At 42.2% G+C, this 72,089-nt stretch overlaps 1 protein-coding gene across 1 annotated transcript; it reads left to right on the top strand.

Moving 5' to 3' along the window:
- The first annotated feature begins 25,704 nt into the window (after positions 1 to 25,704).
- SLC7A14 (solute carrier family 7 member 14) lies at positions 25,705 to 67,119 on the top strand. The gene is made up of 7 exons (XM_032225759.1): positions 25,705 to 26,005; positions 42,507 to 42,743; positions 44,413 to 44,630; positions 55,331 to 55,477; positions 59,670 to 59,878; positions 61,969 to 62,846; positions 66,800 to 67,119. Exons 1-7 carry the CDS (start codon positions 25,705 to 25,707, stop codon positions 67,117 to 67,119), a joined length of 2,310 nt encoding a protein of 769 aa, XP_032081650.1.
- The last annotated feature ends 4,970 nt before the right edge of the window (positions 67,120 to 72,089 follow it).

Below are 72,089 nucleotides of genomic sequence, written 5' to 3'. Positions count from 1 at the left end.
AGGGAAAGGATACTGTGAAATCCCCATTCCCACCCCACTCCAGGGAAAGGGTAATGCAAAATCTCCATTCCCACCCCACTCCAGGAAAAGGATACTGCAAAATCCCCGTTCCCTCTCCACTCCAAGGAAAGGATACTGCAAAATCTCCGTTCCCACCCCACTCCTGGGGCCAGCCAGAGGTGACATTTGCCTTCCGCTACTAGTTCTCCAGAACCTGCTGAATTTCACCCGTTGGAGACCCCTGCCCTAGTCTACACATTTATGGGAACGCGTCGGTGCCCTTGGTTTAACTAAAGCGTCCCGCCGCGAAGCCGTCCCAGGATAGATCGGCTTGGGATAGTGGCACGTGTTGGGAAGGCAACCGCTGCTGCTGCTATTGTCAAACCCGGGTTTGGCTGGTTGCGGGAACGCAGCCAAAAAAAAGAAAGAAAGAAAGCTCCGGCCTCAGCAGGCCACCTTAAGTCTTGGGCTGGCTGGGTGTCCCATGGGACGGCAGCCGCCTGCTCCGGATCACGTGGCGGCGGGAGCAGATGGGAAAGAGACGGCAGAAGAGCGCTGAATAATTGAGGGACTGCGGCGCGGCGCCGGCCTCGGCTGCCTTCCCAAGCTCCAGCACAGCAGGCAGGCAGGCAGGCGGTGGCGAGGCGAGCATCTCCCCAGCCCCTCCCCAGCAGCTCCCACCCCTTCTAGTTGCGGACCGGAGAGACGCCTTCCCCACCCCTCCCCTCCTCCTCCTCCTCTCACCGATTCATCCCATTGAGAGCTGGAGTGGCCGCCGAGCCGGGGTTCCCGAGCCTTCAGCCGGCTTCGCTTCCCGCCCCGCCCGCTTGTCTCCAGAGGGGAAAGCCGCCCAGAGCCCCGGAGCGGCAGGTGCGGCCAAGCCTCTCGCCTCCAGATCCGCAGCGTCCTCGGCCAGGACCTGACGCCACCCGCGGCTTCTTCGGCCCTTCGCCCGCTGCTCCCATCGCCCGCGCGGTAAGTCAAAGTCTCGGGGCTGGGCGGGTGGGAGCTCTTCTCCAGCGCTCCCGGTTCTAGCTGAAGTCGATGATTGGGGTGGGGGGAGGTTTAGAAGATGCAATGAAGATGCAATAAGAAGATGCTGGCATCCCTCGTTTCTTCCTCTTCCCCCCCCTCCCAAACACACAACACCCCCCCCCCCAAATGTCCCAGTTTGGAGACGCAAAACCCCCTTTTCTGTGTGCGGGACAGGCAGGGCGAGGCCGGTCCTCGGGGAGTTTGGAAGAGTTGCCGAGGAGGGGGTGGGTGGGGGATGCTTAGACCCTGCCTCGCCCGTCTTCCGGCACCTCCCCTCCCTCTGCGATCCCTAATGTGGGATAGAGGAAAGGATCGTTCAGAAGAAGGTTGAGAGGGTGGTGGGATTTCTCCCCCTCCCATCTTTAAAACCGGTAGGAGGAGAAGAAGAAGAAGCTGTTTTTATATGGACTCGTTTTGCAGTACAGTAACCAAGTCAAGGCAGTCCAAAACGTGTAAATTTTGGTTAGCTTCCTTAGTTGAATCTCTCTCTCTTTCCACCCTCCCTCCTTCTCCTTCCTCCCTCTCTCTTTTTTTCTCTCTCTCTCCTTCCCTCCTCCTCCTTCATCCCTCTCTCTTTCTCTCTCTCCCCCTCCCTCCCTATCTGTCATCCCTCTCTCTTTCTCTCTCCCGACTTCCCTCCTCCTCCTTCCTCCCTCTCTCTTTCTCTCTCTTTCCCTCCCTTCCTCCTTCTCTTTCTCTCTCTCTCCCCCTTCCGTCCTCCTTCATCCCTCTCTCTTTCTCTCTCCCCCTCCCTCCCTCCTCCTTCCCACCTCTCTCTTCCCACTTTCTCTCTGCGTTTATGTAAGATGTTATGAAGGCTCCAGTCGCTTCCCTGTGGTATATTTTTCAACTTCGGAAGCCTCACACTCCAGCTTCTGTGGTAATAAGCTGGTTGGGGTATTTTCTGCATGTTTACTTGCCGCTGATATTCAAAGAGATATTCTTACGTTTTGTTTTTAACCCTGTTCTTGAAGTCCTTGCTTGCTTCCCATGATATTTTAACTCATCAATCATTGTGCAAAGAACGGAGTACACCATGTGTTCATATCTGGATAATGACAAAGGCCCGGATAATAAAAGGATGCTGTCACAAGTGCTGTTGGTTTTGTTGGTTTTGTTACCAACTTACGCAGCTGGAAAGTATTATGCCATTCGGAAAAGGGCAGTTTTCCAAGGGAAGGATAGAGATTCTCCTAAGATATGCAGGACATTTTATTTCCAGCAGTGTCAAAGCAAAAAGTCCTAAATGAATGTACAGATGGCATAAAATTTGTCAGCTATTGCCAAGAGAGTCAAATCAGACAAAAGCAGATGTTGGAAATGCTACAACAGAGAAGGCACATTATACCATATGTGGCCAAAGCAAAAAAAAAAAAGGCTCAAAAGAATTGAAAGGAAATATTTTGAAATGTTCAAGAAAAACATTCAAAACGTTAAGTATGCACTGAAACCAGAATTATTTTTTAATAAAAATAATTCCGGAAAACAGAGATGGAAAAGTATCACTCATTTACTAAGATATCAGTTGACAACCGTAAGAACAAATTTGGCACCATGTTGGAAAAATGAAACTTTCCTAATTAAATTTATGCTGGAATCGGTCTATTATATATGTCATATGATACAGCAAAGCAAATTTAGGTGGAATATAGTTTTTATGGGGGGGGATAAGAGATCAGTCAAAAATAATAGTTGAAATGACTTAAACAGATACCAGCAATAACCTTCAATGTTTAATGTACGATGCACTTTTTTGGAGTAGCATTTACTGGTTAGTGGAATAAATGGAAGGGAGGGGGAAAAGATATTTTTTCCCCACAATAATTTTTATTTTCCAATTGCTTATGATTTCCTTCCATAAAAAAAGGAAATCCAAATTAATGGAGCCTAACTAATTTGCAGCCCAGTCCCTTTCATTCTGTGGCGTGTGTGTGTGAGTGTGTGTGAGAGAGAGAGAGGGGAGGGAGAGAGGGGAGGGGAGGGGAGGGGAGGGAGAGAGGGAAAGAGAGAGAGAGAGAGGGAGAGAGAGATGTCCGAGGGTGATTCATATGACCCAGAACACTTTGACATTGGTAGGAATATCTGTTAACATGCAGATAAATAGCTATTCAAGATTAATGATGTTGGTTGGTTGATTAATTGATTGATAGACTTCTAACTCATCCCTCTCTAGATGATGCTTCTGCACTTGGAATGGGGGATCTATATTGTGTCGTATTTACTCAAGAGATTTGTCTCAAGCCCTGAAGTACACTGTATGACTAATAAGAGTACTTTTCTCCCAGAATCATTGCCAGTCCTAATTGCCTAAGAAAGATGTTCTCTGATTTTAAGTAATCAAATAATAATAACAACAACAACAACAACAACAACAACAACAACAACAACAACCAAGCTATCCGTACAAATGCCATTAAGGCCAAAATCGAAAAATCCTGTGATGATGCCAAATGCAGACTTTGCAAAGAAACTGATGAAACTGTTGATCACATACTCAGCTGCTGTAAAAAAATCGTGCAGACTCATTATAAATTGCGGCACAATTCAGTAGCACAAACGATCCATTGGAATTTGTGCAAAAATTATAATATTAAAATAGCAACAAACTGGTGGGAACATCAGCCTGAAAAAGTCACCGAAAATCAGATGGTCAAGATCTTGTGGGATTTCCGTATACAAACGGACAAAATACTGGTGCATAATACACCAGACATCACACTGGTTGAGAAAAATAAGGTCACAATCATAGACATCGCAATACCAGGTGATAGCAGGGTCGCCGAGAAGGAACATGAAAAAAATCGCAAAATACCAGGACTTAAAAATCGAAATTCAATGACTATGGCACAAACCAGCAGTGGTAATTCCAGTGGTAATTGGCACATTGGGTACTATTCCAAAAGCGCTGGAATTACATTTAAAACAGTTAAAAATTGACAAAATCACCATCAGTCAAATGCAAAAAGCCGCACTGCTTGGATCTGCACGCATATTACGAAAATATATTACGACATCCTAGGCCCCTGGGTGGGGCCCGACTAGTAACCAATGCCAAATCCGGTGAAACAACTGGCCGCTGTGATACAATTGTATAATAATAACAACAATAACAATAACAATAATAATAATAATAATCTTGAGTTTGCCCTGACATCTTTGTCTAACCCAGGCGTCAGCAACCTGCGGCTCTGGAGCTGCATCTGGCTCTTTCATCCCTCTGCTGTGGCTCCCTGTCACTCAAAATGTGCATCACAACTGCACCAATGTGCAGTTTATTAAGCTTTTTGACCCCCGGTAAGCCAATCATGGATAAATCCAAGAAAAGAAAAGTTTCAAAAGAAAACAGAACATTTAATTCAACTGCATATGTTAGTTTTGTGGCCGCTCAGAAAATAGGCACGGGAAGAGTTTTGTGGCTCCCGGTGTTTTCTTTTCTGTGGGAAATGAGTCCAAATGGTTCTCTGAGTGTTTAAGGTTGCCGACCCCTGGTCTAACCAGTGTTTGATGAGATGTGTGGACCCCAGAATGACTGTCTAGGGAATTCTGGGAGGCTTAAAGTAGCCAAGTTTGAGGAAGACTGCTCTTAACCAATCCTTGAGAAGCTCAGGATGGGGAGCTGTTTCATAACGTGCCAAACCACTTGCATTGGCAAAGCGGGCAAGAAGGCACAAGGGGTTTAAAAAAGGATGCGCTAAAGATGAATAGAAGCCATGACTGAGGGTTGGTAAATAAACATAGGCATATCTTTTAAAAAATTAAGTATTTCTATTCCACGATTCCTCCCAAAGGTCTGTGTACAGGTAGTCCCCAACTTACAACCATTCATTTAATGACCATTTGAAGTTGCAACGGCATTGAAAAAAGTGACTCTCTTTCACAGTTATGGCCATTGCGGCATCCCTCTGGCCATGGGATCAAATTCCATACATTTACAATACAATACAATACAATAGGAAAGTTGGAAGGGACCTTGGAGGTTTTCTAGTCCAACCCCGTGCCTAGGCAGGAAACCCTATACTGTTTCAGACAAATTGCTATCCAACCTCTTCTTAAAGACTTCCAGTGTTGGGGCATTCACAACTTCTGGAGGCAAGTTGTTCCACTGATTAATTGTTCTAACTGTCAGGAAATTTCTCCTCAGTTCTAAGTTGCTTCTCTCCTTAATTAGTTTCCACCCATTGCTTCTTGTTCTACCCTCAGGTCCTTTGGAGAATAGTTTGACTCCCTCTTCTTTGTGACAAGCCCTGAGATATTGGAACACTGCTATCATGTTTCCTCTAGTCCTTCTTTTCATTAACCTAGACATACCTAATTTCTGCAACTGTTCTTTATATGTTTTAGCCTCCAGTCGCCTAATCATCTTTGTTGGTCTTCTCTGAACTCTTTCTAGAGTCTCCACATCTTCTCTACATCATGGCGACCAAAACTGAATGCAGTATTCCAAGTAGTGTGGCCTTACCAAGGCATTATAAAGCGCTATTAACACTTCATGTGAGTGAAGTGTTAATTTGACAAATGGCATATATTTATGATGGTTGTAGTGTCCCATGACATCCTGATGCTTAACAATTGGATTACTAGTTTAACAACTGCAGTGATTCCACTTAATAACTGTGGCCAGAAAGGTCATAAAATGGGGCAAAATTAATTTTACAACTGTCTTGCTTAGCAACAGAAATTTTGAGCTCAGTTTGATCCGTAAATCGAGGACTACCTGTATATTTGTGGAATCAGATTACTGTATCAGGTTATGAAACTGAATGAGAAATAGCAAAGCAAGAAATCCAGGAGGAAACAAAAATAATGGATGTATACCATGGCTTATATTTGGGAGGATGAATGAAAATAAAAATTGAAGGGGAGAGAGGAGAAAGAAAGAGAAATGGAAGATACCAGACAATCCACAAATACAGTTTTCGAAGATTGAGACGATCAAATAAGTATGATGTTAAAAACAGCTGGATCTACCATACTATAACCAGGCACTGATTCTCAGAAAACAGCCGTCTGTATCCCAGTAAAATGTTTACTCTAGAATAATTACTCTAGTTGTCGGGTTGAAGGGTGTTCCCATTGGATTTATCTCTGATAAATTGGAAATACGCCAGTGTTAAATATTCAGTTCTTCCTTGGCTCCATTTATTCCAGGCAGATTTCTTTCTAATCCCAAATTGGCTCCTCTGCTTTTCTTATTTCCTCTTATTTGTAAGATGCACCAAATAAATGGGAATAACACATCCCAGGATAAGTATGTAGTAAAATCTGAACCCATTGTGTTTTGCCACTCTAGAATGCAGCTTCTAATGTACAAAAGTATAGAATGAAGATCACGTGAAGTGTTAGTACCACTTTATCATGCTTTGGTAAGGCCACACTTGGAATGTTGCATTCCAGTGTTGGTTGCTACAATATAGAAAAGACGTTGAGACTCTAGAAAGAGCACAGAGAAGAGGAACAAGGATGATTGAGGGGCTGGAGGCTAAAATGCATCAAGAATGGTTGCAGGAATTGGGTATGGCTAATCTAGCCAAAAGAAGCACTAGGGGCGACATGATAGGGATTTTCTGTATCTAAGGGGCTGCCACAAAGATAAGGGGCTCAACCTATTTTCCAAAGCACCTGAAGGCAAGACAAGAAACAAGGGATGGAAACTAATCGAGAGAACCAGCCTAGAACTAAGGAGAAATTTCCTGACAGTTAGAACAATTAATTTGAGGAACAACCTGCCTCCAGAAGTTGTGGGCACACCATCATTGGAGGCTTTTAAGAAGAAACTCCACAGCATTCATCTGAAGTGGCATAGGGTTTGTTGTTTGAGCAGGGGGTTGAACTAAAAGGCCTCCAAGGTCCCTTCCAACTCTGTTATTCTGTTACGTTGTGATGAAAGTTATTTGGAACAGTCTTACGTGTCACATATTAAAATGCACCTGCTTTAAGAGTACAATATGTGCAAATGCCTAATGTACTGAAACAGAATGACAATTCTTCTTCTGTGCATTATGCAGGTAGATTCTCAAGGAGATTTATATTAGCTTCCCACCCATCAGTTGTTGCAGCTTTCACTTATGCTCTTTCTGCCACTCTAGGATTTGTCTGTTAAAAGCCCCAAAGTGAATGCATTGTTATTTTGTTCGAAAGCTTATGACTTCACTTAAAAGCAAGGAATGAAACCACTATTTGGGAATACAAGGACATTGATGTACAGTATATTTAAAAGAGGGCATAAAACTAACACAAACCAGTACAGAATAAAGAGAGCAAAAAAGATGGGGGAAAGAAGTAAGGCAAAAGTGCAGAACGAAAAGATTAAAACAAATAGAAAGAACCTTCCAATTTCCATTGTAGCAATTTTTTTTTCAAAATTACCAATTCAAAAAAAGCTCCTTTTTTATTATCCAGGGTTTTTTTTCTAATCATCATCATAAATGCATTTTTTTCCTGTTTCCTACAAAAAGTCCATAACGTTAGCCATAAATGTAGATATTATCTTTTCTCTAGTCAAGAAAGTCAATTTAGCCATGTCTGCAGGTTCCATCATCTTTACGAACCACTCATCTCTTGTGGATAGTGACAACACTAACCACCTGTGGGGTTACAGTGTTTTAATGGGTGATTTTTTTTCTAGACAAGTTTGCTTGCCTGCAGAATTAAGGTGGACATTCTTACATAGCAAAAGGCTCATGACATCCATTAGTTTCATTGATTGATTTAAAAAAAATTAAATAAAAAGAGTTAAGCTGATGAATGAAGGATAAGTAGATATAAGAATTCTTTAGAAGCATTAAGGTAAAGGTACAGGTTCCCCTCTTACATATGTGCTAGTTGTTACCGACTCTAGGGAGTGGTGCTCATCTCTGTTTCAAAGTCGAAGAGCCAGCACTTTCTGAAGACGTCTACGTGGTCATGTGGCCAGCGTGAGAAAACACCAAAGGCGCATGGAATGCTGTTACCTTCCCACCAAAGGTGGTTTCTATTTTTCGATTTGCATTTTAACATGATTTCGAACTGCTGGGTTGGCAGAAGCTGGGACAAGTAACAGGAGCTCCCTCCGTTACGCGGCACTAGGGATTTGAACTGCCAAACTGCCAACCTTTCTGATCGACAATCATCTTAGCCACTGAGCAAATTAAATCTCCATGCCCAAAGTCAAAATATTTCTGCTTCAACAAGGACAGAATGTTGAAATCTCTGCCAATAGGTCTCCTCTAGTTCACCAGGCTGATTTATCTGGTCCGGAGCAGGAAAGTGTTGATGCTCTACATCTTCAATGATATTCCGTTAATAACATTCCTAGAAACATTCTGTGATGGAATGCAGCATGTAGAATGGGCCTTTGTTTTATTCTTCCCTATCTAGAATCCAAGGGATGGTTCAGCTTTACCTGTTCCATTGGTAAAATTCAGTAATTAAGATATTTCTATCTCTTGGAATTACAATATTGATGTCTTAATTATATATTCCATCTATTCAGGAGCAAAACGCAGTTTACATAGGGGAACTTCTTTCCTTTTATTTCCGGAAAGATCCTGTGAGATGAATGGAATGGAATGGAATAAGGAAGGGAGGGAGGAAAGAAAGAAAGAAGGAAGGAAGGATTTTAAAGAGAGTCCATAACCAACACATTAGATTGTTCATTCTAATTTTCTTTTAGACCTAGTGCATTGTGCAATGATGATACACATGTAATAATCTGTGATTTCTAATTTAGCTAAACCACTTTTTTCTTACTTGGACTTTTGGAAAGCACAATTAAATGCAGAATCAATTTGTTTATGACATCTGGTGCCATTTTCAAGTTTTCTGCATGCTATTGGATTAACTCTATTTTTCAACAGCTGCATGAATTAGAATTTTCTTGATTTTTTTCTGTTCCCCTTCTCACTTTTCATCTAAGGATCCTTTTTATAAATGTGGATCAATAGAACTTTAATGTGTTGGGTTTTTTCCCCTTTTGGCATTAAAGAAAAGAGCCATAAATTCCTGATTAATCACATAGTTTTTAAGCTTGAAAAATTTCAGTTACCAGCATCTCCATAGAGGGCTGGGAAATACTTATGCCTGAAATTCAGCAACACTGCTGCAATCTATAGAACTAAAGGGAACAATGGTTAAATTGCTGCATGGTAACTGCTTATGTTCATATTATAAGAGCAAAAACTGACTTGAACAGGCACACTATAATATTGCTATTGTTACCAACTGAATGCTGAGAATGTATTTAGTATATTTATTTAGTTAAACATTTCTAGCCTGCCTAATGGATCTCAGTCTAGATTACAGCATAATAAAAATGCCAGGTGATTATTCTTCACATAACATAATACCAGTACATGATACTGTACAGAGTGGCAATAAAATAGTTTAAAATGTTTGGACAAGTCAAAGTGCCTAGTGTTTAAATGCCTGCTGTTTTGGCAGTCACATAAAGATTTGCAACCTGTGAGCTCAGTGCTCAGTTTGTACAATGTGCCAAACTAGGCCAAAGTGAAGATGTATAATTTATGATTCAACATGTGGGAAAACACCCATTTCTATGGTATGCAATGTGAACTAGGCCACCACATTAAGCCGTAAGGTCCCTTTGAAAAAATCAGGTTACAGCAATACAGCCACCATATTTTTTAACCCAGATTCTGGGCTTAGTAGCAATGTTGTATGACCCGTGACCCGTCAAAACTGTGGTCCACTAAAGCGCGCCCGATCAAAGCACGTACGTGACGTCATCAGCAGCGCGACAAATAAAATTAAAAATAAATTAAATTAAAATTAAAATAAAATTAAAGCAAGCCGATTCACATAAAGGTAAGGGTTAGGGTTAGGGTTAGGGTTAGGTTAAGGGTTAGGGTTAGGTTTAGGGTTACATTAAGTGTTAGGGTTAGGTTAAGGGTTAGCGTTAGGTTTAGCGTTAGGTTAAGGGTTAGGTTTAGGGTTAGGTTTAGAGTTAGGTTAAGGGTTAGCATTAGGGTTAGGTTTGGGGGGGTTAGGGTAAGGTTTTCGCTTTAATTTTAAATTTACTGCTCACAGCGTGCCGTTTTCGTCGCGCTGTGATGACGTCACGTACGCGCTTTCGTCGAGCGCGTTTTAGTCTACCGCGGATTTGTGGTGGAACCATATGACCAAACCCTAATATTTGAGTCTGCATTCAGAGAAATCACACTACGCACATTAAACAGATTAGCAGGTTATCAGAGTTGCAAGGGACCTTGCAGGTCATCTAGTCCAACCCCCTTGCCCAAGCAGGAGACCCTACTACACCATTTCTGACAGATGGTCATTGAGCCTGAATAAGCCCAAATGGCTCTATTCAAAAACAGATCCGGTAATCTATTTCGTGTAAACCTTGGCTGTTTTTATTACTTACCATGTCATATTAAACCAACTTATTCTGTTAGTTTAATATATTATATGTATCCAGAAAATGGGTTAATTTAGATGAAGTAGTAGTAGTGTGTTTTATTCCAGAAAGCAATTGTTGGACTGGTATAAACTTCAGGGACACTGTCCAAGGTGCTGAAGTTGCTATGCTGATGACTTGGATAGGACAGCAAGAGCATTCATGCTCCTCCCCTCCCCAATATAAAAACTGTATTAGCTCTGTTGCTAATGAAGAAAAAAAATCTATGAACGCAATACCCTTATCATATAACACACAAGTTTCCATTTGGTGGCCATGGGATTTTTTTTTTCTCATCTACTATATTAATCCTTGATTTTTCTACAAATAAACTAAAATCTCAGAAACTAATAAAGATTCCATACCACTTGCAGTGGTATGGAAGAAAGTATTGTTATGTTGACTACTTAATGGTACTGTATCAATAATTTATTGAGCAATGAAATCTGATGAATTGAATCAACCAAGTTGGATGACAATTTGAAGGAAACACGCTATGCATAACGTATTCAGTTATATTTCTTTATGCAAGATGCATTAATAAAATTATAAAGCAAGGCAGGTCTTCCTCCAGACAGTCACAGCCTAGCAGTAAGATTGTTTTCAGAAAAGTACTATGCTATTAATGCATTCTTAATGTATTCTGAAAAGAGCACAAAGATGGTAAAAGGCCCAGAGGCTGAATCCTACGAAGAGCAGTGAAAAGAACTTAGTATGTTTAGTCTAAAGGAGGGATAGCTAAATGGAGAGGTGATAGCAGTCTTCCAGTATCTGAAGGGCTATCAATAAAGAAGAGGATGTGGGTTATAAATTATGCAGACCAGTCTCAGTGTGCTTGCTTATTTCCCAGCATTTATTCATGCTTCTATTGAAGCTGTGAACATGGAAATATACTAAAATGTAAAATGAATTATGGACATGAGCAAAGTTGGAAATTGAATCTTTGTCTTCCAATTTAAAAGGGAAAAGAAACGAGGAAGTTTCATTGTATAATTCTAATTGTGGAGGCAGATTTCTGCCTCTAGACACATAAATATACATTTCTTTTTTAATTTACAGACTGCATTGTTTGGGTTACGGTATTTGCTTTGCTCTTTTTTTTATTTTTGGTCAATAAAACAACAAGTCATATCATCCATTGTGGTACAGGGAGTACCTCAGCTTAAGACCACAACTGAGCCCAAAATTTATGAGAAATTTGTCGAGGGAGCGTTGTCCCATTTTACGATTTTTCTTGCCACATTTGTTAAGTGAATCACTGCAGTTGTGAAATTAGTTGGTTATTAAATTAGTAACACAGTTGTTAAGTGAATCTGGCCTCCCCATTGACTTTGCTTGTCAAATGACCCCGGGACAGGGCAACAGTCACAAATATGAGTCCGTTGCCAAGCATCTGAATGCTATTCATGTGACCATGGGGATGCTATAACAGCTACAGTGTGAAAGATGGTCATAACTAACTTTTTTGAGTGTCTTTGTAATTTCGAGCAGTCACGAAACCAACTGTTGTAAATTGAGGTCTACCTATATAAATAATGGCAGACTTGGATCAGATAAATCAAAGCAGTTTCTGTCACAACGGGGCCTCTCCCGCTTCCAGAACAGCTACATGTGTTTGTTGAGAGATTTTCCTTTATTCCTTCCCTAAATAAAAGTTTGGGAAATGCTGTGAGGCCCTTGAAATGGAAAGAGATTTTCCCCAGCAGAGAAGAAAAACCTTTTATCTGTGTAGCCCATTGTTAGTTACTGAAAGAGAAAGCTGTTAGGACTCAACCCACTTTCACTAAAAATAAAGGATTCTTGGCCTTTTATCCAGACAAGACAAAATGATGCCTAAAAGAGAGGCAAGACCTCCATACAGAAAACCCCAAATTGAGCTCTTCTCAGTTAAAGCAGGGATGACCAAAATGAAAGCTTTGCACGCAGTCCCTGGGAGCTATTCCAAAATTACTCAATTTAATTCTTGAATACTGTAATGTTAACTCTTAAACAGCAGGGGAAGATAACCGAATACATGGGAAGTAATCCTCTTAACTCTATTGACATAATCATTTCCTAATTCCATGACAATGAAATTAGCTTTTTCAGAGTTTTCTCCTGGTCCTGTGTCCATTGCTTCTTCTTTTCTGCTGTAGCAGCTTCTGACACATAGTCCACAAGAGCTAAATATAACCCTGAGTTGGAGAAAATAAAATGTGTTCCGGCACCTCCAGGAGGACAGGTAGAAGGAAACCAAGCTTGAGAATGTATTTTCCTTCTTGTGAAGGGTATAAAAGAGAACCCTAGATTAGGGTTCTAATATAGATGGGCAATGATCACTCATGGTTATCTAAGTCTTAAATACCAAATTGAATCACATTTCAAATATACCTGAGAGATGTTGATAGCTGGATGAATTTCCTGCCATGACAATATTTCAAGTTTCCTCCAGGAGCTGCTATCTGAAAAAAGATAAAGATTTCCCCTGTCAGGTTATGCCCGACTCTAGGGGGCGTGCTCATCTCTGTTTCTTAGCCAAAGGAGCCAGTATGGCCTGAAGACATTTGCATGGTCATGTGACCAACATGATTATACCCCAAGGTGCATGGAATGCTCTTACCTTGCAACAAAACAGTACCTATTTATCTATGCGCATTCACATACTTTTGAACTGCTAGATTGGCCGGAGCTAGGGCAAAAAGGGGACTCGGTGCCTGAGAGGGGCACAGTGGCTCAGTGGCTAAGACACTGAGCTTCTCCATCAGAAGGTGGTTCAGTGGTTCGAATCCCTAGTGCCACGTAACGGAGTGAGATTCTGTTACTTGTCCCAGCTTCTGCCAACCTAGCAGTTCGAAAGCACATAAATGTGAGTAGATAAATAGGTACTTTGTTGCAAGGTAAGTAGAAAAATAGGGACCACATTTGTTGGGAAGGTAACAGCGTACCATGCATCTTCGGGGTTTAGTCATCCTGGCCACATGACCATGGAAACATTTTCAGAGAGCGCTGGCTCTTTGGCTTTGAAACGGAGATGAGCACTGCCCCCTAGAGTCGGGAATGACTAGCACATATGTGCGAGTGGAACCTTTATCTTTGCCTTTACCTAGGGCAAGAATGGGAGCTCAGTCTATCATGCAGACTTTGGGTCTCCAACTGCCAACCTTCTGGCCCACAAGCCCAGCATCTTAACTTCTAGGCCACCATACTACTCTTATCTGAATTTTGACTCATTTAATTTTACAAGTTACCCATTGAAAAGTATATATGATGTCATTCCTACATTAGAAAAGCTAAGTAAATCAAACTAGCAGATTTAATACATGCAGTAATTTTAACAAGCACAGACAAAGATCATGTAGCTGCTGTCAGTTGCTTTTGCTAAGTATGATGTACAATGTTTGATAACCTTGGGGTTTAGTCTGCCACACAAACCTAGAAATTGGGTTCATTGAGTAACCAGATTGGTCACTGGTTTTTCAGATGAGATTGTATACATCAAGAGAGCAAAGTCCCCCCCCCCCAAGGGGTAATCCACAGCCATACCCTGTCGATTACCCCTTGGGTATAATGAAAATATATTGAATATTTTGCCAAACCATTGGTAAGCTTTCACAGTATTCTCAAGGGAGTTCAGATAGAGTGTTTTCCTAGATGAAAACATCTTTTAAGTATCTATTTCCAGCTCTGATGACAAATTATGTTTTGGATATATCTGCTATTCCTTAAGGAGATTACATTCATTTCAATCAGGGTCTTCCAATCTTGGCAACTTTAAACACATGGACTTTAACTCCTAGAATTCTCCAGCCAGAATGTCTAGCCAGGGAATTCTGGGAGTTGATGTCCACATGTCTAAAAGGTTCCAAGGTTGAGAAACAGGTGTTATTCAGCCAATTCTGACTAGTTCTAGCAAACCGGTAGTGGCAATTTGGAGAAGTTTGGAGAACTGGCAAATGCCACCTCTGACTGGCCCCGCCCCTGATCTATTCTCTGCCTCTCGAGTTCCAGCTGATCGGCTAGGTCTTCTTTGGTTGCCCTGCACAGGAGACCAAAGCTGGAAAGCAGGTTAGTGGGGGTGGGGGACGGAATGGGGATTTTGCAGTATCCTTCCCCTGGAGTGGGGAGGGAATGGGGATTTTGCAGTATTCCTCCCCCAGGATTGGGGAAGGAATGGAGATTTTGCAGTATCCTTCTCCTGGATGGCGAGGGAATGGGGGTTTTGCAGGATCCTTCCCCAGGAGTGGGGAAAGAATAGAGATTTTGCATTATCCTTCCCCTGAAGTGGGGAGGAATGAGGATTTTGCTGTATCCTTCCCCTGCCACACACCCCAGCCACGCCAACAGAACCGATAGTAAACATTTTTGAATCCCACCACTGTTGAGAAACTGTGGCCTAGATAAATGGATTAATCAACTGACTTAATGTGAATCAACATCAGGTGCTCAACTCAAATTCACGAAAAACAGAATTTTATTTCTTAAAAGAATTATTTAAGTATATGTTGGTATGGAGAGCAAAACATGTAAGAATGCTGTAAGTAGGGCTTCTTAGAGTCCCCGTTCCACATGAGACCAAGAGAACATTAATTCTGTTTTGTCCCCTTGTACTGGAAATCCTTGCCCTCCCCTCATTTTATGCATCCTCCTCCTTTAAATACTAAATTTTACAAAGCCACCAAAAATAATCCTATTCCACTGTGGTTTTGAGCAGAACTGAATGTTTATGGTAGTTAGTTTAGCCTCAGGATAAAAAGGAAGATCAAAGTATGGATCTGTCACTCAGCACTGATTCTTGCTTCGTGCTCCTAAAAATAATGTTTAAAGTTGAAATCAGAAAGACCATCAGTTTTCCACTGACAAAAAGCAATGTAATGCAAGCTAGATCTATGTAACCAGAATGAAATATACCTTGTGATCCTTTTTCCCTCCATTTTGTTCTTAGTTACAAAGTCATGTCTGACCCATCACAACCCCATGGACAATGTTCCTCCAGGCCTTCCTGTCCTCTACCATCCTCTGGAGTCCATTTAAGCTCACACCGACTGCTTCAGTGACTCCATCCAGCCACCTCATTATCTGTCATCCCTTTCTTCTTTTGCCCTCAATCTTTCCCAGCATTAGGCTCTTCTCCAGTGAGTCCTTCCTGCTCATTAGGTGGCCAAAGTATTTGAGTTTCATCTTCCGGATCTGGCCTTCTAAAGAGCAGTCAGGGTTGATCTCCTTTAGGACTGACTGGTTTGATCGCCTTGCAGTCCAAGGAACTCACAGGAGTCTTCTCCAGCACCATAGTTCTAAGTCTCAATTCTTTGGCACTCAGCCTTTCTTATGGTCCAACCTTCACAGCCCTACATTGCAACTGGGAATCTATAGCCTTGACTATACATGTTTTTGTTTCTCTCCATATAATTCCTATTTGTGAGGCCATGATATATCTTATTTCAGGGATCCAGCTTTAAAGGCAATCATCTCTTGCTTACCTTAGCTTCCAAACCCTGCTTTGTCTAGTCAAGGATCAGCTATCAATATTATTAATGACTAACGCAGCACATTCTTTTGATATAGATTTTTCCTTCTGATTCCCTTCTTTTCCATCTTCTGCCTTTACAAGCACAATTCCAGGCTCTCCTACACCAGCTGCCACCTCCCTGAATTCTGGAGACAGACCTGAGGCTTTTCCTTGTCTTTGCAGGATCAGAAAATTCCATTTGTTTGCATAGCACATTGTTCTCACCAATGGTGCTGAAAATCTTTCTTCATAACTATGATGGAACTATTTTCTGCAGGATTATTTATACTGAGTTCGGACACACCACCACCCATTGTGAAGTCAAAACATCTTAAGTGTACCTGGACTACAACTTTCACTCACGTTACCTTCGTTCTTGGAACATCCACAATATATTTAGGACTTTTCGAAACCTTTGGCATAAACACATCCAGAGACATGAGAATGGGGAAAGCCCATGCATAGAAATACAGCACAGAAGTAGGGATTTTGTTGGGTATGAGATGCAGAATCAAAAATAAGATGGTTATCCGAGATATGTAGGTATGTAGGGGTGTGAATGTGTGTCAGTGATGGGATTCAAACAATTTTACTATGGTTCTGTGGGCGTGACTTGGTGGGCATGGCTTGGTGGACATGGCAGGGGAAGGATACTGTAAAATCTCCATTCACTCCCCACTTCAGAGGAAGGTTATTGCAAAATCCCCATTTCCTCCTTATCAACTGGGACTCGGGAGGCATAGAATAGATGTGGGCGGGGCCAGTCAGAGGTGGCATTTACTGATTCTCCAAACTACTCAAAATTTCCGCTACCAGTTTTCCAGAACTGGCCCAAACCTGCTGAATAGCACCTCTGGTGTGTGTGAGAGAGAGAGGGAGGAGGGAGAGAGGGAGGGAGAGAGAGAGAGGGAATGAATATGTAATTTAATACTTAGGATTGCAACAGGTACAATGCAAGCCTCAGTATGTGGTAGACCTCACAAATCTGATATTCTCTGGAAGTGATAGATATTTTTATATAATTTAGGCTTGGAGCAATGAGATAAGTTAGAAATATTTGTTTTAAATTATGTGCATTCTGTCTGATGAGCTTCCCAACTTTATTTAAACTGTTGTGCATCCATTCTACTCAGTAACAGCAATTCTGGTAGAAATTAAGGTAGGAATAGTACTTTTAAATCTCACCTATGAAGAGCCTTTAATTTAGCTTAATAAATACCATTCTGTCTAAAGCTGTAGCCCAGAAAATTACCGCAGGAGGCAGTGGAAAGAGTTAGGATGGGAATGAGCAGGAAAACCAATTGTTTTCAGGGTCAGGGAATTTTTGGGAATATAAACAGATGCAACACTCTATCTAATTAAATATATCCAGTGCCTCCTATCAATCAAGCTGGAAGCCAGAGTAGCTTTAAGACAGCCATGGCAACAGAGCACATCTTCATGAATAATGCAGGATGTTTTCATAGTTGAAGATGATTTGTGCTTGTAAATATCCAGCTTTATACATCTTGTGTTATGATTACTGTTGTAGTTCAATTTTCCCCTAATGAAAAGTGCTGTTGTGATACAAGCAGCCTTGCTAATGAACCCACCGTTAGCATTTATTGGTAAATTGTTGGTGTGTAGGAGACACAGGGGAAAATCCTGTTAGACGTTTTTCAAGAGGTGGCTGGTTTCTTAGTGGTGAAAAACCCATATTCGGATCCATGTGAAAGTGAATTCATTATTGAGCGAAGCTGTAGCTCTGCTGCTGGGAGTAAGCGGGCAGTGGCCCCTGGTTAAGAAGCCATTCCTGAACACAAGGATATTCGAGGATTTTCATTCTAACTACCATATTTTGGAGTATAAGACGCACTGGAGTATAAGACGCACCAAGATTTTGAAGAGGCAAATTAAAAAAAAAATTACACTCTGCAGACCTCCCCAAAATGGCCCATTTTTGCGAAAACAGGCCTATTTTTTTGTCAAAAAAAGGGGCATACATAGCCTTTAGAAGGCTTATAGAGTGCTCTTGGGGGGCTAGGGGAGGTAAAAAATGAGCAAAAAATGACCCATTTTTGCTCATTTTTGCCCTCCTCAGCCCCCAGGAGTACTCTGGAAGCCTCCTAAAGGCTATGCAGGGCCATTTTTGCAAAGGGAGCGGGGTTTCGGGAGGCCAAAAATACTGTATTCAGTGTATAAGACATACCCAGATTTTTACCCTCTTTTTTGAGGAAAAAAGGTACGTCTTATACTCTGAAAAATACAGTAATGAAGAAGGTATATAACTTTTTGTTACATTTAAAAGTGGAGGATGAACAAATAAAAGACACAATGGTACAATGGGGAAAAAAGCTTTGCTTATAATGTAGAACTAAAGAAATGGCGAGTCCCTTGGACTGCAAGGCGATCAAATCAGTCAGTCCTAGAGGAGATCAATCTTGACTGATCTTTAGAAGGCCAGATCCTGAAGATGAAAGTCAAATACTTTGGTCACCTAATGAGAAGGAAGGACTCACTGGAGAAGAGCCCAATGCTGGGAAAGATTGAGGGCAAAAGAAGAAGGGGACGACAGAGAATGAGGTGGCTGGATGGAGTCACCGAAGCAGTAGGCCTGAGCTTAAATGGACTCCAGAGGATGGTAGACAGGAAGGCCTGGAGGAACTTTGTCCATGGGGTTGCAATGGGTCAGACACAACTTCGCAACTAACAACAACAACAGAGGAATCACAAAATGTATGGGAAAGGAACTATAGATTAACAATGCCAACATCTTATAAAGAAAATTATGTTTTATAGATTTACCACCTGCTAGGTTAGCTAAAATGTTTTAAAATATGTCTAGCAAATGTTGGAAATGTAATCAAAAGACGGGCACATTTTATCATATGTGGTGGACATGTGCTAAAAAAAACCAAAATTGGGCAAAAATACACAGGTGGTTAGAAAAGATGATAGAGAAACTATTTTAAACCTCAACTATTTTTATTAGGTATAATCAGTGGTGGGTTTACTACTGGTTCACTTGTTGCACGTGCACTACACTTCTGCGCATGCGCAGAAGCATACAGGCGGTTGGACGGAGCCCCCCGCCACCGTCACTATCAGTTCAGCCAAACCAGGCCAAACTGGGAGCAACCCACCTCTGGGTATAGTATCAGAAAAATTAGATAAGAAAAGAATGTATTTAATATTACATGTTGTAACAGCAGCGAGGATTACATTCACACAATGTTGGAAAAATGAAGAAACATCACAAGATGAAGAGATAATTAAGAAGATACTAGACTGTGCAGAAATGGATAGATTGACATTGAAAATGAAGCATTGTTGTAATATAATTCCTTGTGTAGGCGTGGGTCACCCATGGCCCAGTGCATAACGGGGCATGCGCGGCCACGCTGAACCACATAGGAAAAAACAAACTCCTACATAACATAACATAACATCCTGATAGTACTCCATAACATCCTGATAGTTCATAACATAACATCCTGAGATGTGCCTTACCAATGACGCCCAGGATTTGACCATATATAGACAGAACTTCCCTGAGCAGTAGATTAGAAATTGTAGTTTTACAGGCTGTCTTTAATCACATGCTGATTGCTGATTGCTCCTCCTGCCTTTGTCCTATCTCAATAAAAGGGGCTCTCAGACCCCCAATCTGGGTCGCTCCATCCCGAGAAAGCTCATGTCCGTGTCTTTTCTCCACATTGGCCTCATGGACGACCCACGGGAACATCACATTTGGTAGCAGAGGATGGTTATTTCGCAAAGCATATATTTGTATTTCTGTTTAGCTAAACTTTATCAGTTCTGTGCTGTTTTTAGAAGTCTGTGGTAAAACCTTTCTGGAATATTATCTCCCAAGACCAGCATTTATGTTTAAATATCATCTGAAGCAAAGAAAATATTAGTAGGTTTTCTAAAACCTAATAAGGCAAATGCAGTATTCAAAAATCACAAAGATACCATGTTACCATTCACATCATTACTTTTAAATGCAATTTCTTTCAAACTAAGCAACATCAATGTAAGAAAAAAAAACCATATTAACTTTCTGACAGCTAAAATGACTTTTGTATAGATACCCTTTTGTATTTTTTCATGTCCAACATTACCTTAATAATTAACTGCTAAAGTCCGACAGATGGTCATGGTTAGATGATCTAAGATAACCTTCCCTTTCCCAACTGAAAAATATTATTGCGTCAAACAGTTTTATTGACGTATATATTCTTCAGAAAGATTAATGTAGAAAAAAGTCATACTCCTAATTCTTCAAAACCGTAGGCATCCTTTTCTGGCACTTTCTGTTGGCCATTTAAGAATGAACAATGAATTTTAATGGACATCCTACATTTTATGGCCCTGCCTTGTGCTGGCATCCCTGATGTAGTACTGCCATTCATAAGTCAAAGGAACATAGGATCCTTTCTGTTATGGATATTGATATATAGATAGTCCTTGATTTACGACCACAGTCGAGCCCAAAACTTCCATTGGTAAGCAAGATAGTTGATAAGTGACTTTCCCTCATTTTACAACTTTTCTTGCCATCGTATTAAGTGAATTACTACAGTTTTTAAGTTAGTAACACAGTTGTTAAGTGCATCGGGCTTTCCCATTGATTTTCTTGTCAGAACGTCACATAAGGCGATCACATAACCCCAGGATCAGGGGTGAAATGCTACTGTTTGGACAGGTTCACCTGAACCAGTAGTAAAAAAAAAATGCTGCAGGTTTGGGTGAACCGGTATTTCCGACGATCAGCTGGGTGACAATCAACTGTGATGTGTGATTTATATTAGCTAGAATCATCAGATTTCCTGCTTTCTAGCTAATCTAAATTGCATGGCATAGCGGATCCCCCCCCACACACACACTGTTCTACTCACCTTTGCAGACTCAGAAGTCTTCAAAATGTTCCTTTTTTAGCACTGCGTGGGTGAGCCTCAGGTGCGCAAAGCACGTCCTTCGTAGCAGACTCACCGAACCGGTAGCAGACTTTGGAGCAGGGGTGAAATCCAGCAGATTCTGACGGAAATTTTGAGTACCGTATTTTTCAGAGTATAAGACGCATCTTTTTCCCCTCAAAAAAGAGGCTGAAAATCTGGGTGTGTCTTATACATTGAATACAGCATTTTTTTGCCTCCTGAAACCCTGCCCCTTCACCAAAATGACCGTGCATAGCTTGTAGGAAGCTTTCAGAGAGCTCCTGGGGGCTGGGGAGGGCAGAAATGAGCAAAAATGGGCCATTTTGTGCTCAATTTTGCCCCCCAGCCCCCAGGAGCACTTAATAAGCTTCCTAATGCCCTTTTTTTGACAAAAAATGGGCCCGTTTTTTGCAAAAAATGGGTTTTTGCCCCCCCCCCCGGAACATTCCAGAAGCCTCCTAAGGGATAGTCATGTCCTTTTTTGAAAAGAAATGGACCTGTTTTTGTGAAAGTCGGCCATTTTGGGGAGGTTTATAGAGTGCAAAAACTATTTTTTTTTCTAATTTGCCTCTTCAAAACCATGGTGCGTCTTATACTCCACTGTGTCTTATACTCCGAAAAATATGATACTTCGGAGAACTGGTAGCAGAAATTTTGAGTAGTTCAGAGAACTGGCAAATACTATCTCTGGCTGGCCCCAGAGTGGGGTGGGAATGAAGATTTTGTGGTATCCTTCCTCTGCCACACCCACCAAGCCACACCACACCCACCCACCAAGCCACGCCCACAGAACCGGTAGTAAAAAATTGAATTTCAACCACTGCTTCAGAGGATTATACCGCTGCCCAGGACATTGAAACTGTCTTTAAGTCCATGCCAGTTGCCTAATCTGCAATGGTTGTAAGCATGAAAAATGGTCATAAGTCACTTTTTTCAGTGCTCCTACAACTTTGGTCACCAAATGAATCATTCTAAGTCAAGGAATACCTGTACACAGGTCCACCTGACAATCAACCGTGTTGACCGTGGTTGTTTGCTCTTGTCACCCTCTTGCTAAAAAGTTTTCCTACACTTTAAAAGTGACCACATGCCAGAGGTGAGTTGCTCCCGGTTGGGCCCGGTTCAGCCGAACCGGTAGCAGAATTCAAGCCTGGGTTGCAGAACCAGCAGCAACCCTGGCCTACCATGCCCCCGAACCAGTTCCCTCGCCGCCACTGGGCTGCCGCTATTTTGGTTTTTAGTGACTGCGCATGTGCAGTTCACTGTGAATTGTTCTGCACATGCACAAAGAACAATTTATATTGAACAGTGTACATACATGCGTGAGCAATGCACGCAGGTTACGAACCGGTAGTAAAACTAACAGCAACCCATCCCTGCCACATGCACTTTGTATGGAGAATGGTTGCCTTTCATTCAGTAAACTACTTCCTCTTTCCTGGAATGCTCAGGAATTTTCCCCAGTTTTCTGATTAGCAGCCCTTAAATATTGGCTATTCTTTGCTGATGAATTCCAAAAGGAAGCCACGCTTGCCTGGTTTCTGAAGTACAATGAAGGGTGGGCTCCAGAGCGCTCAAAAGGTCATCGTTGGAGATGGCCTGCAGTATGCAGACTAATTGACAGAAGCTATGGGATTTCAGGCAGAAGCTTAATCATGTTGAAATTTGACCTTCGGGTATCTTCTGTATGCAAAGCTGGTTCCAGCTCTCCGGTTATTATAGCAACTAACATTAGCAACTAACATTTCCAAGGATTCTTTCAAGAGAGTCCTAATAATATAGGAGCAAAATGTACCAATAAAAGATAAAACATGCACCAGTTTAAATAGTATATAAATAAAAAGATTGGTACTAAGTGTTTCCCTTTAATTATTATAGTATTGTAGTTCTGGAACAAGAAACAGTCCTTTTTTTAGTACTCTAAAGATCTGGCATATTTATTTGGTATACGTGCATTGGACTCTAGTTTCAGAAACAGCCAAACTTTGTCTTTTGTGAATAGGGTCCTTTCTTTGAAACTCCATTTGAAAAACTGAACCAAGCAAAATTTTGCCCATGTCTTCTATCTCTTGTCTGTCTGTCTGCATCTCTATCCATCCATCCATCCATCCATCCATCCATCCATCCATCTATCTATCTCTCATCTGTCTGTCTGTATCTCCATCCATCCATCCATCCATCCATCCATCCATCCATCCATCCATCCATCTATCTATCTATCTATCTATCTATCTATCTATCTATCTATCTATTTGTCTATCTCTTGTCTGTCTATCTGTCTGTCAGTATATCCATCCATCCATCCATCCATCCATCCATCTATCTCTAGATCTCTTGTCTCTCTGTATCTCCACTATCTATCTATCTATCTCTCATCTGTCTGTATCTCCGTCCATCCATCCATCCATCCATCCATCCATCCATCCATCCATCCATCCATCCATCTAGCTATCTATTTATCATCTCTGTCATCTATCTAATCCAAAGCACATGAAGGCAGGACAAGAAGCAATGGATGGAAACTAATCAAGGAAAGAAGCAACCTAGAACTAAGGAGGAATTTCCTGATAGTTAGAAGAATTAATCAGTGGAATAACTTGCCTCCAGAAGTTGTGAATGCTCCAACATTGGAGGTTTTTAAGAAGAGATTGGACAACCATTTGTCTGAAATGGGTTATAGGGTTTCCTGCCCAAGCAAGGGGTTGGACTAGAAGACCTCCAAGGTCCCTTCCAACTCTTTTATTCTGTTAATCCGTCAGGTATTCTGCCCTTAATATCTTTAATAAAGTTGGTTCTCAAAGTCTTTATGGCATTTTGTTCTGTTTACCATGCAAGAAGCAATCAGCAGAGTGAATGATACTTGTGGCATTTAAGCCTTAAGGAACACTATGCTTCCTTGAGGTTTTTTTAATAGTTCCACAGTAGGATACTTCTAAGTAGAGTTAGACATTGACAGTTTAATTAGGAAGCACTCAGTGACAAATGTTCCAGATGTTTAAATGTTGCTGTGGTATTTATGAAAGATATATGCTTAAGGAGTCTTAGAGACTGCCTCACTTTATGGGGAAAAATAACATCCAAACTTCAAATTGTTTGCTGCCATACACCGATGTTCATTACCTAATCTTGGCCACAATCATCCAATTGATTGAAATGCTGGTGGAAAAAAATCAGAGAGTGAGAACCCACAACTCAGTGCCCATTCTTTTCCAGCTATATGTAGTCCTAGGGTTGGTCCACCATTATCTACTCTGTTATTATAAATTATTTGTGCCTTCAAATCAATCTTGACCTCTGGTGACTACCTGGTCAATTCCATGCAGCTTTTTTGGTGAGATTTTGAAAGTGGTTTGCCCTGCCATCTTCTTCTCAGGGCTGAAAGAGACTGATTAGCCCAAGGCCATCCAGCTAGCTTTCATGACTAAGGCGGGACTAGAACTCATAACCTTCCACATTCTAGTCCGGTGCTTTAACCACTAGACCAGGGGAGGGCTGCTACGGGTTCAACCTGGGTTCGGGAGAACCCTTAGCTAACTTTATGGTTGGCTCGGAGAACCCCAAAATCCCACCCCTGGCTGGCCCTGCCCACCATGTCCCCCACCCCTCCCCTTGCAGGAGTCTCCACTCCACTGTTTCGGATGTAAGGCATGGAAGCTCGTGGACCGGGGAAAGCAGGCTTCCTGGAAGGCTTTCGGAGCCCGGGGAGACACTTTTTGCCCTCCCGGAGGATCAAGAAAAGCCTCAGGAACCTGGGGAAGGCGAAAACGCCTCCCTCTCCACTGTGGTACAGGACGCTGACTAGGCCATGCCCACCATGGCCATACCCACCCAGCAACCAGGCAGAGAACCTGTTGCTGAAATTTTTGAAGCCCACCCCTGTACTAGACCAATTTGGAATATTCCTAGATCAGCTCGTTCTATTGCTTGCCTTTGACATTGCCCTTTGGTTTTCTTTTAAAATGGGCCTCTTTTTTATTTTTGGCACTTACAAAAAAAATGGCGCAGAAGGGGAAATCAACCGCCAGAAAAAGTGAATTTTTTGGTTAGAATCCAATTTAGTCGTGGTCAGAAGTGTTTGTGACCAGAGGTTCTACTGTACCTGGAATTTTATGGTTGTCTCTCACCGATATACAGTACTAGCCAATAAGAATTCTGCTTACTATAGACGCGGTGGCTCAGTGGCTATGACACTGAGCTTGTTGATCAGAAAGGTCAGCAGTTTGTTGGTTCGAATACTGAGCACCGCGTAATGGAGTGAGCTCCGGTTACTTGTCCCAGCTTCTGCCAACCTAGCAGTTTGAAAGCATGTAAAAATGCAAGTAGAAAAATAGGGACCATCTTTGGTGGGAAGGCAACAGTGTTTGGCCTTTGGCGTTTAGTCATGCCGGCCACATGATCACGGAGATGTCTTCGGACAGCACTGGCTCTTTGGCTTTGAAGCAGAGATGAGCACTGCCCCCTAAAGTTGGGCATGTCAAGCACATATGTGTGAGGGGAACCTTTACCTTTCCTTTATACTGAAATATTGGCTAACCTTACTTACTTTGATTATTCCATGCGATTGGCAGTTTTATTGGTATTTGTGCATTTCTTAAGTTCTTCCCTTTTTGAACTTGTTCTCTCTCTGTCTTTCCATTGACCGTTTTCTTCTTCTTTTTCCTTCTTGCAGGAGCTCTTAAGGAAGAAGTGACCACAGAAGTGTAAGAAAAAGCTCTCCTTCAGATTCACAAAGATGTGGCTTTGAATTGCTCTGGACCTTTGGCGAAGTGGATTGTTTATCTTTCAAAATTCATGCTGTGCGGTTTTGTTCCTGGAACTAATTGACCTTTGCAATTCTACCTGGTGTTCTTCCTCTTGCCGTTGTTCTCACAATGAGTGGTATTTTCTCCTACCTGGACCCCCGGCGGATCCAGTGGGGTGCCACATGGTATGCCATGCACTCAAGAATCCTTCGCACCAAGCCAGTAGAATCCATGCTGGAAGGCACAGGCACCACCACCCATGGAACAAAACTGGCCCAGGTACTCACAACCCTGGATTTGGTTTCTTTAGGTGTTGGAAGTTGTGTGGGGACTGGCATGTACGTGGTTTCTGGCCTCGTTGCTAAGGAGATGGCAGGGCCTGGAGTCATTGTTTCCTTCATCATCGCTGCTGTAGCTTCTATCTTGTCTGGTGAGTCTTTCCTAAATATACTATACTACACTACATTTACCCTAGGTGTGTCAAACTCAGGGCCCGCAGGCCGGATGCTTCACGTGCTGGCTACCCCCACCCCCATTTTAGTGAAGGGAAAAAAACTTGTGATATATTATGTGGGGACAATGTGTCATCACAAGTTTGACACCCCTGATTTATACCCTGTTTCCCTGAAAATAAGACCTCACCGGATAATAAATCCAATCGGGTTTTTGAGCGCATACGCTAAAATAAGCCCTCCCATGAAAATAAGCCCTCCCTGAAAATACTGCAACACAGTAGCAGCCATGAGGTGACCACACTCGCCGCCTCCTCCACCTCAAAAATAATAAGACCTCCCTGAAAATAAGGCCAAGTGCTTATTTTGGGTGTTGAAAGAAAAGACCCTGTCTTATTTTCAGAGAAACACGGTATTATACTTTTTCCAACACAATTATTCTATCCTTCTGTGACAGAGACATTTCTTGAAGCTTCTTCTATTATTTTTGAAAATTTAGTTCATGTGTTGTATTTTTTTGAAGATACGTATTTTTCAGAGTATAAGACGCACCAAGGTTTTGAAGAGGCAAATTTAAAAAAAAGTTTTTTGCACTCTGCAAACCTGCCAAAAACTGCCCATTTTTTTGTGAAAACAGGCCCATTTTATGTTCAAAAAAAGGCCTGAATAGCCTTTAGGGGGCTTGCAGAGTGCTCCTAGGGGGTGAGCCCCCCCCCCAAATGAGCAAAAATGGCCCATTTTTCACAAAAAATGGTCCATTTTTCACAAAAACGGCCCCTTTTTTTGTCAAAAAATGTGCATGCATATCCTTTAGGAGGCTTAGAGGGTGTTTCTGGGAGCTGGGGGAGCAAAATTGAGCAAAAAATAGCCCGTTTTTCACTTATTTCTGCCCTCCCCAACCCCCAGAAGCTCTTTGAAAGTCTTCTACAGGCTCTGCTCGGCCATTTTGGTGAAGGGGGCGGGTTTCAAGAGGCAAAAAATGCTGAATTCAGTGTATAAGATGCACCTAGATTTTCAGCCTCTTTTTTGAGGGAAAAAGGTGTGTCTTATACTCCGAAAAATACGGTAATTTGAAGGATGAATACCATTTCTCTTCTTTACTAATTTATTTAATTAGAAATATTATACGGCCACTTATCTTAAGTGCGTAACTCTATATTTAGGACTCCCTGCCTCTGGTCTTTCTAACTAAATTGCTTACCACCATCATCTTTACCATTATCATTATCAACATCATCATTTTAATCTTCTCCCTTTCTCCAGTCTACGCCTACGGGATCTCTTGATTATGAGTTTTTTCTAAAAACTTTCATAGGACACGACTTCTAAAGTCCATGGGTCACATGCACCCAATCCCTTTTTTGCTCTGCTCCATCCCACTGCCAAATTCAGTAGCAACTTGCTCTTCTCAGGGTAGTTAGGCAACTGTTGTACAAATATGTTTCAGGTAATGCACTTGATTTACTAAATATCTGGCTTGGTGCTGAGATATGCTTACACCTCTTCCTTCAGGTAGAATCAACAAGTCCGATAAGACCACTCTAATAGTGAGTGCTTGGAATTTCTCCAATCTAAAAATCAGGGGGCCGAGATCCGAAGGCGGGGTTTACTCATCCTGGTCTTCTTTCTGTAGAAAGCCTACTCCTTGCCAATAAGGCTTGTGCCATTCCTTGTTAGCTTTTTTGGAAGTAAATTAAGATAGAATTGTAATATGATGTTTTATTCATAAGTATGCCATCAAGACTCACATACTGTAATTGCAATAGCTGTCAAACCTGGGAGACATCTTTTACATTTGGGCCTTCAGACCTGCCACATTTTCCACTGTGGGGAAAATGGGAGGGGGGATTATATAGATTGTGGGTGATATACAGTCAAAATAACATTCTTTTCTCAGAAAGTAAAGGCTACTTTGCCCTGCAGCTGCAATGGTGTGACTGGGAAGCATCTCCAGTTTTGGATGGTGCCTGATTGGACCATGTGATGGACATGTGGGTGCTGGGGAGGGACTTGAACTTTCTTTTGGGTGGGGAAAACCTGCAAACTTTCAGATTTGGGTTTTTCCAGATGTGCCAATATGGCATCTCTAATAAAATGGAACTTTGAGGAAACTCAACCCTCGGAGTCTTCTTTTGTTGGGGGTGTTGCTTGGAACCCTGGCATTAGCATTAATATTGAAAGAATAAATAAATGAATAATATATTCTGATTCGAATCCCCTAAATCAGGGGTGTCAAACTCAAGGCCTGTGGGCCGGATCTGGCCCACAGGGTGCCTAGATTTCACCTGCGGGGCCCTCACAGCTCCATTGCTGGAAGAGTATGAGCAAAACACACTACTAGCAAAAGTGGCATTTGATCACACAAGTGATGGCAAACTGGCCATGCCCCACCGCTGGCCACACCCATCCTGGCCCCTTGAGGTCAGACACAACCCTGATGCAGCCCTCAATGAAATTGAGTTTGACACTCCTTGCCCTAAATAAAAGTCTTCACATTCTTCCCCTGTCATTGAAGTTCTGAAAGCTCTTTGAATTTTTCTCCCCCAAGATCTTGAAAAAGAAGAACAAGAGCAGTGGTTTTCAACTTTTCTTCACCATGGCCCCCTTTTGCAGCCATGCACCCCCAAGACTTAAGGTTTCGATCATAACATTTTCAAGCTTTTGTGGACCCCCCTCTTATAACATCATGCCCTCGCCAGTGGTCCAAGGAGGGACCACAGGTTGAGAAGCTCCTGTAGACTCTCTATCACCATGATGGGGAACCTATGGCATGCGTTCCCAAAGTGGCATGTGGAGCCATGTCGCCTGATACACACAGCATTGCCCATTCCTCTTCCAGGTTTCTGTCGCGCATGTGCAATCGGTTGGCCTTTGTGCATGCGGCAGTGCCAGAAACCGGAAGAGCTAGTCTTCCGTTTTCCAGCTTGAGCATGGATGTTGGCCAGATGATAGTTGCATGTGCATGCATGCCAGTAATTGAAAGTCTAGCTGGCCGGTGCACATGCACCTTCTGGAAACCGGGAGTGCATTTTCTGGTGCGTGCATGCCCCCTGGGCAGCTCCTATTCCGGGTCGCATCCAAAACAAGCGTGTGTACTCCCTTTTCAGCACTCAGTGCCAAAAAGGTTCATCATCATTGGTCTATCAGAACAAGCATGCAGGAAAATTTAAAAATCATGTGCTCTCCTTTACATGGGTCGATTCAGGTTTCATAATCCAGTCCCAGATTAAAGTCAATATTTTTTTTTAAAAAAAAACTTTCCATAGCCAAAGGGAAGTTTCCCACCAATCAGTGTCATGCTCAGCAATTGACTGGGTGTTTGTACTGTTGTTGGATCTATCCACAATTATATTAGCCTAAATCCCTAGAATATTTTGTGTAAAACGAAGGAATAACAATCATAGTGGAACGATGACTATACGATGATAATGTATTTATGCTTATTCAATGGATAATTTGTGATTTGATATACAATTGTAAGTGGCGAGAATGGAGATGCACAAAAACCTGTGAACCAAACGACACGCTATATGAAACAGTTGAAGGTTGTATGTTTTATATGTTTTGTTTGTCTTATAAAAAAATAAATAAGAATTAACAAGAAAAAACAACAATTATTAGCCTGGAAAATGTAGGTTAATCAAAGATATATCAAGGAGAGAGGACTGTGGTAGAATCCATTCCTTGAACTTCTAGCAATCCAGGTAGACTTCTAAACCAATCCAACAAATTTACACTGCTTAGGTGTCCCCGATTGGGTGGTATACCCAATCTGCAAACCATGATTAAATGTTAAAGGGTTTGGCAATGCATTTCTGCTACTCATGCAGATCAAAAAAAAAAAACAAGCCATACTGAAAAGAACTTTTGCATAGTATGATACCAACTACTATTGCATTGCACCTATCAATAAAATGCTAATGATAACTGCCTCTATAATAAAATGTTTCATTTAATGTTGGTTTTTTTAAAAAATAAAGACTTCTGTCTAAAGAATGGTGTGTTACATGAAAAATCCATTAGTTTTTCTTTTTTTCTTTTACTGCCTTTGTGCATGGAAATGGATTTTACACTCTTTTTTGAGGCTAGAATTCTCATTAGAAATTAGCTGGGGTAGATGTGACAAGACTATCAAGCAAAATAAGGTAGAACCTTCATCCAGCAAATTTGCTTTTTTGCACTTGTTCCAAATAGCAAGTTCCTTTGCACATCTGCTTCTTGTAGGAAAGTAAATTGATTTCTCGGTTTCTCATTAATAGGTGACTTTGTGGTGTATAAGAGTCCAGATGTTATATCAGGAAAACAGGTGTACTATCTAGCTAGGCTGGTGACGAGGACAAGAGAATTTTAAACCCTGGAAAAGATAATGCCCCTTCTTGAGATGTTTCTGGATTTTCCGGTCAAATTAATATTTGTTTTAATTTTGGTTTGTGGCAATAAATAATAGGTGAAGTCTCCTGTAACAATAACTCATTTTGATTATTGAATAAAGCAAGGATGAGTGAGTATTTTTCTTCTTCTTCTTCTTCTTCGTCTTCTTCTTCTTCTTCTTCTTCTTCTCCCTCTTCCTCCTCTTCCCTCTCCTCCTCCTTTTCCTCTTCCTCTTCCCCCTCCTCCTTCTAATTAATTCTTCTTCCTCTTCTCTTTACAGTAGTATTTGGGATAGATCTCATGATATACTGTCATACTGAGTAGAAAAATTGTGGATTTGGAGATTAAGGATTTTAAAGATAGAAGTGGGTGTGTTAAGCCTCACAAAGGCTTAGAGGCTTAACACATCCATTTTGTCTATTCATTCTAGGAAAAAATAAACTAACAATCCCAGCACTGATTTTGCCACTGAATTTTAGAGTCGCAACAATCAGGCTGTTGCTCAAGGCCCCAATATGAAAACTGGGAGCCCTATGCAGTTCGCCTTATACCTAGCATGAGTTGTAAAATACAAAGCACAATGAAAATCAGTTTCACACAACACCTTAAATCAAAACTAAAAAGAAAAAAGGAAGAGAAGAATTATGTCAGTCCAGCTACAATAAAAAAAAATACATGAAAGAATAGGACAGTAGCAGAGGTGGGTTGCAAATCCCGGGGCTACCGGTTTGCTCGCGTGCGCACGTGATGCTTCTGCACATGCGCAGAAGCGTCCAGGCAGATGGGTAGAGCCTCCCATTGCCGCTACTACCGGTTCACCCAATCCGGGCCGAACCGGGAGCAATCCACCTCTGGATAATAGAAATAGCACTTAGACTTATATACCACTTTACAGTGCTTTACAGCCCTCTCTAAGCAGTTTACAGAGTCAGCCTATTGCCCCCAATAATCTGGGTCCACATTTTACCTACTTCAGAAGGATGGAAGGCTGAGTCAACCTGGAGCCTGGTGGGATTTGAACTGCCAAATTGCAGGCAGTCAGCAGAAGTAGCCTGCAGTACTGCACTCTAACCATTGTGCTACCGAGGCTCTTCTGAGCCAAGGTGGCGCAGTGGTTAAATGCAGCACTGCAGGCTACTGCTAGATCAGCAGGTCAGCGGTTCAAATCTCACCGGCTCAGGGTTGACTCAGCCTTCCATCCTTCCGAGGTGGGTAAAATGAGGACCCAGATTGTTGGGGGCAATATGCTGACTCTCTGTAAACCGCTTAGAGAGGCCTGAAAGGCCTATGAAGCGGTATATAAGTCTACTGCTATTGCTATTGCTATTGCTATTCTGCCTTTTAGTTATTAAAGCACATGACAGCTGGGCTGTTTTAACTAAAGTATAGTCAGCATCACTATGAAGACACACTTTCTTGCATATCATTTGAGCAAAATATTTTTTATATCTGAACTTAACAGAGTTCAGCTCTCAAAGGGCAAACTCTTTTCTGATTGATACCGAGTACATCTCTGGTGGAAGTTCCTGGCTGATTCCTGCAACTACATCTGTCTGCCTCTGTATCTGTTCAATTTGTGTATCAACCATTCTACAAAGACATCCAATTTAAAACATCACCTGCACAATTAAACATATCCAATACACTTACATTCTAACAATACAAACTAACATTTGCAGTTACTTCAAAATATCCCTGATATAGTCAGTATCATACCGTCACAACATAGATGATAACAGCAATAATTGAAGACGCCCCATAACAATAGAACTGTCAACCAATTGATAACAAGAAATGCCATACGATACTGTCTTGCTTCTGATTCTTGGAAAAATTAATGGAATCTCCCATCCATTTCAAACCATCACATTGCCTTTTTCATCCACTGGCTCAAAAGCATAGCTGTGAATGGTAGTGTTAGACTTTAAGAGGCACCCCAAAATCCAAATGAAATGTTATAATCAAGCTTTTAATTCCAGATTTCAAGCTGCTTTTACCTAGAGGGGATTGTAGTGTGTGATGTATAATTGAAGGTGTACTGTTTTTCTGATTAACCATGGGGTTGTTCTATAGCAGGGGTGTCAAACTCAATACCTGCGGCCCGGATACAGCCCGCAGGGTGCTTACATCTGGCTCATGGGGCCTGGAAACAGGGAAGGATCGGCCCGCAATGACTTTGCCAGGAAATACGTTGCTTAGGAGAGTCGTGTGAGGCCCTCCTGAGCTCCATTTTGGCTGGCAGAGTGCTTGGGCCACCACAGGAGCCCCGACACGAGTGACATTGAGCTCGCCATGCTCACCCTGGCCATGCCCGCTGACCCCCTAGGTCTGTGATGACAAATCTATGGTACGCATGCCAGAGGTGGCACACAGAGCTCTCTCTCTGTGGGCATGCGCACTGTTGCCAACCTGCTCTTCTGGTTTCTGTCATGTGTGCCAGCCAGCTGATCTTTGCATGTGCCAGAGGCATGGAAACCCATTAGCTGGGTGGTGCGCATGCGCTAACCAGAAACCAGAAGACCAGGTAGCCGGTGCACGCATGCACATTGGCCAGCTGGACTTGAAGTTTCTGGGGCTCTGGCACATACAGATGCACATTCCAATTTGGGCACTCCATGCCGAAAAGGTTCACCATCACTGCCCTGGGTGAAACACAACCCTCAATGAAATCGAGTTTAATACCCTTGATCCATAGGAAGGAACAGTGCTGCAAGGAAGCTTCATTGATCTTAGAACAAGTGCAGATTTTATATGCATTCAGTTACAATGTACATTTGTACTATTACCAAACCTATCTGCGAAAAAGGAAGGGAGACAAATTCTTAGTGGAAGAAAGTGAAATTTTCCATAGGAAATGTTTAAAAGTATTGCATGTTCAACTCTAGGAATAATGAGTAAGTGAAAAGAGGCCTAGATCAGTGTTTCTCAACTTTGGCGACTTTAAGTCCTGTGGACTTCAACTCCCAGAATCCCCCAAGTCCACAGGACTTAAAGTCACCAAGGTTGAGAAACACTGGCCTAGATGTTCACTCATTATTATACAGCAGCTACTTCAAGTGTCAGAGATGAAATACAAATAAAAATTAGAAGAGACTATTTGTAGCTCCAAGTTGAATTGTGGAATCCTTGGTGATCTTTGAGCTTAGCTTTTTCCTTGCAGATGTTTCATTACCCAAGTAGACACTGATGCTCTTGCTTAGTTGGGTAATGAAATGTCTGCAAAACAACCAAGCTCAGAGAGCACCACCCTCCCTCCCCCCAAAAAATAAAGATTACTTTTGACTGAGCCTCAAATGCAATTCTTGCAAAGGAGATGCACTTAGGAAGAGTGTTATATAAAAATGAACATTGATACCAAATCAGGTGTTTAATTAATTGCAAAGTTACTTTTTGAAGGTTTTGGACCTTGGAGACACACACAATATATTAGCAGAAAATGCGGCAATTATTCCTGAGTAGGTTTTGTAAGTCCCTCTGAAGAAAAACTAGATTCTAAGAGTCATATTTTTGAATGTTAACTATCAAAACAACTCTTGGATGGTTTCCCCAGGGAACCTAAAACATATTATTTTTCTTTCACCTGATTTTGAACAAAGAAATTATTGGATGTCATATTCAACTCAATTAAAATTTCTCACGATGAAGCTACTTAATTTGTAGGATGAGGTGAGGAGGTGACTTCTCTCCCTCTGAATAAAGGAAAGGCTAAAAGATTGGGGTGCATTGGCTGTGGAAAAGAAATATGGATGAGGAAATATGGAAATGGATCCATGAGGATCCATTTTGATGTTTTTGGTGTTTTCTGTGCTGGTTTGTGTATTATCCCCATCATAACTGCAGGCCCTTCATCCTGCATTTAAGAAGAAAAAAACACTATTGTGCGTATATCATGTATTCCATTATCTTCTGTGAAAAGCCATGTCAGGTTTCTTCCCCATCCCTTTGTCTAGAGAAAATGCTAATGGGAAATATGAAATGTGAATAGTCAAGAGAGAATGACTGCAAGTAAGGATAATACAATTGCAGAGTTGGAAGGGCCCTTGGAGGTCTTCTAGTCCAACCCCCTGCCTAGGCAGGAAACCCTATACCATTTTAGACAAATGGCTATCCAACATCTTCTTAAAGACTTCCATTGTTGGGGCATTCACAACTTCTGGAGGCAAATTGTTCTAACTGTCAGGAAATTTCTCCTCAGTTCTAAGTTGCTTCTCTCCTTGATTAGCTTCCACCCATTGCTTCTTGTTCTACCCTCAAGTGCCTTGGAGAATAGTTTGACTCCCTCTTCTTTGTGACAAGCCCTGAGATATTGGAACACTGCTATCATGTCTCTCCTAGTCCTTCCTTTCATTAAACTAGACATACCCAGTTCCTGCAACCGTTCTTCATATGTTTTAGCCTCCAGTCCCCTAATCATCTTTGTTGCTCTTCTCTGCACTCTTTCTAGAGTCTCCACATCTTTTTTACATCGTGGCAACCAAAACTGAATGCAGTATTCCAAGTGCGGCCTTACCAAGGCATTATGAAAGCAAAGTATTTTTTCTCCATCTAGGTGGCTTTCATACAGGAAGGAGGTGGTCTTTATTCATCATGAATGGGACAATCTGCTTTATTTAGGATAGACTAAACAATTGGTGATCCACTGGGCCATTGTTTCAGAGATATTTCTTTACCTATACAAAGAAAAACAATGACCAAGGGCAAAAAAAAAGAGAGAGTGGAAATCAGTGGTGGGACTCAAATATTTTTACTACCGGTTCTGTGGGCATGGCTTGGTGGGCATGGCTTGGTGTGCTTGGCAGGGGAAGGATACTGCAAAATCCCCATTTCTGATCAGCTGGGATAGATAGATAGATAGATAGATAGATAGATAGATAGATAGATAGATGGATGGATGGATGGATGGATGGATGGATGGATGGATGGATGGATGGATGGATGGATGATAGGTAGGTAGGTAGGTAGGTAGGTAGGTACATAGATAGATAGATAGATAGATAGATAGATAGATAGATAGATAGATAGATAGATAGATAGATAGACAGACAGATAGACAGATAGATAAGACATTCACACACATTCCTTGCCCCTCTTGAAACTCCAAAGGTATAAGAACACATCAGTACACCCAGGATAATTTTACCAAGTCTCCTCTTCCTCCTCCTTTTTGAAAAATACTTCTCTGTTACTTGTTTGTTTGCTTTCCATGATCTCCTATCTCACCAGATTGCCTCTGGGTGGTGTGCAAAAATTAAAATCCAACCCAGGTGCCCCAGATAAATGACAGCTTCCAATCATAAAACATATCAAACGTCAGAGAAGATACGATTCTTGGGTCCAACAAGATGACATGATTTAATTGAGAGGGGATGCAGAGCATGCTGTCTCTGCTCAATCTGGGTGGCTGAATAAAAAGAAACAACTTTAAAAAGTCAGCTCTGTATGTAGCCTGGCCCTATTGAATTAATTTGTCTTTTTGTAATAATATTTAGTTTATTCAAGAGAGTGGTGCGGTGGCCTATAGGTGGAGCTTTCACCTCACAATCAAGAGGCTGTGAGTTCGATCCTAGCTAGAGGCAGATATTTCTCTCTACGGGCACAATTAGAATTTACAATTTAGAATTTCCTTTATTTGTATGCCGCCCTTTTCCCTGGGGGGACTCAGGGCGGCTCACAATTCAAAAAGGGAGGGGGGGGAAGACAAACAGTATTCCAATATGGAAACAATACAACATATTAAAAGAGAGCACAATAGTCACACAATTCGGGTGGGGTTGGAATCTTAACCCCAGGCCAGCCGGGACAGCCAGATCTTCAAAGCGGCGCGGAAGGATTGGAGGGTGGTGAGGGTCCGAATCTCCACGGGGAGTTCGTTCCAGAGGGTCGGAGCAGCCACCGAGAAGGCTCTCCTCCGGGTAGTTGCCAGTTTGCACTGGCTAGTAGATGGAATTTGGAGGAGGCCTAATCGATGCGATCGTATCGGTCTAGTGGAGGTAATTGGCAGTAGGCAGTCTCTCAAATACCCAGGCCCACTACCATGAAGGGCTTTATAGGTGATAAGTAGCACCTTGAAGCGCACCCGGAGATCGACAGGCAGCCAGTGCAGCTCGCGGAGGATAGGTGTAACGTGGGTGAAGCGAGGTGCACCCACAATAAGAATATATCTGCTGAAACAATATCCACATTGGCGACAGGAAGGGCATCCGGCCAGTAAACACTCAGCTCCATTCAGTTGCCCAAGACTCCACCCTGTAAGGGATTTAAAATAAGATGATTTAATTTATTCAAGGAAAGTTTAAACCCCCAAAATATTAACACCAAAAAGAGGGAGTGAGACCGCAAACAAGACATTGAAAAAAATGTCTTGGGGGGGAGAGATACACATAACATCTATTAATATTATTGTATTGTATTAATCAGCATTCAACCAGGGAAAATGTTACATAAATTAATTTCAATTAAATCCTGTTTCATCAGATTGAAGGGAACTGCTGGAAAATACTATAAACTGCAGGGGTTTATGTATGATTACATGCAATGCACAAGAGAAACTATAAAATAGCAGGTGCCCTATCTAATGAAATATTGGCTAAGCCTTGTGTTCCTTTAATAGCTGACAAAAGTGGATAGAAATGGGAGTCCCTATCTTCCCTCCTTGTAGTTTGTCTAACATGGATCTTGTGTTGTGGCCCACTAGAAGAGCTGGTGGCAAACTCAGACAGTGAAGAGGTTGGGGAGAAACATGGGCCAGTCCTGGATTCTGGGGAAGGCTCTGATGAGGGCTCTGCGTCGGAGGCAGAGAGGGGGCCAGAGCCATCCAACAATTATCAGCTGCCTTCGGAGTCGGAGATCAGTGGGGTAGAAGAACAGCTGGAGCCTGTTCCCGATGTGCGCATGCGCAGAGCTGCCAGGAGAAGGGAACAGCGAAGGAACAAAGGCCAACTCAGGAGTAAAGGCACAGGTGGATGGCCTCTCAAATTAGGAATAAAGAGGAGCAAAATGGGAATGGAGTTTGCAGGAGACAATTAGTTTGATTAATTGGTGAGAAGATTTGTTCGTGACTCTCAGAGACTCCTTGCCAAGTATTTTCTTGTACAGTAGTTGCATTTGGGAGATATAGGCCTGACAGCTCTCCAAGCCTGATAAGGTCTGTGGTTGTAAATTCACCCTTGAAAGACTGTTTGCTGGGATTTTGCTGGATATGAATGAGAGGAATTCACAGTAGCTTAATAAAAAAGGGTTTTGTTGGGACTTTGTGAAGCCTAGGTCAGAACATCTTGCTAAGGAAAGAAACTGAAAAAGTGAGGACAAGTGGCTCTAAGAGTGGAAGAAATCTAAATAAACACTAACATCTGGAACACAACTGCATGATAAGATGTTATGACCAATATTCAGTAAAGCACTCTTTGCCAACTAAGGTGTAAATTTAGATGCATAGAACAAGGAAAGAAATGGGGAAAATGCTTTAAGGAGCTAAAGAGCTAGGGCTTTTTAAAATTATAGTCAGCTTGCTTTAAAAAACACACACACACACAAAATATGCAGCTGTGTTTATTGTTCCCAAATATTATCACATTGATTATTATACCAGCCGTTTTTTGTTACTGCTTATGATTTGGAGACAGGAAAAGAATTTAAATGGTCCAGTTTCCATTTCCAACCAATTGATCTAAAGGTTTGTTTTGATGTTGTTAAAAAAAGAAAAAAGAATTATGCCAAATTGAGCAAACCTGCTTCTAATTCGAAAGAACATTACAGAGTCACATTAGGGCCTTTTGTTGAAAGCTCTGCTGTTTTTTAATAAAATGGAAGAAACCTTTGCAGCCCACATGAATGCTGAATAAATCAATAATCAACAGCTGTATTCTTTTCACATAACACCGAATGACTTGGTTGAAGAATAATTGGATTTCTTGCAGGTAATGCCAGGCCTCAAGGGATCACGATGCATAGATCTACTGTTTTACACAGCGGGGGTGCTGGGGATGAAACTAGACTTCTTCCAAAAGAGGTCAACACATATTTTTGCTCCGTTAGAAGAGAATTGTTTTAAATACATAGCACCTTATCTAAACATATCTATTAATTTGGCTAATTTAGTAATAGACAATAGAATTTTTCACAAAGGAAGGCAACGTGTTCCAGAATAAGGTTGCAGAATCCGATTTGGATCGGTTACCGGGAACAGAGGTTTAATCTTCCGAGCTTTCAAACTGTAGTTGGAGTTCATCCTCAAGAACCTTCTCTCTAGCAGTGTGTATGCTTTGGGCTATTCTTTGTGTGGTAGATGATGCATTGCAAAGATCATTTGGAGGTGGGAGATACTTCCAATGTAATCTACCGGATCCCCTGCATGGATTGCCCCTGTAACTATGTAGCACAGATGTAGAAGAAGCTAGCCATCAGAACACAAGCAAGTAGTCAGATGAGGAGACTTAAACTCATTAGTAGCCTCACATAGCAATGAACAAGGACATGATTTCAATTTGGCAACTACTAAGATTGTTGGATGAGTAGGTACAAAAACAGCTGGGGAAGCGATGGAAGCCTGGGAAAGGGGCTAGTCATCAGTCCACAGGAGTGCTGACCGCTTATCAAGTACTTAGGAGGAGAGGGCTTGGCAGCACAAAGAAACAACAGCCAATAGCCAGCCATAAACATCCCAATCAACTACTAAAAAGCCACACACAGAGAGGCCCCATATAAATACCACACAGAGAATAGCCCAAAGCACATTGCTAGAGAGAAATTCCTTGAGAATGAAGTCCAGTTTGGAAGACTAAACGTTTGGTCCCAGTGACCGACCCAGATTGGATAGTACAATACAAATTTTCTCTTTCCCCCTGTTATTTCAGTATATAGTTTTTCAGACCTCTTTTTAGAAGTTGAGCACTATGAGTTAATGGCATTTATGGCTGGTGGCTACTGGCCAATATAGTTGAATGGCAGATATGGAAAAAGGACATTAAGAAACAAGGACTGCCTTGTTTTCTCTTCTTTTTACCCTGAAGACAATGCCTCCAGATCTACCTTGTTCCTGCCTACTTCTAATGGAGTCATGATTCAATTTTTAAATTAACATCCGAAGGCATCCAGTGGATATCTGCTTTAATTTTATTTTCATTTGTCATTAGACTCGCATGATGTCATGTCTCTTACTAATTTTAGATCTCTGCTCAAAAGCTACTTTTCTGGGGCAGCCTCCTGGCATCTTTTTGTGATGGAGAGGAAAATGTTTCTGTTCTGTTATTTCTACTGGCTTGAATTGTTAACCAGAAGCCGCTCTTAGTAACCGGTTCTCTGCCCAGTTGCTGGGTGGATACTTGGCAACTTGGCATGTACTGTATTTATGACCGTTTCAATGTCCTTGGGTCTTGGGATCAACCTATGAGACCTTCTGATGAGCAAGGTCAATAGGGAAGCCAGATTCACTTAACAGACATGTTACTAACTTAACAATGGCAGGAATTCATTTAACAATTCTGATAAGAAAGGTCATAAAATGGGGTAAAATGTGTCTGGGCTTTTGAATTTGTGCTTGTGTTCTGATTGGTTATCAGACTCCTTTGGGGCCATGCAGGGATAACTTTGTAGGTTGGGTTTTGAGTCCCAGGTTTGGTTGAGCCTTGCTGGGTGATGATGTAATGAAAGGGCTTTGGGCAATTCCTACTATGGCTATGCCTGACGGGGGTAGATTTTTGTTATGTAGAATAGACTGGCCCAGGCCTTAATGGCCCATTGACAAAGGTTGGGATGGGGTGAGTTTCTGCCTCCCATTTAGAGGAAATATTCTGTTCTTTTAATATTTCCTAAAATATTTCATTTCTCTAGGAGAGGGGTGGGTGCTAACTTCCTACAAAATCTTATTTCCCCACAGGCAAAAGTTAGTAGCCAACTTCATTTTGAGTCAGAACAAGCCTGGAACTCAACATCCATGGCATCTGTTTCATAAATCTTTCAGGCACTGTTCCTCTCTTGCATTTGTAGACTGCATGCATTTTTAATCAATTTTGAATATTACTTTATATGCAAGCCAGGGTTTGAAGGGTCAGCTGTGGGTGAGGGGTGGTGCGAATTGGTGGTGGTGTGGGGGGTTGTTTCGTTTTTGTCTTCTTGTTCAAACTGCCTTGTCCCTGGACATCACTGATAGAAATAAAAGTCTCAAATATCCCTTTGAAAGCTGTGCATTTAAAAAGAGATTGAAATGTCCCAGATTTTTGACAATACAAACTTGTACCGTAAGGAACCATTAACATCTGTGCCGTTTAACACATTCAGTGGCTTTATTGCAAAAATGGGTAAAATAAAATGGCTGTAATTCCATCTTATTATTGGCTAAAACTCCCCAAAAACTAATTTGGGGAGCAATGGGGCAGTAGAGAGTATTATCAGAAGAGTAGATATATAATTTAGCATAATCATAACTCTTTAAACATTTATGGCATTATTTTGTATGAGAAATGACTATTTGTTACCCCATGTTCTTTCAAATGTAAAATCATATTCAGAGGCACATCTTGCCAATGATGTGCAGAAGATATGTTTGGGAGATAATATTTCCCAACGCCTTAAAATGTAATTCATCCTGCTGCTTCACCTCATGTGCATTACTGGAGCACTCCAGTTATATGAAAGAGTAGCAAAATAGAAGAATTTACATTCAAAGTAACCTAGATTCAGATGATAAGTATGTTAAGTAAGCTCCCCATTGGGAGAGTGAGTGCGTTGTGAGGGTTGTGTTGGAGAACACACAAACCAGCATACAGAGACACTGCAGTTTAAATAGGCTTTTACTGTTGTGGAAATAGAGGTATCAGAGTCCATCAAACAATCCAAGTCATACACGGATAAGACAGTCAGTCATCAATGCCTTTCAGTTAAGGGATAATCCAAATAACATAGTCCAGTAATCATACAAACAGTCTGGTACACAAAGTTTGCTAGCAGTTGCAAAACTTACAATAGCTCATGGCACTTTCAAACAGCCAGCTTCCAAAAACACTCAGATCAGATCAGCCCAGCATCTAACAAACAGAGAGCTAACAGTCATTCTGGCTCTCACTTATGGCCGATTGAGGAAAAACAGCAACCAATCACATTTGACAGTATGATTTAAAGAAACAGGTATAGCATTGTTACATGATTTATATATTGCCAACCCAGCCGTTAGATTACCGTATATACTCGAGTATAGGCCGACCCGAATATAAGCCGAGGCACCTAATTTTACCACAAAAAACTGGAAAAGTTATTGACTCGAGTATAAGCCTAGGGTGGGAAATGCAGCAGCTACCGATAAATTTCAAAAATAAAATAGATACCAATAATGCCATTGCCCATTGAATAACATATACAGCCTGCCTATGCCCATTAAATATACAGTAGCCATTGTAAAAATTTGCTCTGCATAACAAATTATTATCACACAATACCGGTGTATTCAATGAAATACTTCACTCACCTCATGATGCTGATGTCCCGCTGTGATGATGATGTCCCGCCTCCTATGACACATGGCACAGTGATTCCTATCATTGGATCACTGTACCAGAGGAGGTGGGACATCGCTATGTGGCTGCTTGCCATAACAAGGAGGAGGTGGGACATCGTTGCAGAGCGGCAGGAGGGGGAGGAAGGGGAATCGTAAGATAGCCCTGCATTACATTAGAACGTGAGGAGGGGGGATGGTGCGGTGCACGCTGCGCGGCAAACTGACACAGAGGGAGGGGAAACTCACATTCACGAGCGTCACCCAGCGGCATGGCCCCGCCCCTTTTTCTCCTCCATTTCGGACAAATTTTTCACTGACTCGAGTATAAGCCGAGGTGGCTTTTTTCAGCCCAAAAAGTGGGCTGAAAAACTAGGCTTATACTTGAGTATATACAGTATATTCCTAACAATGAGTGACCTCCCTATCTGTGATTATCACCTCCTTTTCATTACAATAATTTAAAACTTGATTTAAGAATGCCACGTACTTCCCAAAATCTAATTGCTTTGCAATTATACATTTCCAATGTGAGGATATTTGATAAGATTTGGGTTTTGTTTGCTTTATTCTGTCTGCATTCTAATTATTGATGGTTGCATCTGTTTCTTGTCTCCATTCAGGGGTTTGTTATGCTGAATTTGGAGTACGGGTACCAAAAACAACAGGCTCCGCCTACACCTACAGCTACGTGACAGTGGGGGAGTTTGTGGCTTTTTTTATTGGATGGAACCTAATCCTCGAATATCTGATTGGTACAGCAGCTGGTGCCAGTGCTCTCAGCAGCATGTTTGACTCCCTGGCCAATCACACCATCAGTCACTGGATGATTGACAAAGTTGGGACTTTGAATGGATTGGGTGAGAATGTCCTGAATGTAAACTATTTTTTGTTATGCCCGATCATGTTAGTTGGATTCTGAAAAGCAAGTGAATTCTTGCTGGAAAGTAAATATGCCAGAATGTTGCTAATAATTTTAGGGTTTCCATTTCAGATTCCAAGTTAATATGCAATCTATAATGTCAGTTCTACTACAGGGCAGCATGAGGCAGATGCTCCAGAGGGAAAAGGGTGGGATTCAGAAAGTATACACTACACCTGATGTATCTGTGCCTCTCAACGCAGCCTTTTGACTTTTTCAACAACAGAAAGAACATTGTCCTATCACCAGTGTTGGGGAAATATTCAACTGCTACTTTGTGCCACTTTGTGCCACTTTGGCACATGACACGGGAAGGGTATCACTTTGTCCTTTCCTCTAGAAAAATAAAATTATTAAAGAACAGTTGTAGTTTGGGCATTTTTAAAAAAAAGATAAGTTTAATGAAAAGAAGGACTAGAGAGACATGATAGCAGTGTTGCGATATCTCAGGGGTTGCCACAAGAAGAGGGAGTCAAGCTATTCTCCAAAGCACCTGGAGGTAGAACAAGAAGCAATGGATGGAAACTAATCCAGGAGAGAAGCAACTTAGAACTGAGGAGAAATTTCCTGGCAGTTAGAACAATTAATCAATGGAACAGCTTGTCTCCAGAAGTTGTGAATGCCCCAACACTGGAAGTCTTTAAGAAGATGTTGGATAGCCATTAGTCTGAAAGGGTATAGGGCAGTGTTGACGAACCTTTTCAGGAGAATGTGTGCAGGGAAGCACCGCAAACTGGAAGAGCAGCTCCCGCACACGTGAAAAGCAGATGGCCGGCGCGCATGTGTGCGCCAGAACCCAGAAGAGCAACAGGCGGCGGCTGGCATTGCCCAGAGAAATGGCTCTGCATCCCACTTCCGGCACGCGTGCCATAGGTTCACCATCACGGGCATAGTGTTTCCTGCCTAAGCAGGGGGCTGGACTTTAAGACCTCCAAGGTCCCTTCCAGCTCTGTTTTTCTATATTCTAAGTCAGGGATGGTGAACCTTTTTCTTATGGCGTGCCAACATTGTGTGCGTGCATGCTATTGCGTCACATGCGTGCCCACACCAATTCAATCCCCACCCACCCATCTGTGCTCGCACGCGTGAGCCTCCTCACACATGCATGCGTGACTCCCCCTCACACATGCACACGCGACCCCTCCCAAGGGTTCCAGAGGCTTTCCTGAAGCCTGATGAGTGTGAAAATGGCCTTCTCTGGTCCCCCGGAGGCCCTCCGGAAGCGGATGGTTTTCTAACTTCCGGTTGGCTCGTTGGGGCCATTTTACGCCCTCCCTGGGCTTCAGGAGGCTGGGGAGAGCAAAAAACAGGGCCCCACTGGGCCAACCGGAAGTTCAGGAGCTGACTGCTGGTGTGCAAAGGTTCGCCATCATGGTTCTAGGTTTTCTAAAAGTCCCACAAAAAGATGGGGAAAAACACAGAAAAGCTATGAGGATAACTATGTGAGGTCATTGTCCTGTAGCTGTTAAATATGAATGAGCATATAACCTAGCATAGGAGTAAATGCCTAGACTAAGAGAAATCTTCTGAGAAGTTATCTTCTCTGCCATTATATTGAGTCTGTCTAGATTTTTTGGAATCACTCATCATTTTTCCTCTCTTCACAGGTAAAGGGGAAGAGTCTTACCCTGACCTACTAGCTTTGGTTATTGCAGCGATTGTAACGATCATAGTTGCTTTGGGAGTGAAAAACTCAGTAGGACTGAACAATGTGTTGAATGTGATCAATTTGGTTGTGTGGATCTTCATCATGATTGCAGGATTTACCTATGTGAACGGAGAATACTGGGCTGAGGGGCAGTTCCTGCCATTTGGATGGTCAGGGGTAAGTGAACATTTTATGACAAATCAATAGAAGGAAAATTGGGAAATGGTGATAGAGCCCTACAACGTATTTCTCAACCTTGGTAACTTTAAGTTATGTGGACCTCAGTTCCCAGAATTCCACAGCCAATTGCTCTAGGCAGTTGATAGTATATCATCAGTGGTGTTGATTAGTTGAAAATGACATAAGCCACTTAAGCAGACTTTGCTACAAAACTCATCACTATCCACCATTCTTCATTAGAAAGATCCATAAAAACTGGTGTCCTTTTCAGATGTTAATGAAGTTATGTGGATTGTCTGAATTTGGAACCTAAGCAGAATTCTTAAAAAGGTAAAGGTTCCCCTCGCACATATGTGCTAGTCGTTCACAACTCTAGGGGGCACTGCTCATCTCTGTTTCAAAGCCAAAGAGCCAACGCTGTCCAAAGATGTCTCCGTGGTCCTGTGGCCGGCATGACTCAACCCCGAAGGCACATGGAACACTGTTACCTTCCCACCAAAGGTGGTTCCTATTTTTCTACTTGCATTTTTACATGCTTTCAAACTGCTCAGTATTCGAATCACCAAACTGCTGACCTTTCTGATCGACAAGCTCAGTGTCATAGCCACTGTCACCGCGTCCCTAGTAAGCAGAATTCTTATTGGCTAGAATATCAATGAGAGACAACCAGAAAATTCCAGATACAGTAGAACCTCTGGTCAGAAACACTTCTGATCAAGACTAAATTGGGTTCTGACCAAAGAATTCACTTTTTTTTTGCGGCTGATTTCCCCTTCTGCACCATTTTTTTTGTAGGTGCCAAATTTACAAAATTAGGTTCGGGACATGACAAAATTGGGTTGCAACCAAAGTTATGGAACGAATTATGGTCATGACCAGAGGTTCTATTTTATAGAGAAAGCTTAGGAAATTAAAAAAAAACATCCCTCATGATAGCATAGCAAATTCTTCTGTTATTTTTGTCCAGAAAACTGTGGGCATATAAAATAGAATTATTTATTGGCCAAGTGTGATTAGGCACACAAGGAATTTTTCTCCAGTGGATAAGCTCTCAGTGTAAAATACAACAATAGTGATAGATCATTATCATAATCATTGAAAAATACATTTAGCATAAAATATTAGATACAACAGTGAAAATCATGGATACTAAATAAACAATCAACATAAACCATACTAGGATACTAAGTAAACAATATAAATTGTATGATACAGCGTTTGTGAAATGACTGAGATTCAAAGGAGCCTCTTCTTTTTATGCACGAAATGACACATGTTAGGGCTTTGTTTGTTATAAGAAAGCACAATACTTCAAATTATGCAAAGGAGATCAGATTGCAAATTTGTATTTACCAAAATAAGACAAACCTTTCTACTATTAACTGAATAAAATACACTAAATATGCAAATTGTGCATAAGTAGATTCAAGATCCACATGACAATAATAACAAGTTTTAGGATAGGGGTTTATTTAAAAGAACAAAACAGAACAAATTCTGTTTTGAAAATGTATATAATGGGGGAACTAATGAATATCGGTATCATTCACCCTGACCACATTTAGGTAACAAATATCCTCATTAGAGTCTGAATTGCCCAATAACAACAATAAATTTCTTTAAAAAGCAATTCCTCCAGAAAATTAGACTGCTGAAGGGTTTGGGACTTGTTTGTCATTCAGCTTATATCCCCATTCCTTTTTTAAATATAAAGGGCTAAACCATCACACTATTTTGTAGCTTGGATATGTACTAGAATGTACTAACTGCATCCTAGGATGAACTGCAAAATTTGCCTTCTCATCTTATAGTTGTACACCTTTAGCCTGCCAATAATGAGACAGAGGCAATATTTTACAAAGCAAAATCCAAACTGTGCCTGCTTCCATGTCCACAGAGCCTCTCTTCCACCTATTTATTTCAATTTTGTTGTTTCAATGAAATATAAAAATAGTGATGTTCAGTTCACCCTTTGGGATTCAAAAGCCACTATGCTAATGTCCGAATACTCTTCAAGGGGCAGCCCTTGAAGAGTATTCGGAGACTTCAACTCGTCCAGAACGCAGCCGCGCGAGCGATTGTGGGTGCACCTCGGTACACCCATGTTACACCTATCCTCCGTGAGCTGCACTGGTTACCGATCAGTCTCCGGATATGCTTCAAGGTGCTAGTCGTAACTTATAAAGCCCTTCATGGTATTGGATCTGGGTACTTGAGAGACCGCCTGCTGCCAATTACCTCCCACAGACCCATTAGATCTCACAGGGTTGGCCTCCTCCGGGTGCCATCTACCAGCCAATGCCACCTGGCTATTACCTGGGGGAGGGCCTTCTCTGTGGCAGCTCCGGCCCTCTGGAATGAACTCCCCGCAGGGATTCGGACCCTCACCTCTCTCCAGGCCTTCTGAAAAGCCATCAAAACCTGGCTTTGCCGGCAGGCCTGGGGGTGATGAGTTCCCTCCCCTCTCGACATGTATGGTTGTGCGACTGTTGTTTACTTTTATTATTTGTATTTTGTCTTTTTATGTTCCCCTTTTCCCCCTTGAATTGTTCGCCGCCCTGAGTCCTCCCAGAGAAGGGTGGCATACAAATAATAAAATACAAATACAAATACAAATGTCAGGGTTCCAGGTAACACCCCCAACGAAAGAAGACTCCCAAGGGTTGAGTTTCCTCAAAGTTCCACTTTATTAGAGATGTCATATTAGCCCATCTGGGAAAACCCGAATCTGAAAGCTTCCAGGTTTTCCTCACCCAAACGAAAGTTCAAGTCCCTGCCCAGCACCCACAGGTCCAATCAAGCACCGTCCCAACTGGAGATGCCCCTCATATCTACCCCACTCCATATAATCCCACCCCCAGGGGTGGGATTCAAAAATTTGTACTATTGGTTTTGTGGGTATGGCTCGGGGGCAGGGCATGGCATGGCTTGGTAGGCGTGGCAAGGGAAGGATACTGCAAAATCTCCATTCCCTCCCCACTCCGGGGGAAGGTTACTGCAAAATTCCCATTCCCTCCTGATCAGCTGGGACTCGGGAGGCAGAGAATAGATGAGGGTAGGGCCAGTCAGAGGTGGTATTTACCGGTTCTCTGAACCACTCAAAATTTCCGCTACCAGAACTGGTCAGAAGCTGCTGAAGACCATCTCTGATCCCCCCTCCCAGTTTACCACAGCAAGGAATATGGCAGGCTGAAGGTCCAATGCAAAAGATGGCTTCCAGGCCTGACAGCTTGAGGCTGTATTGTACGCACAATGCCTGGAAAGACCATTTGAATCCAAAACACAGTGGGTTGTGGAATAATAATTACCTTTATTTCAATTGCAGGTAGATTTTCTGCACCGTTAGTTAGATTTTATGTTGTTGTGCTGTTCATCCCTCCATGGGGATTCAGTTAACAGGTGCAGCATCCCACGTGCCTTCAAAATATTCTCTGGAGAGATGGGAGCTTCGGAGAGTAAAATGCTTTCTTCTATCAGTAGGAGTCAGTGAAGTCCCCAGCCTTAATATATTTCACAGCATTGCTACTAAGACCAGGGGTGGTCTTCAAAAATTTCAGCAACGGGTTCTCTGTCCGGTTGCTGGGTGGGTGTGGCCATGGTGGGTGTGGCCTAGTCAGCCACCTGCACAATGGGGGGGCATGTTTTTGCCTTCCCCAGGCTCCGGAGGTTTTCCTCGAGCCTCCAGGAGGATGAAAACTGCCTCCCCTATGTTTCAGAGGCCTTCCCGGAGGCCTGTTCCCCCCCCCCCCGAGCTCCCAGGTGGGCCCTGTACTTACCTCACATCCAAAATGGGCTGCATTGAGACTCCTGGGAGGGGTGGAGTGGTTGGAGACAACCAACGGGTTTTCTGAACCCTGGCAAACCCGTAACAGTCCACCCTCAAGTAAGACCGTAATTGACTTCCAGAGATTGCTTGGAGTGTAGAATCTACCAACCTTGGTTAATACATCCAGAGTTTGGAGAGGATAGGAATTTGTTTGTGTATAGCTAGTCCTCGAGGTACGACCACAACTGAGCCCAAAATCTCTGCTGCTAAGTGAGACATTTGCTAAGTAGGTTTTGTCCTATTTTATGATCTTTCTTGGTACAGTTGTTAAATGAATACTGCAGTTGTTATAACATAGTTGTTAAGTGAATCTGGCTTCTCCATTGACTTTGCTTGTTAGAAGGTTACAAAAGGGGGCCACATGACCCCAGGACACTGCAACAGTCCTAACTATGATGCAGTTGCCGAGCATCTGGCTTTCGATCATGTGACCATGAGGATGCTGCCATGGTCATAAGTATGAAAACCGGTCATAAGTCACTTTTTTCAGGGCCGTTGTAACTTTGAACAGTCACTAAATGAACTGTTGCAAGTCGAGGATTATCTGTATCAGTTGGCCAACTCTATCACCATTCTGAGCATTGGACAATAGAAACCAGGGGTGTCAAACTCGTTTTCATTGAGGGCTGCATCAGGGTTGTGTTTCATCTTGGGGGGGGGGACCGGGGGGGTGGCCAGCTCAATGTCACTCATGTTGGGGATGCCTGTGGTGGCCCCAGTGCTTTGCCCATGAAAACAGGCTTCTGAGCTGCGTTTTTGGTTGCAATGGCCACCTGCAACCCTCTGCCAGTGAAAACAGAGCTTGGGAAGGTTGCGCACAGCCCTTGCAACAGTGGTGGGTTCCTACCAGTTCGGCCTGGTTCGGCCGAACCTGTAGCAGCTTGGTGGCCTGGGTCACTGGAACTGGCAGTGACCCAAGCCTGCCACGCCCACGAACCAGTTCTATAAGCGGTGCCCTAGGTAGTGCCATCTTGTTTTCTGCTTCTGCGCATGCGCAGAACAATTTTTATTGTATGTGCATGAACGCACAGTGCGCCCACAAGCAAACCGGCAGTAGTGCTTGCCGGAACCCACCCCTGCCTTCCAGGCTCCATTTTCAGCTGTGTAGGCCTCCTGCAACCCTCTGCCTGCAAAAACAGAGGGTTAATATTTCAGGAACATGCCCACATAATAGAGGGAAGCGAAATAGAACTGATGTCATAGCAAAATAGGCCAGTTCACTCCCAGATATAAATACACATTTTCATCTAGCTCCACGTTTTCCTAGATTGTTATTTCCTTCTAATTCTCTCAACTTTTCTCCAGACAAGGTGCATCTCCCTGTGATGCAAAGCAAAAGGCCTGAGGCCAAACGGAACTGAGACTTGTTTTAAGAGTTCACTTATGAGAGAGAATGACCTTTCTGCTTCAAATTAGTTAGTTAGAGCCGAGGTGGCACAGTGGTTAGGGTGCAGTACTACAGGCCACTTCAGCTGACTGTGATCTGCAGTTCAGTAGTTCAAATATCACCGGCTCAAGGTTGACTCAGCCTTCCATCCTTCCAAGGTGGGTGAAATGAGGACCCAGACTGTGGAGGCAAGTTGCTGACTCAATTTGCTAAAAAAATTGTAAACCGCTTAGAGAGGGCTGAAAGCCCTATTAAGCGGTATAGAAGTCTAATAAATAAATAAATAAATACTCAGAATTTGAATTTTCAAGGTTTGGCTGATCTCCCTCCTTTATCTAGATTGGCACGTTTAGATTGGATTAACTTTTTCGGGTCTGGAATTCACACACACACACACACACACACACACACACACACACACCTCATCTTCTCAACACTTCTCAATGTTTTCCTATCCTTTCCTTTCTCTTATGTACAGGAATGTGCTCCTCTTTTACTGCTCATTTTCAAATTAACCCTCCCCTGGTGCCCATATGTGAATTTCATTCAGGTAAACCCAAAAGACAACACTTCCTTCCTAAGTTGTCAAAATGAAAAGTGCTCCAAAGGGAATTACCCAGGAGGGTGATATTAGCAATTCCTAAACATAATTATCTTGCTCTCTGAAGAGATGGAGGCTTAACAAACTAATTAAGCAATGCGTGATTAACTGCATAGCACCAAAAGGCAGATGAGTTGCTCATTGAGACCAACAGTGATACAAGCAAAAAAAAAATCTGTTTCGTTAGGAAAGGCTGTCTAATAAAAATGTACCTAGGTCTTCTCTTATTATAAAATAATCCTGGCTTATGCACAGAAAATGGGTCAAGTTCTCTTTAGAGCCCCCCCATAGCTTAATTTCCAAGGGATTCTCACCAAGCAGCTTGGCATTCATGATAGAATGAAGAAAGGGTGGGATCAGTGGTGGGATTCAGCCAGTTCACATCTATTCGGGAGAGCCGGTTGGTAACTTTCTAAGTAGTTCACAGAACCGATTGTTGGAAGAAATCTCCTTTTGTTTTTTCCCACTTTACAGGGCTAATCCTGTAAGGAAGACAGGAAGGAAACATTCTGGTGTTGTTTCTAGCCTAATCTTTATTGACCTGCTTACAGAAACTGCCTCTCCGGTTAACCCTTATTACATTGTAACAGCTAAGGCGAAGCGCCCATCAACCTGAGTGACCTTGAGTTGGTCAAGCCCACCCAGTCACATGACCACCAAGCCTCACCTACCCAGATTGTCATTAGGGCAGAGAACCGGTGGTTAAATTATTTGAATCCCACCACTAGGTGGGATTAATCTTTTTTAAAAAGAATAATTTTACCTTGTCCAATTATTCATGCTATGTAAGAGTGAAATTATCTCCCACACCAACATTTTTTGCCTTGGAAAATTCACTCCCCTTACATGGTATAGGGAGGAGAAGAAAAAGATTTGCTCCAGTTGGTCTTTTCCTCCCACAGGTTGTTGACAGAGTTAAAGTTACAATGCTGTGGCAACTTTTGCAAAAAAACAAAACAAAGGCTTGGGGTTGGGGAGAGACTTGGCATCTACCAGCATAGAAATGTGTTCATTTGAGCTGGTCATTTTTGGCTGGCAAGAGAGGACAACAGATGCAGTTGCTCAATATGGATTTGCCACATTTAGCCGCTATTTCAGATGAATTAGATACTGCCCATATTGGAGCTAAAATTGGACAGGCATGGATTTTTCTCCTAGAGCCCATTTTTTATGCCTTTTGGAGCAGAGCTTTGGAGGAAGAGAAGGTTACAGGTAGTCCTTAACTTACAACAGTTCATTTACTGACCGTTCGAAATGGCACTGGAAAGAAGTGACTAACGACCATTTTTCGCTCTTACAACCATTATAGCATCCCCATTTTGATCACGGGATCAAAATTCAGATTCTTGGCAACTGTCTCGTATTTATGATGGTTGCACAGAGGTGGTATTCAGCCGATCCGGACTGATTTGGGTAAACCAGTAGCTCCGACGATCAGATGGTCCTGCACAACCACCCTTGCCATATCCTGTCCTTTATTTCCTGCTTTATACCCTGTTTCCCTGAAAATAAGACCTCCCCGGATAATAAGCCCAATCGGGCTTTTGAGCACATGTGTTAGAATAATCCCTCCCCCGAAAATAATCCCTCCCTGAAAATATTGCAACACAGCAGCAGCCATGAGGTGACCATGCTCACTGCCTCCTGCACCTCAAAAATAATAAGACCTCCCTGAAAATAACGCCAAGTGCTTATTTCAGGGGTCGAAAGAAAATAAAACCCTGTCTTTTTTTCAGGGAAACATGGTAGCTCATCTCAATCGCATGGCACAGCTGATTCCTCCCCCTCCCCCTTGTTATTCTACTTACTATTGCTGACCTGAAAAGTAAGCAGCTGAGCTTCTAAATGCTCCCTTTTCAGCGCTGTGCGCAAGGACTTTAGGTGCATGCGCATGCAAAGCATACGTTAACCAAACTGGTTGAAAAACCGGCAACATCCCACCACTGTGGTTGTAGCATCCTAGGGACATGTGATCACCTTTTGTGACCTTTTGACAAACAAGGTCAATGGAAAAGCCAGATTCATTTAACAATCATGTGACTAATTTAACAACTGCAGTGATTCCACTTAACAACTGTGGCATGAAAGGTCATGAAACGGAGCAAAACTCCCTTAACCAATGTCTCACTTAGCAACAGGGCCGGATTTAGATGAAAAGAGGCCCTAGGCTATTCCACTTTTGAGGCCCTTTCACCTCCCATTTTTAAGTTTGTAAATTACATGAGAGACAATAAAATACATCATTACTGTGATATATATCAATATATATCAATATATATAGCTGGCCTCCCGACGGAGGGCGGCTCTGCTCTGCGGCAAAGGCAGCGAAGCCAGCCGCCTCCCCTGCTGCGCTCAGCTGCCCGGCTCGGCCCCCTCACCCTCACCTGCCTGGCTGATGGTGGGCTCCGCATCGACGGGGCGGCTACTGGGAGCGGCCACGCCACTCGCCTGACCGCCGGTGCCGGGAACATGGGCGGGCTCCCCAACTGCCGCGGCGCTGGAACGATCTTAACCAATACATTTTTATGTTTGTTTATTAGTCATATGCGTAGAATTTCTCCTTATTTTCGGTTCAGTGTTTTAGTGTTCACTGTTTTTAGAATAGTGTAATTTTAATTTTGCTAACAATTTGAATGTAGGCCCCTCTTGATCTTGAGGCCCTAGGCTGAAGCCTAGTTAGCCTATAGGAAAATCCGGCCCTGCTTAGCAATATAAATTTCGGGCTCAATTGCGGTCGTAAGTCCGCTTTGCTTTTTCTATTGTCACTTTACAGCCAGCGAATGAACAAAAGGCATCCATTTAAAGTGAGTGAGATACTAACAGATTTGATTTGGCTGATTGAGAGTAAGAGAATATAAGTGGGTTCCAGCATGTTTGTTTTAGATTCTGCTAGGTTGATGCTTATGAGGAAACTTTCTTACTGATTGCTTCATGCAGCAACCATTCAAAGTTATGATGGTGCTGAAAAAATGGCTTTGCAAGGAAGAGATGCGTTTGTGACCTTTGCAGCATCTTTCCCTCTCAGTCACATGTTTGCCATCACAGTCAGTATGTGCTGTCCTGTGCCTGACCTTTTTTTTTGTTCTCTCCCTCCACCTTACAGAGTGGAAAGATTGGGGAGAAAGGGACTACAAGAGAGTAAGCAGACTCATAATGGGGAATACACATTGAGAGCAATGCAGTAGCACAGCTGTTTGCCTAGCATACTTTGGCTTACTCTTTTGTGACCTCTTCCTCAGTGATGAATCTAAATTACAATTCTCTTAGTAATTAATCAAACACTGGGGTAAGTGTTCTAAAGGGTGGGGGAGACGGGGAAGCTGAAATATAATTGTAAGCATAGTTGAGATTACATGATTTTCCAGTTAGCCATCACCCCACTTAGCGATCAACTTGCCAGTCTCAATTGTGATTGCTGAATAAAAACTACCTGTACTTCAAGTTGAATCCCATGAATTTTTTTTTAATCAAAATGCAAACTGAGTGGTTAGCCTATGTAAACACACTTTAATGCTTTCTCATATATTCTTTCCCAGTGAAAATCCTCATTCTAATGTTGTAGTCATCCTAGTATGACCATGGGTGGGCTGCTGTGGATTCGCAGGGGTTTGGGAGAACCTCTAGCTAAGATTCTGTGCAGTTCAGAGACCCCCCCCCCAAATCTCACTCCTGGCTGGCCCCACCACGCCCATCCCTCCCCTCCTAGGAGTCCCCACGCAGCCCATTTTGGATGCAGTTAAGTGCAGGGCATGTGTGGAGGCTCAGGGAGGGTGAAATTTGGGAAGGCCAGAAATGGGCCCGTTTCCAGCCTCCAGAGGGCCTCCGGAGCCTGGTGAGGCTCGAGAAAAGTCTCTGGAGCCCAGGGAAGGGAAAAACGTACGCCCCCACCATGGTGCAGGATGCCAACTAGGCCATGCACACCATGGCCACACCCACCTAGCAACTAGCAGAGAATCCCTTGCTAATATTTTTGAAGCCCACACCTGTATGATTATTACACTTAAGTTTGCTGAAATACAGTGTGTTTTTAATTTAAAAATTCCTAGTTTGCAAGATTTTACATGTGATTTGCCTAGGGTTTCATCTAGTTCCATGCAGTTCAACTATTCCATTATTTTTTTTAAAAAAATGGGAAACGGAATAAGAGAAAAGCAGTAAGTGAAACCATTCTACTCAACCCAGGGAAATTGATGAAAGAATGAAACAAGGGGGCTACATAGATTTACAGAGAGTGTGAGAAGGAGACTTTTAAAGGTAGAAGAGAATATTTTTAGCTCAGGATTGAACTGTGGGGTCCTAGGTGCTCTCTGAACTTGGTTAGAATAGAATAGCATAGCATAGAATAGAATAGAATAGAATAGAATAGAATAGAATAGAATAGAATTCTTTATTGGCCAAGTGTGATTGGACACGTAAGGAATTTGTCTTTGGTGCATATGCGCTCAGTGTACATAAAAAGATAAGATACATTCGTCAAGAATCATAAGGTACAACACTTAATGATAGTCATAGGGAACAAATAAGAAATCAGGAAACAATCCTCCGGGATTGGGCGGCCTTGAAATTTAACAAATAAATAAATAACAATCAATATCAATATAAATCATAAGGATACAAGCAACAGTTACAGTCATGCAGTTATAAGTGGGAGGAGAAGGGTGATAGGAATGATGAGAAGACTAATAGTAATAGTAATGCACAATGTTTAGCACTGATGGCGCTGATGTTGTTACCTAGTTTAGTAATGAGACGCCTGGAAGAAAACAACAAAGATCAGAGAGCACCAAAGACCCCAAAAGAAACTTTTAACTAAAGATACAACAAACGTTACCCCTCATTGTATAGCATTAATTAATGTGGAACATTATATAAATATCTTGCAGGTACTACAAGGGGCAGCCACTTGTTTTTATGCCTTCATTGGTTTTGACATCATTGCTACTACAGGAGAAGAAGCCAAGAGTCCCAATACATCTATCCCATATGCCATCACAGCCTCGTTGGTCATATGCCTTGTGGCCTATGTATCAGTAAGTAACAAATTTCTGAGTGAAATTTCTCAATGACATTTTCTGCTTGGCAGGAGAGAAAAAGATGCATGTGAGGGCTGTTTCCACATTACAAAACCCCCGTTTCAAATATTTGTCAGTTCAGCAATGCACTATGACGCTAATTTTCCCAACCAGGACAAACTGGATTGCAACTCCCTACGGTTCCCAGCTAGCATCACAATAATTTATATCTCCAAGGGAAAAGACATCAGAATGATTGGCTTTTCTAAAAGTAGTGGACAATTACTTAAATATGAGTCAGCAGTGTGCAGCCGTCGCCAAAAAGAGCTAATACAATCCTTGGTTGTATGAGCAGAGGCAGAGAGCCAAAATCACATGAATTATTACTACCGATTTATAAAGCCTTAGTGAGGCAACACCTGGAATACTACATCCAATTTTGGCCACCACGTTACAAAAAAGATGTTGAGACTTTGGGGGGGGGGAAAGTGCAAAGAAGAGCAACTAAGGTGATTAAAGGCCTGGAGACGAAAACATATGAAGAACGATTGCAGGATTTGGGTTTGGTTTGGAGTCAGCAAACTGTGGCTCTGGAGCAGCATGTGGCTCTTTCCTCCGTCTGCTGCGGCTCCGTCACCGGTTGGCACCACAATTTTGAGAGAAGCTTCTTTGGGGGGGGGAGAGAAACACAGTGCGATAGGAGAGGACTCTATAGCAAAGGGAGGGTTTTCCAGTTGTCTCCACAATTGATAGGGCTTTCAGTTATCGTGACCCGTCAAAACCGCGCTCGACTAAACCGCGCCCGATTAAACCGCGTCGCTGACGTCATCAACAGGGCAACAACAGCCAGGGCGGAGAAAGAAGGGTGCTTTAAATAGCGCTTTGAAAGCAAGCCGATTCAACTTAAGATAAGGGTTAGCTTTAGGGTTAGGTTTAGCGTTAGGTTAAGGGTTAGGTTTAGGGTTAGGTTAAGGGTTAGAGTTAGGTTTAGGGTTAGGTTAAGGGTTAGGTTTAGGGTTAGGTTAAGGGTTAGGTTTAGGGTTAGGTTAAGGGTTAGGTTTAGGGTTAGGTTTAGGATTAGGTTTAAGGGGGTTAGGTTTAGGTTTAGGGGTTAACTTTAGGTTTAGGGTTTACAGCGTGCTTCTGTCTCCGTGCTGTTGTCGCCCTGTTGATGACATCAGCGACGCGGTTTAGTCGGGCGCGGTTTAGTCGAGTGTGGTTTTGTGGTGGAACCTCAGTTATGACAGGTAGAGGAAAAAGTACGCTGTGCTAGGAGGAGACTCTATGGTGGGGGAACTGAACTTCCTGTCAGCTCCAGAATTGAATGGGGGGCTTCCGGTTAGGACCTTTGTGGCTCCTGGTGTTTTCTGTGGGAAACGGGTCCAAATGGCTCTTTAAGTTTGCCGATCCTTGGTCTAGAGAAAAGAAGCACTAAGGGGAAGATGACAATATTTCAGTATTTGAGAGGCTTCCACAAAGAAGAGAGGGTCAATTTATTTTCCAAAGCATCAGAGGGCAGGACCAGAAACAATAGATGGAAACTAATCAAAGAGAGAAGCAGCCTGGAATTGAGGAGAAACTTCCTAACAGTGAAGAAAATTAACCAGTGGAACAGTTTGCCTTCAGACGTTGTGGGTGCTTCATCACTAGAAGTTTTTAGAAGAAACTGGACATTCACTTGTCTGAAATGGTAAAGGATCACCCTCTTGAGCAGGGAACTGGACTAGAAGACCACCAAAGTTCATTCTATTCTATTCTATTCTAGTTTGGCAGCCTATATTAGGCTATCATACTGGGAAACACCCAGCCCGAGGGTGGGGGACTCAAATGTGGGATTAGGTTTGAGTCCTTGCACATCCACAGGAGGTCAAGAACTGATACCACCACCCCTTAAACTCAATAGAACCTTATCTATAGCAGTAGACTTATATACCGCTTCATAGGGCTTTCAGCCCTCTCTAAGCGGTTTACAGAGAGTCAGCATATTGCCCCCAACAATCTGGGTCCTCATTTTACCCACCTCGGAAGGATGGAAGGCTGAGTCTACCCTGAGCCGGTGAGATTTGAACCGCTGAACTGCTGATCTGGCAGTAGCCTGCAGTGCTGCATTTAACCACTGCGCCACCTCGGCTCTTGTTCCTAGGTTAAGGCTTCTACCTGTTCCTAGGTTAAGGCTGGAAGTCTGAGGAGATTCCTGTATATTAGGCAGACTATAATAAAGTACTGAGTTTGAACCTTATATGTGTAGTTCTTCTTACTTTGCCTGACAACATCTGGGCTATAAAACATCTAGAACAAAGCATATTTCTCATGGCCATCTGAATTTAAGCAGCCCAGAAGAGCAAGAGCCAAAATGGTGTATCTCGCTCAACACCCAAAGTGGTAAAACAGGAAGTAAAGGAGGAGGAGGGGGGGAGGAGGAGGAGGAGGAGGATTATATGGATAATGGCCTGAAAGTAGATTTAAGGGTTGCGTTGTTCCTGCATTGCCAATTTAGTCCCTTCAGAAGTCTCAAAGGCACAGCTAACCTAAATAAGCAGAAAATATATATATTTAAAGTCTTTACACTTTGCAAATACTGACAATTACAAAACTTTTTTAAAATAATCTATCACAGGACAAAAACCAGGTGAAATTCTGCTCTATGAATGTGGGAATAATACTTTAAAGAGTATTCAAATTCAGTGTGTTTTGACTTTTATGAAAAGACAAAGGAATTTTGACAGATAATTGAATGGGAAATTTAGCTTATTTACTTACAGGCTGAGTGCCAGAAAGGAGAGAAAGACATTTGTAAAATTTTCTATCTGAGAAAACAAAATAACCTGAAAGATGATAACGAGGGAGGAATTGCTTGTCCTATCTGGGCAGCAAAAGATCTTAATCCAGTCTTGCTAACAAAGAATGAGATAAGTTTGCTAAATTTCTAAATTTGTCTTTGCCTATTCTACATTCACATTCCATTTTACACACACACATACAAACACATACATTATTCACACAGAAGGCACATACTGCTTGGATTACATATTGTCCCTATTTAAATAATCCTCCCATGCACTTCTTTCACAGACTTACAGTTAACTGTTGTTGTAAAATGCGCCTATCCAACAACTCCATTTATTCTTTGGCTTTGCATGCTAATTTTTTTTTAAAAAAAATCTGAACTATTGGAATATTCATAAACATTCCACAACTTCTCAGTAGCTGAGCCAATGGCAAGACGTGACTCCTTTTAGTCAATGAAGCCAGAATTTAGACACCAATAAATTATAAGGGCAGCTAACATTAGTTACAGGTTTAAACTTTCTTTTATAGTATGGAATTTTCTGCTTTTTAGATTTGCAAAACTAAAAGTTCTGGGCTGTTGCTGTTTTTAAAAAGGAAATAGTATTAAAGAGTTGTTTTAATTTAGTGTAGCTTAGTTTAGCATTTCACTATTTCCTTATTTTTTTGTTTATTATTATTTATTATTATTTAGAGAGCCATCTGATTCCTAATACCTCTGGATGGCTCACAATTTTAATAAGTTAACAACAATGCCAACCCCACCCGCAAAAAAACAAAATAAGATCAAGCATAGCTCAAAGACAAATATATAAACAAAAGAAAAACTATCCGACTGTTAAGCCCTCTGTTTAGTTTAGTTTTAATTTAGTTTAGTTTTAATTTATTTATATGCCGCCCTTTTCCCTGAGGGGACTCAGGGCGGCTCACAACTCAAGGGAGGGGAAATACAAACAAATAACAAAAAAACATAAAACCATACACAGTTAAAAGCACAACAGTCATACCATTCAAGTGGGGCAACGAGTCGTTAGCCCCAGGCCTGTCGGAACAGCCAGGTTTTAAGGGCTATGCGGAAGGCCTGGAGGGTGGAGAGGGTACGAATCTCCATGGGGAGTTCGTTCCAGAGGGTCGGAGCAGCCACAGAGAAGGCTCTCCTCCGGGTAGTCGCCAGTCGACACTGGCCGGCTGATGGAATTCAGAGGAGGCCTAGTCTGTGGGATCTAATTGGTCTAGTGGAGGTAATTGGCAGCAAGAAATTGATCTGTAAATATCAATTTCTTGCTGTTCTCAACACAAGTTTTGACCAAAAAAGTCAAACACCAGCAAAACTCCAATATATCAGATGTTACTGTTTTGAAATAATATACTGAAGTTCAGGATTAGTGGAACCTCAATTCTGTTTTCCTGTTTTTTGCAATAGGTCAGCATTATCTTAACACTGATGGTGCCGTACAATGACATTGATACAGAATCACCCCTGATGGAGATGTTTGTTGCTCATGGGTTTTACACGGCCAAGTTCATAGTTGCTATTGGATCCGTTGCCGGGCTCACCGTGAGCTTGCTCGGCTCCCTCTTCCCAATGCCTCGAGTAATTTATGCTATGGCTGGTGATGGTCTTCTCTTCAGGTAAATAGTCAACATATCTACACCACATTGATAACCACAATGCAAAAAATATATATGAATATGCCTAAAATAGTTTAATCCTAACAAGAAGGTTGAGGTTCTCCTTGGGTAGTTGCTTTCTTCAATGCTGAGATAACATCGCAAAACAGTTATGCAGAAACATGTGCGGAATATTTTCAGACAGTGGGGTGAATGTGATGGCCTTCCCATATTCTTCTCATCATCTGATGGCTTCAGTGGAGAGAGGGTTGTGATTTGTTGCTAATTCAAATTTCCCATTAAGTTCAAACCAGAAAATTCTAATTTTATTTATCTATAGCAAAAAACCTGGCTTTGCCTGGGTATTTATTTATAGGGGGGAAATGTCTGGACCAAATCTACTTTCTAATGTTGGATATGCCCCCTTACCAGAGGGAGCCCCCTTGTGGAATACTGTGAAGCTGTTACCATGGCAACTCCAATGTTCTGTACATAGAAGCCATTTTACAGCAGTACAGTAGAAGTCATTTAAGGCACAACAAGCTGTATCTTAACAGAACCCATACCCCAAGGGGTTTTAGGGGTGTCTTACCCCCACAGTATTTGTTTCCAGAGAATAAGTCATCAGTGTACCAAGTTTGGTTGAAATTGCTCGAGGCGTTCCAGAGTTATGCTGGAACATACACATACACAGCCGTTTTTTTATATATAAATTTAGAAAATGTATATGGCCACCCACTCACTAACACTGACTCCGGTAGCTTACAAAACTTAATTAAATAATCAAGATAATAAGTCAGGATCTTCTCTAAGTTTTTTGGCTCAAATATAATGGCAATTCTAGTTTATACTGCGATCTGCTCACACTCTCACGAGGAGAGAAGAGGAGTACGTGAATGCATATTAGTACAATTCTTATCCATAATTCATCAATCATGAATGAATTCATGGACAATGAGGCATTGTCTATTGCCATGTAAATATTCCACAGTCACTGTGGTTCAAATGAGCATATAATTGAATTTTAACATATTTGGCCTGTATCTAAAATCTAAATAATATGAAATGCTTATTTGAGAGTTGAAAGGTTTAGAGAGAAGGGACATGCATCGAATCCAAATTATGAATATTGCTAGGCCAGTAGTGTGTGCGAGAGAGATAGAGGGCCAGCCATTTCATGTGGAGAAGCCAACTGAATTGGGCTTTGACTCATTTCAATATCACTAGGGTCTTTCAGAGGGCAGAAAGTTAAATTAGCAATGCAAAGGATGCTATTTGCAAAACTCAATTCTGTACGCTAAGAAAGAGAAAGTTTAGAAGGAATAGTTGGACATCATTCTCTATTTCCCCACTCTCGCCTTCTGCTAAATGTTAACATAGGTCTGTGTGTATCTTGGAGCAATTGAGTTCTTTTTTTCCCATCATTTTTCCTTACAGATACTTTCCCTGCCCCATAAGCAAATAAAATAAATAAAGTGAGCTGCACACGGGGATATTGGAGGTCGGATTGACCTTATGCCCTATTCGTCATTGAAAGTTTTAAGGACGTTTTCAGGCTTTCCTTCTGATGTGTAACATGGTACAGTCTCTTTCTTCATCATGTTGTCCTTCAGATGCATGGAGAATAAATCTTACAGAATTCCAAGTCAATATAGCTTTGAGCTACTCTGCCTAGGAATTTTATAGTCTATCTCAGCAGTGTCAAAACTAGATTTCATAGAGAGCTGCATCAGGGTTGTGTTTGACTTTAAGGGGGGGAGTGGGCATGGATGGGGTGGGTGTGCCAGGGTGGGCCTGGCCAGTTTGAAATCCTGAAGCCCTCTGCCAGGGAAAATGGAGCCCGGAAGGACCACGCAAGCTCCATTGTTGCTGGCAGAGGCACTGCGGGCTGGTCCTTCACTGTTTCCAGGGCAGCCCCATGGACCAAATCTAAGCACCCCATGGGCTGGATTTAGCCCATGGGCCTTGAGTTTGACACCCCTGGTCTATCTCTACACACCTGAAGGACAGTAGGTCATGAAATCCTATCCTACCCAACTCTCTTTGCATTGCCAGTCATTAATATTAAGCAGGGGGTTGATGATAAGTAACTTTCCTTCTTTTCTCCCTAGATTCTTGGCCCATGTAAGCTCTTACACTGAGACGCCTGTAGTAGCGTGCATTGTCTCGGGATTTCTAGCAGCACTCCTCTCCTTGCTGGTGAGCCTGAGGGACCTGATAGAGATGATGTCCATTGGTACTCTGCTTGCCTACACATTGGTCTCCGTGTGTGTCCTACTTCTGCGCTACCAGCCAGAGAGCGATATCGACGGCTTCGTCAAATTCCTTTCTGAAGAGCACACAAAAAAGAAAGAAGGGATTTTAGCTGACTGTGAAAAAGAAGTTTGCTCTCCAGTTAGCGAAGGGGAAGATTTTGCCGGACCCCCCACCAACACCTGTGGCGCAAAGAACCTCCCTTCCTTGGGTGACAATGAGATGCTAATTGGAAAATCAGACAAGTCCACCTACAACGTCAACCATCCCAACTATGGCACAGTTGACATGACCTCAGGAATAGAAGCAGACGAGTCTGAAAACATCTATCTCATCAAGCTGAAGAAATTGGTAGGACCACGATATTACACTATGAGAATCTATCTTGGACTGCCAGGGAAAATGGACAGGCCTACGGCAGCTACCGGCCAGACTGTTACCACCTGTGTACTCCTGCTGTTTGTCCTTATGTTTGTCTTCTGCTCTTTCATTATCTTTGGAGTGGACTATCTTTATGACCAAAGCTGGTGGGCTATTCTTCTGGTGGTCCTCATGGTTCTGCTGATCGTTATGTTGGTTTTTGTCATACTTCAACAGCCAGAAAACCCCAAAAAGCTGCCTTACATGGCCCCCTGCCTGCCTTTTGTTCCTGCGTTCGCTATGCTCGTGAACATCTATCTCATGCTGAAACTTTCAAAGATCACTTGGATACGGTTTGCCGTCTGGTGTTTTGTGGGTATGTCCTGAATTTGAAATGGGAGTAATCAAAGCAGCCTTTCCAAAAATAGGGCTGGACTGAAACTTTAATTCCGATCTTCTTCAAAGGTTTTTCTTGATTTGAGGATACATTCAGTGTTAGGAGCCATGCAGGTGCAGTGGTTAGAATGCAGTATTGCAGGCTAATTGCCCTCAGCCAGGAGTCTGATCCTGGCTGGCTCAACGTTGACTCAGCCTTCCAGATTGTTGGGGGTAAAATACTGACATTGTAAACCTCCCAGGCAGTGTGATAAAGCACTGTGGGGTGATATATACCACGTTTTTTGGAGTATGAGATGAACTGGAGTATAAAACTCACCAAGATCTTGAAGAGGCAAATTGAAAAAAAAAGGTTTTGCACTCTGCAGACCTCCCAAAAATGGCCCGTTTTTCATGAAAACGGGCCTGTCTTTTGTCAAATAAAAGCATGCATAGCCTTTAGGAGGCTTGAAGAGTGCTTCTGGGGGCTGGGGGGGGCGAAAACAAGCAAAAAATGGCCCGTTTGTTGCTCATTTATGCCCTCCCCAGCCCCTGGAGCACTTTGGAAACCTCCTAAAGACTATGCACAACCATTTTTGCAAAGGGGGCGTGATTTCAGGAGCCAAAAATTATGTATTCAGTGTATAAGACGCACCCAGATTTTCACCCTCTTTTTTGAGGGAAAAAGGTCCGTCTTATACTCCGAAAAATACAGTAAGTTTAAGTGCTATTGATATCGCTATTTGGAAGCACCTTGTCTCAAAACCAGGGGTGGGTTCCTGCCAGTTCTAATCTCTTCTATAGAAGAGGTTCCACAAATCTACAGTGCCGTTTAGAACCGGTTCCAGCTCCCTCCCCCCGCCCGTCCGGACATCATCCGGAGCGAGAGGAGGAATTCTGGGAGTTGAAGTCCACAAGTCTTAAAGCTGTCAAGTTTGAACACCCCTGGGGTTTTTTCTAAAGGGTTAGGGGTGCAAGGGTCTTGTAACTTGACAGCTTTAAGACTTGCGTGCTTCAAATGCCAGAGTTTCTGAACCAACATTTTGGTTTCAAGGCAAGAGCGTTGTTAAGTGAAAACCACATTTTATAAGTTGGCCATGCCACATGGCTGGCAAGCCACTCCCACTCGGTTACATGGCCGGCAAGCCACTCCCACAAAGCAGGCCACACCTACAGAAGAGGTTCTAAAAAATTCTGAACCCCACCACTGCTCAAAAGCCTAAGTAGCCAACAGTGAAAACGTTCAGGCAATTCTCCCTGGCTTTGAAAATCGCCGTTTATAAAGCTATGAAGAAACATCATGTCAGCTATCTGTAATTCAGCTGTCTGAAACCTATTGTTTTCATTAGCATAGAGAAAGGAAATCTCTAATTGGCTTTTCCAAAATCATTCGACTCACCATCCTGAGGCATAAAGTGATTCCCGATATAGGTAACAAAACACAATTTATGACTCAGTCTACATTGTCTGAACCCCACTTGTTAAGTCACAGTTAAACAATGACATTAATGAATGAATTATGAAATGCCTTCACATAACTTCACTGGATTGAAAAATAAATTATCTGGGACTATTCTAGACTATATTTACTATTGGAGCCTTAAATGAAATGGCCTCTTGTTTAGTCACATCCATTACTTACATTTTCACTGCAAACGCAGATTACTTCTTTTAATGGCTCTTTTTAATCTCTGCTTTTCTACGGCTAGTTTTTGAATAATAACCTAGAGAGAATGGGTAGCCTCTCTGATTTTTTAAAAAAGTTTATTAGGTGATGCATATACCATATTTTTCAGAGTATGAGACGCATCTTTTTCCCTCAAAGAAGAGGCTGAAAATCTGGGTGTCTCTCATACACTGATTACACTATTTTTTTTGCCTCCCAAGACCCCACCCCCTTCACCAAAATGACTGTACATAGCCTTTAGGAGGCTTATAGAGTGAACTTAGGGGCTGGGGAGGGCAGAAATGAGCAAAAAACAGGCTGTTTTTTGCTCGTTTTTGCCCCCCGCGCCCCAGGAGTACTCTATAAGCCTCCTAAAGGCAATTCATGCCCTCTTTTTTGAGAAAAAAATGGACCCATTTTGGGGAGGTCTGCAGAGTGCAAAAACGTTTTTTTTAATTTGCCTCTTCAAAATCTTGGGGCGTCTTATGCGCCGAAAAATATGGCAGTTTGTTTTAATCATTTTCTTACGAAAAACATAGAAGTGGGAAAGCTTAAAGAAAAGGGAACATAGACTGTCCTTCTTCAACATTGTTCCTTTTCTGCCTGGGTGTCTTGTTTTGTAGCTGAACAATGTAATAAATAGTACATATTTTGGTGGGGAGAAAGAATTCATTGTGGAAGAAGCGGGAACAACAGAACATGAGGCAATTATATAACTATTGGGCGGTATATATATTCCATACTTGAGTTGTAAATATTATAAAGTAAACTATTCAAGTTTATGGCAGTGAACACAGTGGACCTCTATGAGTTGCCCTCCTCTAGGCTCTTCATACTCAGGAGATGACCTTGTTCTCTGCCAGGCTATGAGGTAACACGATTTGCAGCGGCGAGGCACTTCTTGTTGCCTCAGATACACAACACACAGTTCAAGTTGCCTAAAGCAACCTCTCTGTATTTATTGAAGTGTACAATCTTTTTCCAGGCATTGAGATTGCCCTGAGAGACCTCAGAAACAAGGCCTAGTGAAGCAATATGACTTTTTCAAAGGGCGACTAGACATTCTTGTCTTTTTTTTCTCTCTCCTTGAAAACATTCTACTTCTCATTCAAGAAGCTTCTTCATTTCAGACCAAATGGGGGTGAAAAGAAGGATTTATATTCTTTGTAGTCATGTGGTTGTTAGCATTCAGAAGGTCAGTTGTTTGCTCTCTGTGGCGGCCACTTGGGGATTTATCCAGGGGTGGGCTGCTACAGGTTCACCCAGGTTCAGGAGAACCTATAGCAAACATTATGGCCAGTTCAGAGCATCTCCAAAAGTGACTGTCAAAGTGATATCCTTCCAAAGCTTTTGTGTAGTCCTAATGTAGGAAAATAAATACATAAGAGTCATGGTCGTGCAGTGGTTAGAGTGCAGGACTGCAGGCTACTTCTGCTGACTGCTGGCTACCTGCAATTTGGGAGTTTGAATCTCACCAGGCTCAAGGCTGACTCAGCCTTCCATCTTTCTGAAGTTGGTAAAATGAGGACCCAGATTGTTGGGGGCAATAGGCTGACTCTGTAAACCACTTAGAGAGGGCTGTAAAAGCACTATGAAGCAGCATATAAGTCTACGACAGAGGTGGTATTCAGCAGGTTCTAACCAGTTTTGGAGAAGCGGTAGAGGAAATTTTGAGTAGTTCGGAGAACCGTAAATACCACCTCTGACTGGCTCCACCCCCATCTATTCTTTGCCTCCTGAGTCCCAGCTGATCAGAAGGGAATGGGGATTTTGCAGTGACCTTCCCCTAAAATGTGGTGGGAATGGAGATTTTACAGTATCCTTCCCCTGCCATGCCCACCAAGCCACACCCCAACCACCAAGCCACGCCCACAGAACTGGTAGTAAAAAAATTGAAACCCACCACTGGTCTAACTGCTATCACTACAATCCTTTTTTTTCTTGCTCCTGGCTTTGTCAACTGACCATGATTAAAATATAACATAGCAGTAGCAATAGCAGTTAGACTTATATACCGCTTCATAGGTATATGAAGCGCTCTCTAAGCGGTTTACAGAGTCAGCATATTGCCCCCAACAATCCGGGTCCTCATTTTACCCACCTCGGAAGGATGGAAGGCTGAGTCAACCCTGAGCCGGTGAGATTTGAACAGCCGAACTGCAGAACTGCAGTCAGCTGAAGTAGCCTGCAGTGCTGCATTTAACCACTGTGCCACCTCGGCTCCTATGGCGGACACGGTACACAAACATAGTCATTGATGGGCCAAATTCTCTTCTCTTTTCCCTCAGGGCTGCTGATTTATTTTGGCTACGGCATCTGGAACAGCACGCTGGAAATCACAGCTCGAGAAGAAGCTTTGCACCAAAGCACTTACCAGCGTTATGATGTTGATGTGGATCCGTTCTCCATTGAAGAAGGATTTGACTCCGCTGGGAATGAAAAATATCAGGACTGGGATGCTGCTGATGACAAAGGTTTCTCTTATCAACAGATGGCTGAAGGAAAGGAAAGCAGCCGGACAAGTAGCAAATCAAAGAACAAAGCCAAACACAAACCGAACTCGGATGCATTGATCTCCAATGATGAGTTAGACTACTCGCCAGAGTAGATGCGATAGAAACACAACCATGTCATTTTATTTTATTTGGTCACTTGGGCTGAAATTCAGGGGCTGCATTCACACAACAACTGTTCAACCCAGTTACTGGATTCACCCATTTGGGGGACTAATAGTATGAACCACGATGGCCTAACTCAGTAAGCATTTCCACAATGTGGCAAGCTTCATGAGTTTCATGCAAGCTCAACATATTGTGCAAATGCATTTGTTAGGTCTTTAATTGACCCAGTTAAGAGTGTTGTGTGAATCGATGCCACAACTTCTTTTAGCTCTCATTTGAAACCCTTCATTCTTTATCAAGGTTTGGATCCTTCTGCCAGTAATTATTTCACTCACTCTCTGCTGCTCAGGATGGTTTTTGTCAAGGATTGATCCTGAATCCACCAAAGGTCCAATTAAAGCAGTGTTTCTCACCCTTGGTAACTTGAAGATGTCCGGACTTCAACTCCCAGAATTTCCCAGCTGCTGGGGAATTCTGGGAGTTGAAGTCCAGACATCTTCAAGTTGCCAAGGTTGAGAAACACTGAACTAAAGGAATCAAAACTGATTTCTCTGCACACAGCCCTGATGTTATTTCATTTGATGTTGACAGCAACTGATCCTTTACACAACCTAGAAGAGCTTGTGAAGCCTTTCTAGGAAACCCAATGCATGAAATGCCTCCTGTCGTTGCACTGACTTAAGCTTTTGCCACAAAATGCATCCGACAAACTATCAGCAACTTAAATCCATTGCTTTCATTGGTAGAGAAAATGTTAATATTTCCAATGCTTTCCTCAAGAACAGGAGTAGACAATCTGTTTTGTATTCAAGGACCATGTTTCTTTTCCTCCTCCTCTGTGGACTTCAGATGGCATGACAGGGATGTTGTGTGCAACATTGCTGAATTAAGGAGAAGGGTTGGAGGCACTGGAATTTCACTGTAATAGATATGTTGTAATCAATGGCATCTTAATTACATCAATTCAGTTTTTTGTTTTGTTTTCTGTGAAAAGTTATGTTCTGGGAGAGTGGAAAGAAGGCCAGGAGACAAAAATGGCCACACAATATGGGCTGCCGACTTTTTCTGTAGAATATACTCTTTTGTGCCCGGTTTGGTGACTATCAAAGTCATCTGGCAAATAGATAAGACTTCCCTTTATTTAAAGATAAGATGGACAAATCAATTTGGTAGGTTCAGGAGGGAACTATAATATGTTCCCAAGGACACAGAGAAAATAGAGATCCAGTGGTCGGGTAGAACAAGTGCGTCTTTTCACATACCCAAACGTTATTTGCACATTGGCATATTTTGACTTTTTTTCCATTTGGGTTTTGATTCCATACTTGTTTTTTTGTTTGCTTGTGCCACCTCGGCTAATCCCCACTGATCTGAATTTGTTTCCTGGTAAATCAGGGCTGTCCAAAGAATATGGTCATAAAAGTCAGGTGCATTGGTGCAACCAAAGTTCTACTTGGTTTGTACTTGCATTACATTGCCCATGAAGACAAGCAGAGCTTCAATTGCACCTGGCACTGTTGCCTATCTTGACTATTATGACCGTTCCTTGAAGATACCAAAGTGATTAATTATGATATAGCATTACATGATTGGACTAGAGTGGTGCGGTGGCCTAGAGGTGGGGCTCTCACCTCATAGGAGCCTGTGAGTTTGATCCTAGGTAGAGGCAGATATTTTTCTCTGGGCACAATGAGAATACGTTTGCTGTACAAAGCTCTGCATTGGCAACAGGAAGGGCATCTGGCCAGTAAACACTCTGCTAGCTCCATACAATTACCCAGACTCCACCCCGCAAGGGATTATGGGGTCATTAAAAGAAGATGATGATGACATGATTGGACTAGATTTGCATCTCAGTTAGATTTTGGGTTGGCTTGTTTGAAAAGCTTGGTCTTTTTTTTTTTAGACACTGGAGGAAATTTGGTTATCCATACTCTCTGATATAAGTTATATAAATCAGAACAGTACAGATTCTGTACAATGACAATAAAATTTCAGTAGCATGACGGTAAATGTTGAAATTCAGTAGAATTACACAGTACTGTTCTTTCTTTATCCTATATTAGTTTAGATTATGGTAGTGGAAATCACAATTGATTACTTCCTTACAGAATAAAGTTTCCTGCGTGGACAATATTGGACATGTCATTAAAGCTCTTCTACCATGTAATTTCCTAAGCACAAAAAAAATCTTACTTGTTAAAATAATAATAGGCTTATGGATCAGAACCAGGGTTATCTCAGTGCAGCATTTTGCTTCTCTCACTGGCCAACTGGTGTCTCTGAGATGCTTAAGCCAGTGTTTCTCAACCTTGGCAACTTGAAGATGTCCGGACTTCAACTCCCAGAATTCCCCAGCCAGCGAATGCTGGCTGGGGAATTCTGGGAGTTGAAGTCCAGACATCTTCAAGTTGCCAAGGTTGAGAAACACTGGCTTAAGCAACTGATAGAGACACAGAGAAGGTCCCACAAATTCTTCTCTGCAATCCAGTTCCTAACAGGAAGTAGCATTAATTTTGTGAAGACTAAATACCCATAATAAACTGATCCTCTATACCAGTAATCTCCAACCTTGGCAACTTTAAGACTTGTTGATTTCAACTCCCAGAATTGACAAAGCTGGCTGAGGAATTCTGGGAGTTGAAGTCCACAAGTCTTAAAGCTGCCAAGGTTGAAGATCCCTGCTCTATACATTTATTCAACCATCCCTAAAACCATCCAACTCAGTAGTTATCACCATGACTTCCGGCAATCAATTCAATATGTGAACGAGTTGCTGTATGAAGAAAGTGCTTTCTTTTGCTCTTCAAACGCTCTTTCTCATCCGCTTCATTGGATGACCTGTAGTGTTTTGAGAAAGTGTGGGACAACTTGTCTCCATGCATGCACTGCTTTTGTGTAGCTCAGGCAAGATACCTTCAGATGCATGTTTTCTATGCTAAGGTCGCGGTGGTGCAGTGGTTAGAGTGCAGTACTGCAGGCTACTTCTGCTGACCGTTGGCTGCCTGCAATTTGACAGTTCAAATCTCACCAGGCTCAAGGCTGACTTCCATCCTTCCGAGGTCAGTAAAATGAGGACCCAAATTGTTGGGGGCAATAGGCTGACTCTGTAAACTGCTTAGAAAGGGGTGTAAAAGCACTGTGAAGCAGCTATATAAGTTTAAGTGCTATTGCTATAGCTAAGATCCCAAATTTCTTTTCCTTGAGGACAGGTGTTCAAGTCATTTAGCTTGTCCTTTTCTGCCAGATTTATCCAAATGTATTATATTGTTTTACAACATGACCACCAGAACTGTCCACAGTGTTCCTAACATGGATTCAATTTGGAGTTATATAAAAGCATTACAATATATTCCAATTTTCTTTTTCTTTTTATTCTTTATTTTTCCTTTGTTTGGGCTACCTTTATCCTGCCTTCTTAATTTTTCCTATACTCCTTAACATTATAGCAGGGATGTCAAACTTGCAATGACATGTTGTCGTCACAGGACGTATCACAACTTTTTTCCCGTTCGCTAAAGTGGGGGTGGGCATGGCCAGCACCTGATGCATCTGGACCACAAGCTGTGAGTTTGACACCCCTGCTTTACAGGCTCTTGGGAATTATTAGAGACCTTTTGGAACTGGATTGACCCACCCTGATATTGTAGAATACATTCTAGTTGAGTCTTAATCATTATGACTTTAAATAATTTATAGACATTATTGAGTGACGTGACCCACGTAATCCTTCTTTCCATCTTTTATTCACCAATATCCTTGCTTTAGTTCTTCCCTTTTGTAGTCAGATGTAATTGCATTGAACCCTGCAAGCAATTTCCCAGATGGATGTAGGGTTTATGTAACAGCATTTTGTTCACTGCTTCCTACCATCTCTACAACACTGAAGTCTTAGATCATGGTCATCACTGTAGATTAAATCTACGGTTGCTTTTCATGGTTGAGTTCCAAGATCAACTGTGTTAATTCACAGTCATTTGGGAAATTTTGACTTCTTACCCAATGCACGAATGTAGCCAATTTCTGGTGAGACTCATTGACCAGTACTTCATCCCCCAGTAATATCCAACAGCTTCTCAAAACTGTGCATAATGTCTGTAGTCTTCATTAAGAAGACAAATTAACATGCAATGAATACATCCATCACTTGACCCATCTCTGTTTCTAATATCAAATTGCACACAGCCAAAAACCTCTACCCATCCCTGGAGGAGTAGTCAGGTAGGAGAGAATGTGAATTTATCACCCAATCATTGGGCTCCTCTAAAAGGGGGAAACCTTATTCCAGGGGTCCCCAAATTTGGCAACTTTAAGACTTGTGGACTTCAACTCCAGCATAGCTGACTGGAGAATTCTGGGAGTTGAAGTCCACAAGTCTTAACGTTGCCATGTTTGAACATCTCTGCCTTATTAATTCTTGAGATGATGTCCTTCTTCATAAGGATCTTCCCTTCACCTTCATAGCAAAGGCGCTATCATTCAGAGTGTGAAATGAGGCTGTTTTATCCTATTAGATCTTAGCAACATACCTCTTTGAGCATCTCTAACTCAGCCACCTTGGTTTCAAAGGAATTGACTTGTTCTTGAAAACAGAGAGCTCTCACTACATTGAGCACAATTACATAACATTACACCCAATAGACAGCTGGTCAAATAATTGACTTTCTCAAACAGTGGCAAACTTACCTTGATATTTCTTCTCTGGGAGATTAATATGATCCTTCCCCACTAAACCTCCTTAAGAAAATGCCTCTGTTTTGTTGGTTTCTTTTATTTATTTGCTTTGACAATAAGTTCCCATGTGCCTCTTCTTAAGAGCCTTGCCTGAGGCTGATATGTTCCTTGCAATTTTTATGAGATCTCCTACTAATGTCTCTTTTGTTCTGCTCTATGTTTCTGCTGATCATACAGATCAATCTCAACAATAGAGCACTAAAAAGGGGGGGGGGATTTCCTT

Source organism: Thamnophis elegans, chromosome 10, assembly GCF_009769535.1.
Source record: "Thamnophis elegans isolate rThaEle1 chromosome 10, rThaEle1.pri, whole genome shotgun sequence".
Taxonomy (NCBI): Eukaryota; Metazoa; Chordata; class Lepidosauria; order Squamata; family Colubridae; genus Thamnophis; species Thamnophis elegans.
This window is presented reverse-complemented; position numbering and strand designations above follow the sequence as displayed.

Excerpts from the sequence above, each read along its gene's own strand:
- SLC7A14 (XM_032225759.1), top strand. The coding sequence starts at position 25,705 with ATGAGTGGTATTTTCTCCTACCTGGACCCCCGGCGGATCCAGTGGGGT. Across the intron at positions 26,006-42,506 it reads TGTAGCTTCTATCTTGTCTG|GGGTTTGTTATGCTGAATTT; the intron begins GTGAGTCTTTCC and ends GTCTCCATTCAG. Across the intron at positions 44,631-55,330 it reads TGCCATTTGGATGGTCAGGG|GTACTACAAGGGGCAGCCAC; the intron begins GTAAGTGAACAT and ends AATATCTTGCAG.